General features: G+C 42.1%; 1 protein-coding gene across 1 annotated transcript; it reads left to right on the top strand.

The window, feature by feature from the left end:
* The first annotated feature begins 39,131 nt into the window (after positions 1-39,131).
* Positions 39,132-53,712, top strand: LOC145397031 (putative glutamate receptor). The gene is made up of 7 exons (XM_080270249.1): positions 39,132-39,158; positions 41,358-41,595; positions 46,201-46,418; positions 46,738-46,918; positions 48,689-48,788; positions 49,949-50,078; positions 53,653-53,712. Exons 1-7 carry the CDS (start codon positions 39,132-39,134, stop codon positions 53,710-53,712), a joined length of 954 nt encoding a protein of 317 aa, XP_080126375.1.
* The last annotated feature ends 18,377 nt before the right edge of the window (positions 53,713-72,089 follow it).

The raw sequence follows: 72,089 nt of genomic DNA, 5'->3' as shown, positions 1-72,089 counted from the left end.
AGTAGGCGCTTCCCCAGTCAACAGGTTCTTCTTCCCGATTATCAGGATTTAACAATTCTTCAACATGTATCTTAAACTGAGATTCATCTTGTTGATCACAGTTGGAGTGACCTATGCCTCATTTCCAATTAATTGCCTTCCAAGTGGTTTTGGGGTAACTTGACTCAAGTAACTGTTCTTATCTGGGCTGCATCATTATATTAGGCTCTTCTCTCTGAAGAATCTGAACACCTCTCTCCGTAACCCATCCATGGCTATATCATTAATGATATTACAACCTACCGTGGCTGTATTTGATACACTATCCCTTGCCATTATATAAAGATTTGGCAGAACGTGCTGAGCCAGTCTGGACATAAACTCGTCCTCATTAACATCACGACACACGAGTCTTTTTAATAAAATAATTTTATTCCATATCCGGATGTACGACCCACCCAAATATCTGGCATTTTGTAACAAAAGGGCAGGGGATAATATATTGCAATTACATGTACTAAAAGTCAGTGATATGTATGGTCTGATCTCGTGACATCTTGTCTACCCTGTAAGAAGTGCGAATGATGAGGTGAAAGAGAGAGAGATTGTCCAGGTGCTTGAGGGTGCGAAAGTGGATGTATGTGGAGTAAAAGAAACAAAACGGAGAGGAGAAAGTGTGAGAGATTGGGAGTATGGATGGGGTAAATGTGCAGGAGTAGGTGAGAATGAGAGGGCGAAAGAAGGAGTATGTATAGTTGTGAGTAAAAGATGGAAGAAGAGCATAAGACAGTATGGATCACTTGGGTCAAGGATTGTGTGGGTAAGGTTGAAAGTTGGAATGCAAATGTTGGCAATTGTGTGTGTGTGTGTATGCGCCAATGCAAGATCGTGTAAGTAGAGTGAGAGAAGAGTTCTGGACCAATGTGGAAGTGTGCATGGAAAAGTTTGGAAGGAATGAGAGTGTTTTTGATCGGTGATATGAATGGTAAAGTAGGGAATGTGAAGGTGGATGGAATAGTTGGTGAGTGGGGTGTGCCTGCTGAGATAGATGAGAATGGCAGTGCGTTCGTAGACATTTGTGCTGGGAGGGGGTTGGTGATAGCCAGTACCCTCTTCAGACACAAAATGATCCACAGGTATACATGGTGAGTGATGAGAATGGTGGGTGGTGAACTGAATGAAAGAAAGGCAATGATTGATTATGTGTGTGTGGATGAAAGGATGCGAAGATGTGTAATGGATGCAAGAGCTTATAGAGGTTGGGGGAGTGGACTTTCTGACCACTACTTGGTGGTGGCCAGAATTAGGATCCAAGTAAGACGGCGAAATAGAAGAAAGGAAAGACAAGAGGAAGGAGTAGTTGCAAGGAGAGTGGAAAGGTTACAAGAGGATGAGAAAAAGGCAGAGTATAAGAGAGAAGTGGAGGAACGATTGGGCAAATATGAATTGGAGCAGATGGGAGACGTGGAAGGTGTGTGCAGGATATTTACAGAAGAAATATGTGCAGCATGTGATGTGGTGTGTGGGAGGAAGAGAAGACGGAGGGGGGTGCAAGGAACAGCGTGGTGGACTGAAGAGGTCAGACAGGCTGTGGCACAAAAGAAGAAAGCATACAATGAATGGATGAGAAATAGGGGCGTGGAAGAAGTTGAGAGGCAAAAGAGAGAGTTATATGTAGACAGAAAGAGAGAGGTGAAAAGATTAGTAAGAGAGAGTAAGAAGAGAGTGGATGAGGAATTTGGAAGGAATTTGAGTGTAAAGTGGAAGGACTGTAAGAAAATGTTCTGGAAAGAGGTGAAGAGAGTAAAACAGGGTGGAAGTGAGGTTAGCAGGGGAGTGAAAGATAAAAATGGTAGATTACTAGTGGTGAAGGGTGAAAAAGTGAGCAGATGGAGAGAACACGTTAAGGAATTGTTGAACATAGAGGATGGAAGTAATGCGAGTATAAGTGGCTGGGGAATGGCTGGCAGAAGGAGGGAGGTGAGAAGACAGGAAGAAATCAGTAGGATAGAAGTTGTGGAAGCAATGAAGAAAGTTAAATTGGGGAAAGCCCCCAGGAATTGATTGAGTGTGTGGTGAAATGCTGAAGCATCGGGGAGAGATAGTAGTAGAATGGATGTGGAAGATGTGGAGATTGGCCTGGGAGGAAGGTAGGGTCCCGGAGGATTGGAAGTCAGGTATAATTATTTCCTTGTACAAAGGAAAAGGGTAAAAAGAAGTGTGTGGTAATCATAGGGGCATTTGTCTTCTTAGTATAATAAGAAAAGTGTAAGGTAGGATACTTATTGGCAGAGTTAGAGAAAGAACAGAAGAATTAGTTGGAGAAGAACAGGGAGGCTTTAGGAAGGGAAGAGGTTGTGTAGATCAGATATTCATTCTTAGATCTTTAGTGGAAAAATTTCTAGAGAAGGCAAAGAAGTTGTATGCGGCTTTCATGGATTTGGAGAAAGCATATGACAGGGTGGATAGACAAGGATTGTGGAAAGTATTAAGAATATATGGAGTAGATGGGAAGTTGTTGAATGCTGTGAAGAGTATGCATGATGGTGCTAAGGCTGCAGTGCGTGGATGGTGAACTAAGTGAATTTTTCTCTTTGAAGGTTGAGTTGAAAAAGGGATGTGTCAGGTCTCCATGGTTGTTCAATCTGTACATGGATGGGGTAATAAAAGAGGTACAAGGTAGGGTAGTGGATGTTGGAGTGGCCCTTGTGAGAGAGGATAATGTTTGGAAACTCCCCATACTGTTGTCTGCAGATGATACTGTGTTGTTGAGTGAAGACGAAGGGGAGCTGCAAGGCTTGGTGGATGAGTTTTGGAGTGTGTGTAAGAAACGGAATCTAAAGGTGAATATAGGGAGGAGTAAAGTGATGGTCTTTGAGAGAGGTGAAGTCAGTGAATGTACAGCGAGGTTGGATGGTGAGGAATTGGAAAATGTGAGTACATTTAAGTACTTTGGTAATGTGATGAGTAAGGATGGAGGTTTGGAGGGAGAAGTGCTTGAAAGGGTACAGCAGGGAAGAAAGGTTGCTGGTTCCTTGAAAGCAGTGATAAGAAACAGGGAAGTGAGCATGGAAGTGAAAAAGTTACAACATGAAAGTATTGTGATACCAACTCTAACGTATGGAAGTGAAGCTTGGACGTTGTTGGAAGGACACAAGTCAAGAGTGAGAGCAGTGGAAATGAGTTATTTTTAGAGGAACTTGTGGAGTCACATGGAGAGACAGGTTGACAAATGAGGATATAAAGGAGCGTTGTGGTGTGGATGTGGATGTGATAGGAAGCGTTATGAGGAACACACTGAGGTGGTTTGGCCATGTGGAGAGGATGGAGGGTGAAAGACTGACGAAGAGAGTGTATGTGAGTGAGGTGGAGGGGGGCAGAGAGAGGGGGAGGCCTAGGATGAGATGGAGGGATGGGGTGGAGAGGTATATGAGAGAGGGGGGTGTGAGTTGGGGGCAGGGCAGTGAAATGTCGGGGGACAGGACAATGTGAAGGCGATTTGTTTCCGGCCACCCCAAACGGGATTGAGGCGTCTGGCAATAGATAGATAGATAGATAGATAGACATCCTGCTTCACCAAACAAAAATCAATCTCAGATATCCATTGCTCAAGGCGAAATGGCAAGTTGCCTCCCTGATGTTTGCCCACATGTTTCAGGTGGCTGGCCACAACCATGGTGTTATCGTTTCACATCTACGTGATCGATATTTCCATACTATTCACTGTAAAATATTCTCTTCCACAATACATACAAGAATCACCATTTTCCTTATTTATTTGAGGCCTTCATATCCGAGCATTGAGGTCACCCATCACCACAGCACATTCATACTCACCATTCCGTCCAGCCAATGCACCCAACAGATCGGGATCGTGGTATGCTTAGTCCTCTGCGGGAATGTACACACCAAATAACTTAATTCTCGGCCAACACGACATTTGACCATGTATTTCCATATCAGCTTGTCACATATTGTATTAAGGCACACTTTACTGTCATCATCACATTTCCTCTGTGCTCATTTCCTATGCATTTTTTTGTATACAAATTAAAACCAGGTACATATCTTAGCCCTGTGCTCTTAATCCCTGACAACCATACAATAACAAATTCCAGAATATGACTCAACAAATCCGGATTTAGAATTTTATCTTTCAATCCTGCAGTATTCCGTGAGCATATCTTTCTACATTTTTTTTAAAATAACAGAACCGAGGAAGGAAAACAAGTGAATAAAAAAAAAATCCATACACCAGATTACTGGTGTCCCCTGTTTATAAAATATCTGTAACAGTTAGACTTGAACAGTTGTAGGTTGAAATTAGGAGGGAAACAACTCTGGGGAAGCGAGTTCCAGAGAAATGCAGTTCGGGGAATGAAAGATTTCTGATAGGCAGAAGTTCTGCAACATGGCTGAGTGACATTCCAGTCATGAGCACTACCAGATGCCCGTGTAGCACTTGCGAAGGCATGGAGAGGTGGCACAATGGACGCAACTTCGTCTGAGCATTTGCCATAAAAATATCTGTTAATTATTGCAAGGGAGGCAACATTCCTTCTTACTTGCAGGGGAGGTAGTTTATTTGTAATAGCAGGGTTGTTAATAAATCTAACAGCTTTGTTCTGAATTTTGTCTAGTTGTCTTAATGCAACCTCTCCACATCCATTCCACAAGGGTAAGCAATATTCAAACTGAAAGCGCACACGACTCTTATGAATTATAGCTAACTGCTTATCAGTGAAAAAGTTACGGAATCTGTACAATAATCTAAGTTTTTTTTAGGCGGCTTTAGCAAATGATCTAACATGGGAGGTCCAGCCGAGGGCACTGTTAAGTGAGATGCCAAGAATTTCAATACTTATAGAGATGGGAACGCCAGTAGCACTAAAGGTAATGTACGAATCTGGCAATATCTGTCTATTAGTAAATTGTATATATTTAGTTTTATTAGCATTAAATGAGACAGGGTTGTTTTGTCCCCATTCACTGATCGTAGATAGGTCTTGATTTATGGAGATGGCTGTAATGAGTTGAGAGGTAGAGATATTAGACTTTGTAAATGGGTGTCTGAGTGTGAATGAACAATGTAATGTTGGGTCATCTGCATATAAGTGGATGGGATTGTGGGTGACAGATAAGAGATCATTATTATGAACTAGGAATAGGGTTGGCGCCAGAACTGATCCCTGTGGCAAGCCGGCATTAATTGAGTGAGAATTGGAATATACATCATCTACTTTTACTCTTATTTTCCTCTCACTAAGATATGAAGAAATCAAAGGAACGAATGACGTTAGTCCATAGCAAGGGAGTTTAGACAGCAGGGAATGATGCCATACTCTGTCGAAAGCTTTAGAAATATCAAGGGCTACTGGATGAGTTTCTCCATGTCGATCAGTTGGTTGATGTTAGGAAGTTGAGTATGTCAATGGTGGATCTTTCGTAGCGAAAACCATATTGTCTATCACTAATTAAATTGTTGGATAAATTAAAGTTTCAAATATCTTACCAAGAGAAGATGTGACAGCTATTGGTCTGTAATCTGAGGGGTCAGAGGAGCATCCTTTCCTCGGAATTGGGTGGATATTGGCTTCTTTCCATGAATTTGGGAATGAAGAAGTACGTATGCATAGTCTGAATAATTTATCTAGAACGAGGCAAATTCAGGGGAACACTTTTTCAATACAATTGGCGGAATTCCATCTGGACCTGGAGTTTTGTTGGTAGGTAAATTGTCTAGGATGGATTTTACGTATCTTTTCTAAATTTTAAGTGGGGCAATTTCGGGAGAGTCAAGTTCTAGTACTTGGACATTCTGGCTGGTATCGTCTATGGTAGAGTTTCTAGCAAATGTACTGGCAAAAATATCTGCTTTCCCACGTGGGTCATTTGTAATGTTGCCATTTGAAGATTTTAGTGGGGGAAGGGAAGATGACTTGTTAAAGTTATTATCGAAACAATTAAGAGTTGACCTGAATATTCTATTGTCATTAGGGTCGTTAAGTAGTTTTGATGCTTGCTTTTGAAGAAAGTTTGATTTAGCTAGATTTATGACAGTTTTTGCATGATTTCTAGCAATTTTAAATTGAGAGAGTGATTCAGATTTTTTTTTTTTTAAGTAAGAGTTGTAAGCTAATGACTTTTGGGCTGCTGCTCTGGCACAGTTGCCATCAAACCATTTCGGAGAGTTCGACCTTTTAGCGAACTGTTGACTTGGTATGAATAAATCCATACCAGCTAGTATTAAGTCGCAGATGTGGGATTGGGTAGAACTGGGATCACTAGGGAAAAAAGACTGCCATGGAATGTCAGCAAGATAATTTCTAAATCCATCCCAGTTTGCCCTATCAAAGTGCCATCGGGTCACCCTGACAGGTTCAGAACGGGGAGGTGTTTGGGGTTTAACTAATGAGGCTTTGATGAGATTGTGGTCAGAGGATCCGAGTGGTGACAGTACCTCTATCCTGTATTGATCTGGATTACTTATCAAGAATTAATCCAAGAGATGGGCATCATGGTCAGGAATAACAGGTATTCTGGTTGGTTGCTTTACAAGCTGGGTGAGATTAAACGATTCTGCAAACAGCTCTCACTCTAGACCAGCGTCGTCAGTCCTGGCAGAATGTTATAACCATTCAACATCATGTATGTTAAAATCACCCAAAATGGTAATTTCGGTGGTAAGGGGAAGGTTAAGGTTACTCAAAGTGTGGATATGGAATCAAACACACTGGGTTCCGATGAAGCATTGAGGGAGCGATGAACTGCACAAATATATTGGTAATATTTTGACAATTTTGTTTATACAATGAGTAATCAAAACTGGATGGAATGAAGTTTAAAAATAGTGTCAACTCCATATTGGGATTTGATATAACAAGAGGTGCCGCCCCTGTTGCGGAAGTTTGAAAGGAGATGGTAACCGGGAAAACAAAATGGGGATATATCAGTAGAGGGTGAGATTTGTGGTCCTGTGAGGAAAAGGGCCAAAAGGGATATGGAATGAAGGAAAATATGAACTGAGTTCACATTTGTGGTAAAGCCGCGGATGTTGGTGGAGAATTAGGCCGCACTTTCACCTCTTTGCTGACGAGCATTACCAGAAATAGCAACAGTCGCTGCCGGCACAATTGCTTGATGGCGATCGGGAGGACTCTGTGCCGTCAGCCCTACCCTTCCTGTGGTGGCAATCCGAGGTACCACCTCATTTGATAGTAACATTGCAGCGGCCATTACTAAAGATAGTGAATAGAAGGTGTGATATGTGCATGTAGTGTGGTGTAGACAGTTGAAGGTAAAGCTATTAAGAGAGCATGCTGGCCTACTCTCTGTGTAAGTGAATACACTGAAAATGTTCAGCAAAGGGATGGCCAGGATCAAGTCCTCAGGGCTGGTCAAACGGGAGCTCCAGCTCTCCCTATCACCAGCTTGCCATCCACCTCAGGAGTAATGCCTTGTTCGACTGGTGCTACAGTCTACTCCACATATATTTATATATATTTATAAGTATTTAACATCTTATATATATTGATATATATTAAATATATTATATATATTTATATATATTAAATGTATTATATATATTAATTTTGTGGTAGGTGGGGGCGCTCACCATCCACTCACTCAATGTAGTGCTGCTCTCGTGTGTCTGCCCGTCCTCTCCTCCATCCTTCTTTCCTTCCATCTTCTTCTATCTTTCTTTCCTTCATTCTTTCCTCGTCCTTCTGCCTACGGGTGACTTTACGCTCCCTCTTCTGTCTTTCATTCCTTCATTCTTTCCTCTTACTTCTGCCTATGGGTGACTCTACACTAAGTGACAAGCCAAATGGTTTCCTGTACACCAGAAAACCATTTACTACGCTGGGTGGTAACAATATAACCAAATTTTGGCGCCTGGTGGTTTAGTGGGTAATTATTGTTCTCCAATCGGATTGAGCCGGTGAAGGTTTATATCCAAGGGATGGTTGGGGTTTATTGCTCACGTAATGCAACTCAGGGATGAGTGAGGTTGGTCACGCTCATCTTAAATGTCAGGACCAACTGCCTAGCCCCGAGCTCGTACGCTCCTCATGGGGCAATGTAGGATTGGATGATGGATGGATGGATGAATATTTTAATATATTATAATGAGCCCTAGCCTTTTGAAGATTTTACCCGTGTAATACTCAAGCGCCACATCAGTGTATAAAGCACAACTAGCATGTACTGGCCATAGAGAGAAGGAATGAATGTATGTGGATTGTGAAGATTAATTTTCATGATGTGTTGGATGTAGCAGTTGTTACTGTAAGTGTGTGTGTGTGGTGTGTGTGTGTGTGTGTGTGTGTGTGTGTGTGTGTGTGTGTGTGTGTGTGTGTGTGTGTGTGTGTGTGTACCAGATTTATTTGTTTTCAGTTGGATTACAAATTTGTTATGGAGTGGAACTTGTTCACATTCACGCTACAGTGGTGGGTCTAGGAGGTGGAGATTGTTCTCACATCTGAATTGAGTCAGCCGGACTGTGTGGGACGACTGACTCTGCCTGACAAGATGCTTCAAAGGCTGGAGTGTGGCTGACTCTAAGATGAATCAGCCTTTTAAGATGAGGTAGGGCACAAAGGTGAATCCTGTTCTTAGATGTCTAACATGAGCCAGGGCAAGAAAATCAGTCCTGTGTCTATGTATCCAAACACTGCTCTGATATGTGCACTTCATGAGGGAATCCGTGCCTAGGTCCAGTATCATGTGTTCTCGTAATCCTCGGAGCCACGTCTTTAAAGCTGGACTCACTGTGATATTGTCGTGGGTGACCCTCTAGATGAACTTCAACTGAAGTGACGAAAAGAAACATTTGTACTTGATTTCTTGCAGTCCATAGAACTAAGAGTGTGGCGAAACTTTTGAGGTATTCATAAAATATGTAGAGTACGTACTTCAAACGAAATCATATTGCCGTCATACTGTTACTTGCTGGTTATCACGCACTTTACGCTTCATGGTTTATTATTTGCTGGTCTATTAGTACATCACTCCCCAGCCTAATGTTTTACAACAGTCTCACCTATGTTTCCCAGTTGCCTTTGCTCTTGACTCAATGCCATCTGGATGTGTTTCCGTCTACCTATCTATATTACATGTACAGTATAAATATTCAGTACCACCCTCCCCATGTACCCGTGTGAACTCGATAAATATATATATATATATATATATATATATATATATATATATATATATATATATATATATATATAAATATATATATATATATATATATATATATATATATATATATATATATAGATAGATAGATAGATAGATATAGATATATGTAACTTACAATACTTTAGTGATAGAAACTCCGTGTACAAACAGCTAGTTAAGGAGTTTATTATGAGCTCTGACAAAAATAGTCTGCCCTTCTTGAGTGTCTGCTCAAAACTGACGCAGTTATGCTTTCTGCCCAGGCTTGGGCCCTGGGAAAGCGTGCTAGGTCAGCAAGTTTAGTGGAGGCATGTATGCATTGGAAGAGGGCATGTATGCATTGAGGAGGGGAATATATACATCGGGGGTAGACATATTGTAGGAGGGGTACGCTACTCCCCCGGGTAGCTGAGATGGTGTTTCCTGACACCAGGAGGTATATGGTGTTTGATTATATTATTAAGGCAGGGTCGGGGAGGTTTGTACAAGGGATAAGTATGATACAGGGGCAGTAGGGGAGACATGGCCATGTTTAGGGGAGGGAATTAGAAGGATATATACATATAAGATATACAAGGATTAATAGGTATGTGTCCAGTAAGGGTCGAAGTTATATATAGACATAATGGAGATTATACAATAATATCTTGATACATGATAAACAAGGAGTAGATATGAGAGTTCTTTTTTCTTCATTCATTTTTTTTTTCATTTGTTAGTTTCCGTAGAATACACTGTCACTCAATAATGCATTAAAGAAATACCATTATTTTCTAGTAGGAAGAGTTCTGTTCACAGTTTGGTTAATTGTCAGATGGCATTGGTAGTCACTGAATGTGAGGGCACTAAGTACGGGGAGTTTCAACGTCGTGTATAAGGAAAAGAGGAACAGAGCGAGAAGGGCTGTGCGTGATGCTAAAGTGGCAGCAGATGAGAGGTGGGGTAGACGGCTGACAGAGAATTTTCAACAGAATAAGAAAATGTTTTGGAAGGAGGTGAAAAGGGTGCGAAAGGGAGAGTCTGGGAAGGAAGAACGAGTAAAAGCAGAGGATGGAAGGATGTTAATTGAGATGGATGCAGTAAGGAAGAGATGGGCAGAGTATTTTGAAAGACTGTTAAATGTAGAGGAGGAAAGAGTGGCTGAGATTGTGGCGGATGGAAGGGTGCAAGGAATAAATGTGTTGGGAGAGTTGAATGATTCCTTGATCACGAAGGAGGAAGTGGAGAAAGCAGTAAAGGAGATGAAACCAGGGAAAGCTGCAGGTATGGATGGGTGTGTTGTGGAATGCCTGAAGGGTGGTGGAGTGACTATTGTTGACTGGTTAGTAAGATTGTTTAATGTGTGCTTTGAGAAAGGTATGGTGCCAATTGACTGGGCAAGTGCTTGTGTGGTCCCGTTGTATAAAGGCAAGGGTGATAAGTATGAATGTACTAGCTTTAGGGGTATAAGTCTGTTGAGTGTTGTAGGTAAGGTGTATGGTAGAGTGTTAATTATGAGAGTTAGAGAGGGTACAGAGGGAGTGATTAGTAATGAGCAGTGTGGTTTTAGGAGAGGGAGGCGATGCGTTGATCAGGTGTTTGCTGTGAGACAAATGTGTGAAAAGTATTTAGCGAAAGGCAAGGATGTGTTTTGGGCATTTATGGATTTAGAGAAAGCGTATGATAGAATTGATAGGGAGGCTTTGTGGACTGTTTTAAAATTGTATGGACTTGATGGTAGGTTACTAAAAGGGGTGAAAAGTTTTTATGTAAATAGTAGAGCATGTGTAAGAGTGGGAAATGCTGTGAGTGATTGGTTTCCCGTGAGAGTGGGGCTGCGACAGGGATGTGTGATGTCGCCTTCGTTGTTTAATATTTACATGGATGGTGCTGTAAGGGAGGTGAATGCAAGAGTTTTAGGTGGTCTGAGTCTGGTAAATGTTGATGGTGGAGATTGGAATCTGAAGCAGCTGCTGTTTGCAGATGATACTGCACTGGTGACTGATTCAGAGGAGAGATTGAGACAGTTGGTAGAGGAGTTTGGAAGGGTGTGTGAAAGGAGGAATTTGAAAGTAAATGAGAATAAGAGTAAAGTGATGAAGTGTACGAGGTTGATAGATGGTAGGGAGATGAATATAGTTTTGAATGGCGAGTTGCTTGAGGAGGTAGATTGTTTTAAATATCTAGGGTCACATGTTGCTGTGGATAGAGGAATAGATGCAGAAGTGAAGTTTAGAATAAATGAAGTAGGAAAGGTGCTGGGAGGAATGAAAAAAGTGTTTAAATGTCGTTCGCTTAGAATGGATGTAAAGAGAAGGCTGTATGAGGGTGTTGTGGTACCGACTGCATTATATGGGGCTGAAACATGGAATATGGGTGTAGCAGAGAGGAAAAGTTTGAATGTAATGGAGATGAGGTGTCTGAGGAGTATGTGTGGAGTGACGCATATGGATCGGGTGCGAAATGATGAAGTGCGAAGGAGAACTGGAGTTGTTCGGGAGATGGCTGGTAGAGTTGAGCACAGGGTGTTGCAATGGTTTGGGCATATGGAGAGAATGGATAATAAGCGATTGGTGAAAAAGATAACTAGATCTGATGTGAGAGGTGTAAGGCTGAGAGGACGACCACGAACAGGATGGATGGACAGTGTGAAGAGAGCGCTGGATGCGAGAGGGATGTCTGTTGAGCAAGGAAGAGTGGCTGTGCATGACAGAAATAAATGGAGAGAAATTGTGAATGAATAAGTGATGACGCAGCCCTGAGGGGATATTCTCTCGCATTTGGTCTGATCAGCTAGTCAGGTCAGGTGCGGGTAAGGGGATGGGTCTGTTATGATGTGGCAGGGGTAAACCAGTTCTGCTGTCAGGCCCTGCTGCGGATGTCACTGATTGCTTTGCGCAGTTGACCCTTGTGTGGTGTGGTGCAGTGAGGATCTGTCCGTTCTCCCCTTTGGGGCTAAGATGTGAATGAATGTGTTTGAATGGATGAGTAAATGGAGAGTATGTCGTCCTGTCTCGGCTACCTCCCTTTCCTTGGGGGAAGCAGCCTAGGTATATAGATAGAGATAGATAGATAGTGTAGGGCGTACTATGCCTGTAGTGACTCTGATTTCTTGGAGTTGGCATTCCATTTTCCTGACACAACAATGCACTGCACATATGATGAGTAGAAAACCTATGAAAGCGATAACCACAGGGGGAAACACAACTGTTGGATGAACCCATGAATGGCTGAAGGCCAGAGAAAATTGATCCATAATGAAGTCACTGTCATTGAGGAATGTTAGCATGCGCAAGTTAGGGGAGGTGACGGTAATGTTGGCAGATGGTAGGGTTGAAGGTACGTCGATTGGTTGAAAGATGTCATAGGAGCGTTTACGGACAGCTTGGTGATAGCGAGTGGCGTAAGTGATGACGGACTCTGATTTGACGGTACAATAGTCTGGTGCTTTGTAGAGACCACTAGCGGGGACTGATCGAACCGAAGAACCAGGACACATGATTGTGAAAGAGATGGGAACAGCAAAGAAGAAGTACTGGACATGGTTGAGGTGAGCATGGCGGACCGGGAGTTCAGGAGCTGGTACAAAGGAACAGGCCGAGTAGATGGAATGGTTGCGAACTAAAGCAGACTCACAGGGTGTAGTGCTGCTAGGGAAGATAGCAAAAAGGTGGGCAGCACAGAGACGAGAGGTCGGAGTAAGGGAGGAACATTTCTGGAGGTCTGTGGAAGAAAGGAAGACAACTGAAAGATGATCATGGGAGAGGAGGAAATATTCTGAAGGAACAGATACTTGTAACAAGGAGTTGTTGAGGCGGAAAAGGAAGGGAATGATGTGGAAAAGGTTAAAGGTTATGGCAGAACGGAGAGGAATATGGACGACGATGTATTTGGTGAGAAGAGTGGCTTCGAGAACAGGATAATAATATTCGAGGGAGGAGTAGGGGAGGACTGGGGATAAATCGAAGGTGGAGTGAGACCATTCCAGGACAGAACAAAGAGCTGAGACAGGTACTAAGTCGACAGTGACACGTCCATTTATAGCATTGACCAGGATACGAACCAAGGTAGAGACTTGAGACAGGAGAGAGTCAATGGCCAGTTGGAGATTATCCATGTTGAGTTTGAGGTAGAAGAACTGGGAGATAACATTGAGATCTGAAAGGTGTTGTCATAAGATATCGGTGAAGTTGTTTAGAGTGGATGGTACTTCATTTAGGTGGGCCGTAATCTTCTATAACATTATGTGTTGGATTTTGATGACTCGGCATTGGGATTTTAGGGCTGAAGCTCAATGAGCGAGATCAGATTTGAAGCCAGAAATGTCTCGGGCTGTAGCAACACCAAACAAGCCACTTAGAATCTCACCTCCGAAGTCGAAGAGACCTCGTTTCACACGAGAATGACCAACGGGTGTCTGAATGGAAAATGTGTCATTGAGCTCAGTGAATTTGTTACTGATGTATTGCAATTGCCAGAAGAGTGGTAGGAAAAGGTTATAGAGATACTGATTTGGGTTGTGTGTCCCCATGATGGCCGTGAGATGGGTCTTGATTCCGTGGAGCTGGTGCGCGTAGGCCGGTAGGGCAATGGCTATGTCGGCCAGGGGCACAAGATCATAGCGCAGGGAGACTACATCTTCGATAAGCATTACATCGCCTCCTGGGCCGACCAAGACCCCGGGACGTACTCCACCATCGTCCTGACCCGACCCACACCCCAGAAGGGTCAGCACTGTCAGCAGGTAGACCACTAACATCGTACCTAGAAAATCAGGGTAGAGTTAATGGGAGAGGTCCTTAAGAGGTTGATGGGCAGAGAGCAGTTTGGACCGATATTGATTGGTTGATGAATGAGTAGGTGTAGGTGGAGATGAAGGAGACTGATGGATAGGTGGAGATGGAGTAGACTGAGGGATGTGTGGAGGGGAAGGGGGATCAGGAGGTTATGTAAGTGACTCTTTCAACACGAGGCCACGGGGTGCTCGCTTTAAGTCATCGACATGGACCCATCTGGTGTCCTTAGTGGACAGGTCGTGGATGTGAAATTTGTTGCCTTGTTGAGTGAGGACGCGGTGGGGCCCTGTAAATTTGTCATCCAACTTAAAGGAACGCTTATGGGAATGAGCAAAGACAAGATTGCCTACATTGATAGTGATAGGAGAGGCAGATTTATGTTGGCGCTGCAGCATGTCCTCCTGAGAGGAAGCCAAAGTGGATTGTACATACTGGTGGATTGCTTGGAAGTTGGCCAATTTTAGTTTAACATAAGCATCCATGTTGTAGATGGGTTCTGGCTTTGAGGATAAGAGAGAGTATGGGAGGTCCTTGTCAAAACCAAAGACGACGAAGAAGGGAGATTCGGCAATGGATGGATTGATGGAGCTACTGATTTAGGATGCCACTTGAGGAATCCAGTCATCCCAGGACGAACTATGGGAGCCTAGATGTCTAAGGCACTCTAAGATTTTTCGGTTGTGGCGTTCTACAAGGCCATTGGAAGCTGGATGGTTAGGCACGACATTGCACTTATTGATATGAAAGCGGCGACAGATCTCATCTAGAAGGCTATTGTTGAACTCTGTACGTTGTCAGTAAGAATGGTATGAGGGGTACTGAACGGGCAAATTACGTGATCTACAAAGGCACATGCAACACTCTTCGCGATCTTGTTGGAGAGGGGTACGAGGACACAGTAGCGGGAGAAGTGGACGACCGCTACGAACAAGTACTCAGCGCCGGATTCTGTGAGAGGTAGTTTTAACCCTATTCGGTGCAACCCGTATCATTTTTAATACGCCCTAACTAATTTTTACCAATAAACTCTAGTTTGTAAGCAATGCATGGTCTCACGTTTGTGTTCTTATTAAATTACTGGAAACACAACAAATGGTGATTCTGAGCAAAAAAAACTGGGTTGAAACGAGCGTTTTCTCTAAAATTAACGATTTTTCCCCGTGGAGAGCGCTAAACAAAAAGAAAACGCTCGAAGATGAGTGGAATATCTGGGACCTTAACCTACGCAAGCCTAACGGTCATCAACACAGCTTCCAGACGTACGATACGTTCCTATTTTCATTAAAAACTACTTTATTTTCTATGTATTATTCATTGTTCATACTTTATGACTCCTCATGCCTAGTGAAATAGTTATTTCATTCACTAATTTTATTATCTATGTATTATTCATTGTTTTTTTCTCTATGACTCCTCATACCCAATGAAATGGTTGTTCGTACACATACACACAGGTACACACATGTGCATTGTATTATGCACACAGATACACACATGTGTATTGTAAGGTGCACACACACACACACACACACACACACACACACACACACAAACCTCGCGGCTCTCGTGTAGGCGTGCTGGACGATGGTTAGTTAGCAATTAATTAGGGGAAGGGGTGGATGTGCTGACGGACGTAGTCATGGCTTTTCCTTTCGACTGTGTTGACGACCCAGTCGAAGATTACTTGGAAGAGGTAGTTGGCGATGATGAAGATGACCTTGCCTTGGATAGAGTAGCTGAGGGCGAAGATGAAGATGAGGATCAGAATGATGACAAAATGAAGAAGAGTGGGGTACCACTCAGAAACAGAAAGCCACTGGTGAAAAATAAATTAATCAGTACTTTGGACCAATGCTTGAACAAACAAAATTATGACGAATTTGTCCTGCCACACGAGCTCAGGGAATATACCTGCATTTCAGAGAAACCCCAGAGAAAATTAGATATCGGTAAGTCAATAACATGGACCAGTCATACAGAAGTTAGGCCTGTTGAGAAGGTATTGCCTAGTGAAGGATGTATGTTAGGAGAGGCAAGGTCAGCTAATAAAGAAATAATGGCATGGGAGTTGTTTATAACATCTAATATGATTGATGGCATTGTAACCCATGCTAACACAAGGCATAATTACTGAAATTTCTAATACTGACAGTGCTGAAATACCAACACACGTCAAGATGACTGATGCCATTGAATTGAAAAGCTTTTTTGGCCTGCTCTATCCAAGAGGCTTGCTGGGACAAAATAAATATTGCTATAATCGTCTCTTCATGGAAGGGTTTGGTCACCCAATATTTGGAGCCCTCATGTCTGTAAAACGATTTGGTTTCTTACATGCCAACATAACTTTTAACAACATTGATACCAGACACCAGAGATGGGTACACGATCAACATTTATACCAGACACCAGAGATGGGTACACAATCAACATTGATACCAGACACCAGAGATGGGTACACGATCAACATTGATACCAGACACCAGAGATGGGTACACGATTAACATTGATACCAGACACCAGAGATGGGTACAGGATCGGTTTGCAGCAATCAGGGAGCTTTTTGAATAGTTCAGTAATTGTTGTTGCTCAGTGTTAGAGCCAGGTGACTTCTTGACCACTGATGAAACGTTGTGTGGGTGCAGAACACAAATAGGGTTTAGACTACAATAAGAGCAAACCCGTACTCTACGGCCTCCAATATAAATCTATTAATGCTGTTAGATATCCATTTACCTTTAGGACAGCTTTATATTCAGGTAAACCTGGAGAGCCAGGACCACACTACATACGCAGTACAGTCCCAACAGTGAAAGCTCTGGTAAGTCAGTTACAAGCCTCAGTCGACCTTAGAGGTAGGATTATTAGCCTGGACAGATTGTACACCAGTATAGAGTTACTGGAGTGGCTTCAAACACAAGGTATCTCGGCCTTAGGTTCTATAGATTCTACTAGGAAAGGCATACCACCAGAGATAAAGACAGTCACAGAAAGGGAAGATAGGTCATACCAAATTTACTGGAAGAAACACGGGGAGGAAATGACACTGAATCCTATGTAACACCCACCAAAAGCAAAGGTAAGAAAAATGTGTTACTTCTGAGCACAGTTTCCCCTATATTAGGCATTACCAAGGATGATGATTTGAAAAAAAAAAATAAATAAAAAATAAATTGTATGATTTCACTAAAGGAGGCACTGGCATTATGGATCAGAGAATAAGTTTTCATACAGTACACACTAAATCTAGAAGATGGACAGTGAATGCCCTTGGCTACATTGTCGACACTGCCAGAGTAAATTCACAAACAATTTATTCGTTATATAATAATCAGGACCCAAGAAAAATTGCTTCATTCTCCTATGGCTGGCAGTTAGTGAAGGCATTGTGTAATCCGCAAATTGAAAGAAGAAAAGTTCAGGCTTGTGGTCTGACCAGGAACACAATAGCTAAGATGAATCTGATGCTCAGACAGGGAGATGTAGAGGAGGCCGTCCCAGAAGTAACACATGAGAATAGGTCAGGCAAGCGGCACAAGTGTCATTCATGCCTGGAGTCTCTTTATGGTCCAGGATACACTCAGAATCGCACTAAAGTAAAATCGTCCACGAAACAATGTCAAGTATGTCACAAGCACACCTGTGATCAGCATTGAAATAAAGTATGTATGAAATGTTATAGTAACATGCCCAATCAGTGAAAGTCTTGTTTTGGAAATTAAGAATGAATATGCATGTCTGCGAATATGTATATATTATGACTGAGTTTACGTTATATACGGATTATATTTTTGTTTAAAAATTTCCTTATATGATAGATGTAAATAGAGATACGGAAGGTGAGGATCTTGCAGCATAAGAATCCTCCAGCTTACTTATATTAGTTGTAAGTGTAGAGTAAAAAGGATGTTCGAGTGCGTAGGATCAAATACCGCCGGAAAATAAATAGATTAGGAGCATAGGCATGGATAGCCCCGAGTTAACGGTTACTACTCTTTCGACCTGTGACAGGCTGTGGGTCACTGAGGGCCCTGTTAGTTAATTGGCACCCGTCGGGATCTTTTTAACTTACCAGGGGTCGATGCTCCAGGGGGTGGATCAGCTGAAATGAAGCATGGTCTCGCAGTGGAGAGAAGGAGCTGGGACCTGATTGACTGCTGTCTCCCTTGAAAGCGCCAGGCAAGGCTCTGGACCTAACCCCTCATATCCACACTGTGCCTGTGCATTAGCCAGGGAACAGCTTGTTCTCCGGTTAATAGAGATACAGGGTTTAACCAGGAAGCTACAGGCTGCTCTAAGCGATTCAGTAATCCAAAGACTGGCACGTTTCCTGGTTAACAGTCTACTCGTAAGAATTTAATGGTGATCCCGCATGTACGGAGCATTTTCTCGTGGTGACTACTAACAAAGGATCAAGGGACTGACTTCTGGAGAGACTGACTGGCTGACCGACAAAGGTCTCAGTGATAGGCTAGTGATTGACCAGTGGGAAATTACTAATAAATTGACATCAGAAGGACAGTCTACTGACTAATTTGTCGGTATTTTGGGATTGACTGTCCCACTGAATAACTATTGATGTATACTGTATATTGATGATGTTTTGGGTATAACTATTCATAATTGAATATTTGTTATTGCATTGCTCTGAATACTCCTTGGAGCGTAGCATGAGCAGATAGAGCTACCGTGCCCTTTGAATAATTAGTTATAACTAAATATTTCTCTGTGCCCTTCAATTTTAATTTGCAGTACTCAGATTTAGAAATACCTATATAATATATTGTTGACAACAGATTCAGCCTTCTCAAGTACCTCCTTCAGCTGTACGTAAGGAGTGAGAAGCAGGTAGAGCTTTATTATACAACAGAGGGGCAGGCAGAATCGGAGGTAGGTAAGGCACAAGGCTGTTGATGTAGAATTTTGCAATTATTATGCAATATGTATGCCTTTTCAAGCATTTATCTCCCGTACATCTACCGCCTTCTGCCTTATCTACATCCTGTTCTCCCCGGCCCTTTCTCACTCGCCATCCATTTGTATGATAAAGGCCTACCTGTTTCTCACTCCTTAGTTATACGTGAAGTGGGTCCAGTAGAAGGTCGAGTCTGTTTTGTTCTCACGAATAGATTATATTTCACACACCAACACAATCCTCACAAAGCACCACAGACCTCGCACACGAGCACAATCCTCACACACCACCACAGTCCTCACGCACCACCACAGTCCTCACACACCACCACAGTCCTCACTCACCAACACAGTCCTCACACACCAACGCAATCGTCACACACCACCACCACAGTCCTCACACACCAACACAGTCCTCACACACCACCAGTCCTCACACCACCACTGTCCTCACTCAACACAATCCTCACACACCACCACAGTCCTCACACACCAACACAGTCCTCACGCACCAACACAGTCCTCACACCACACGTGTAAAATTAATTAATAAGAATAATCTTTTACTTCTATAAATTCATTATTATATAGTGGTAATGACATTTGAAAAATAAATAACTACTTTCTAAAGGGAGGAGGTTGGGGAAAGTGGTTGGTGGGATACATGGCGAGTTGGGTCCTCGTCCCGTATCCTGGTTACACACTTTTTTTGAGTGTGGCTGAAACTTGCTTACCTAAATATTATATTCAGTCATTAGAAAGAAATATATGGTAGTATTCTCATCATCATCATTATGTACTTTCCATTTTTAGTCCACAGCAGGACTGGACTCTTCACTTAGGGAGGTTTTAGTCAGGAAGCCCTAACCCACGGCCCTGCACAGTTGTTGACTTTATACGCGGGTTTTATTCGCTCCTGTGTAGAGCACAGCTGTCATGTGTGGGGAGGCTCCCCACACAGTTCTTCTCAACAGGATGGAGTCAGAGACTTTTCGTCTCATTAACTTTCCTCTTACTGGCTCCCTTCAACCTTTGTCTCTTCGCGGCACTGTTGCATCATTGTCTCTTTTCTATCGCCACTTCAATGGTCACTGCTCCTCTGAACTGTCTGCTTGCATCCCTCCACCACCACGGCAGGTACGCAGCACCCGTCTTAGCAACAAACTCAGCCCTTTTCTCTCCAACTCTCTAATGAAAGAGTTAACCGTTGCTCCAGTCATTCATGTATGCAACAGGTCAACTCTGGAATTGTCTCCATCTCTGTTTTTCTTACTGCCTACGGTCTCCAGTCTTTCATACACAGTGTGTCCAGGCATCTCGAAATGAACTGATCTTGAATTTGGCTCTGCTGTCGTTTTTTTCTTGGAGGGAGCAATTTGTAGGTCCTACCCTTTGGTTCCTTCTTTCTTGCATAAAAAAAATACTTGCATGTATAACCAGAAATTATTTACATGCTTACATTATTAGATTTCCTTGATTAATAGCTACCTCTCCATCAACTAGTCTACCTAGTAGTAAATCCACTGAAAGTGGGTTTAGGAGTTATGATGGTGAGGAAGAAAGGGAGAGTATTAGCGGTGGAGAGTGAGTGAGAGAGATGGTGGTGAGAAAAAAAGCGGTGGTAGTGAGACAGGGAGAGTTGGGTAGAAGGGAATATAGTGGTGAGTGTGAGGGTGATGGAGGGAGGGAAGGTGGTGGTGAGGAAAATGGGAGGTGGTGAGTGTGAGGGAGGAAGAGTGGTGATGTTGAGGAAGATGTGTAAGCTATCAACTTCCATGTTATGGACGGTATGTGTGTGAGAGAGACAACAGTAAACGGTTTATTGATACTGCAGTCCTCAGACTGAAAATATAGCCTACAGCTTTGATATATGGCAAACATGATAAGCGTTGGTGAATGGTAAAGTGTATGGTCATTTGATATTTACATTAATTTTAAATTTGATAATAGTTAAACGTGTGTGTGTGTGTGTGTGTTTCAGTGCGCGTGGGTGCGGTACGATATGTTTGGCGGCGCTTGCTTTGCAACGGCCCCGACGGGTCCGAATGCGTTCCTTTCACTTCGTCAAACCAGTAATATTACTCAAGATTCTTTTCACGATACTAGGGTCGTAAATGTGGGAAATCGCCAAGGGTTGCACCGAATAGGGTTAAGAGATCGATTGAGAAAGTTTCCCATGGTCGTGACGGGATTCGGTATTGTAAGAGCGGTGCAGGTAAGCCGGTTGATTCTTTGTGGCGGTGGCAGGAGAGGCAAGTCACAGTGGGCATTGATATTGCGGCGCATGGGTGGCCAATAGTATTTGAGACGTGCTTGGCGCAAGCATCGGTCTTTACCTGGATGAGAAGCTTGAGGGGTATTATGAACAATGTGAAGAACCGTTGGTATCAGGGCAGTGGGGACAACAAGTTGGCGTACTTTGCGACTGGGCATGTCTTTGCCTGTTAGTAGTGTTGTCCTGTACAAGTGATCATCATCTAGCATGAAATCATCTAGTGATACTGGCAGAGTAGGTAAGGTCAAGGCATCGCCAGATTCTAGGAAATAAATGACTTTGGACCATATGGGGTCTTGACGCTGAAAGTTTCAAACAACTTCTGACGTTAGTGTAGTGATTTCAGTTACTTCGGGCTGCAGTGATGTTATAGCTGCTGCTACTTGACGTGAGAGTGCGTCTGCGACTACATTCAACTTTCCTGGTGCATATTGAAAAGTGGGATTGAAGTCCTGGATGATGACGGACCATCTAGCTAGCCTACATGTTCGGTTGCAGTTCTTGAACAAATCACATAGTGGAAGGTGGTCTGTTTGGATATGAACTGGATACCCATAGACTATATCTCTGAAATGTTTCAAAGACCAGACTACTGCTAGCGCTTCGAGATCTGTGACACTGTAGTTACGTTCAGCGGTTGTAAGGGTGTGACTAGCATATGCTATTACGCGCTTCCTTGATGCTTCATCGAGTTGCATCAAAACGGCACCAAGTCCAGTGCCTGAGGCGTCTGTGCAGAGAAGAAAGGGTTTGGTATAATCAGGGAATGCTAGAACAAGGGCATTTACAAGAGCTGTCTTTAGCTTTTGGAAAGCCTGTGACTGGTTGTTAGTCCAAACAAAGGGCACATTCTGCTTGAGTAAGTGGGTCAGAGGAGCGGCAATCTTTGCATAATCTTTAATGAATCTACGATAATAGCCACTGAGGCCCAGGAAACTTCGTACTGCTTCGGTAGTGGTAGGTTCTGGGAAGTTAATAATCGCTTTAGTTTTATCTTCATTAGTATGAATGCCTTCTGCATCTACGACATGGCCTAGGAATTTGATTTTGTTTTGCAGGAAGTCACATTTACTGAGATTGATTTTCAGGCCTGCGAGCTGGAGGCGTTCAAAGACTTGCTGGAGCTTGGTAAAATGGTCAGGGATGGATTTACTCACAACAATGATATCATCTAGGTAAGCAAATAGAGAGTGTCCCATCATACCACTGAAGACTGAATGGATAAGTCGCATGAACACGGAAGGAGCATTTCTCAGACCAAAAGGGAGTCTCTTAAACAGAAAATGTCCGGAAGGGGAGCTGAAGGCTGTAACTGGGTGAGAGGACTCTTCCATTTCGACCTGCCAGTAACCGCTGAGGAGGTCTAAAGATGAATAGACTACGTTATTTTCACCAAGGGACTCTAGCAAATCAGTGAGGACGGGTAACGGGAAACGGTCTGGAATGGTGACAGAATTGACCTTACGATAGTCGACTACTGGTCTAAAGTTGCCGTCCTTCTTTGGTACTAAGAAAAGTGGGCTATTCCATGGACTGACGGAGGGTTCAATAATGTCCTGGTCTAACATGTTCTGTACCATTTGATCTGTTTGCTTTCTTTGGCTGTGAAGAAATCGATACACTAGTATGTAAATCGGCTGAGTTGCTGGTAATAGTTCAATCGTGTTTGACAAGGTCTGTTCTGCCCATCGGTTCACCGGGTAAGCCAACCACGTTTCTGTACGAGGTCAGAAAGTTGAGGAGTTGTGGCATATTTTCTGGGAAATCCGTGCAAGTGAGATGTGAGAGCATATCGGGTGATTATGTCGGTGCAGATCCCATAGAGTTAATAGTACATACACCTATTGGTGTACTATCATCAGTCTGAATAGTAGGAAGTGAGGAATCCTGGCACATCTTTACGGCCACTCGGTATACTAGGAAGTCTCCAATCTTTACACCAATTTTAAGTTTTAGTGGAGCATTTGTGACATTGAGCAAGTACAAGTAGCATAAACTGTCCTTTAAGACTGTGCACGACGCTGACTCATAAGTCAAGCCATTCACACAACACGTCTCAGGTAGTGTTAGTACATCCACTCCTTCTTTCGCACCGGCAACACAAACAGAGACTTTGGTGAACTCATGCGGTAACAAAATTGTGCACGTATTTGTTACTGCATGTTTCATCTCTGCGTGTTGGAGAAGATCATTCACACTGTGTGAGGTAGGTAACTGAGACATGTCTGAGTCAGTGATAGTGTTGTCGTGAGAGGAAGTAAGAGCCATTTCCGAAAGCTGAGAGGAGGTATCAGTAGACATTGAGGAATTTATATCCTTGCTCACAGTCAGTAAAGGAATGATCTCTGTATTCTCAGATGATGGTGGTGGTTTGGGCTGGTCTGGACTTTTTGGTAGTGGTAAGGACAGAGGTAACTGAGGGACTGATTTGATCGTAAGAACAGGACGGGGACATTCCATACTGTATACTGGGAATCCAGAAATGTCTATACTACCACAGGCAGGTAATAATGCAATGGAGTGTTGTGCCATGGTGGAGAAACCAATAAGGGCATCTGCGGGATACTGCAGGTCATTAGTGACATGAAATTCAATTGGGATAGGGGGCAAATCTCTGTGTAGTTTGGCTTCTAGGGTGACTCTTCCCTTAACCTTAAACTCTGAGCCTTCAACACCACATAGGCGAATGTCTGGTGGTTCTAGGAAACTGACGTGGTTGTCATGTCGTTGAATAATATGTAAGGAATTGTTGAAGATCAGATTTACTATAGATCCTGTGTCCAAGAAGAATGACGTTGGTATGTCATGACTGCATCCGAGAATGACTAAACCCGAGGATGTTATGGGACCAACATGGCAGATGGGGATTTGGGTTTCTGGTTCTACGTGATATTGGGCCAATACAGGCGCGGCGCTTCCCCCGACTGGTGACGGTTGAGGTAACGACATTCCTCAGTGGTGTGAGTCGTGCTGGATTTGTGGTATTTGCATGTAGGACGACGGGAGAGGGAAGGCATACGCTGTCTGGTTTGGGAGTGAGGACGTCTGTATTTACAGTCGCAACTGGATTCTCGATGTCCAGGATGACCACAGTGCCAGCAAAGAATCGAATATTGTCTGTTCCGTCGGACGCTAGATTGATCACGACCTGCAGTAGGAGAATGATGCTTGGCAGGTCTGCCTCGTGTGGTGGGATGGGAGCGAGATTAGTCTGGGGTAATGGAGGTGTGACAGACTGAGGAGGCTAAGGGTTGGGTGGTGCCCTGACGCGTGTAGTTCGAACCTGATCTATCATGAATGGCTTTAGTGACCTGAACAATTTTATCTCCTGGACTGAAACCTATTTCCAAGGCTAGCTCTTGCTGTTTAGGAGTAAGCCAGTGAAGGAATCTCAGGTAACCAATTAAGTCAGCAAAGTTGGTGAGTGAAACCACTGGAACGCCATTTTTGTCTTCTAACCATTTCGGCCTATCAGTAATTGGAGCATCTCGCTACTAGTTGCTTTCATGGCTGCGGCAGCTTCGCGGAGCTTGGCATGTTGCGCTGGGACCCTCAAGTCCTCATCCATTTGGTTTAGGAGATTAATGAAGCCCATGAGAGACGCAGTATTTGAATGCTGGCAACAAAGGCTGATGAGTTCCTTACGAAAATCAGCAAAGGTATTAATGCTATCAAAATGTCCTGCACGGATCACGGATCCGATGTCTGATTTGCCGTGGTGCAAGCGACCCATGAGGTAAGCTACTTTGAGCAATTCATCGGTAATCTGCCGATTGTGGATGTCGGTTTCTACTTCTCTGAGGAAATTATAGACAGACCAAGTTGGGTCCTGGCCAGTAAATTTGGGACGATTTGCATCGTCGAGATAGACTGTGGAGGGGTGGCCATGGTTGGAAGTGTGGAAGTGGCGGAAGGAGAGGAGTGGGAGAGAAGGTAGTGATAGTTAAGGGTGAGCAAGATGGGGTATGAAGTGAGGTAGGAGAGTGAACGATAGGGGAAGGAGTAGAGGAAGAAGGGAGTGTAGAGGTAGAGGAGGAGGTATCTGGATTTACGAGTGTAGGATGGGTAGTAAGTGGTTCTGCGGGAAGTGAAACGGGAGTCTGAGGTACAGGTCAGTGGTACTCTTTGTCACTTCTTAAGTGAGTGATCGTGTTAGAGTCGGCAGACTGTGTATGATCAGGTGATGTTTCTGGGTCGAGAGGGCTGGTGTTAAGCGGTTGATATTGAAAGTATGACATTTAATGCGGCAATGGAAGATGAGATGAAGGATGAAGATGGATATGTAGGTGGAAATGTATAATATAAAGATGAAAGAATGTAATACACGAGTAGGTGTGAAAACGAATGAAGGTGAGGGGATGGAGGGCTTAAATAAAAGGCGAAGGATGAGATGGATAAGAAATACGTAACATAGGTGAAGATGAAAACGGGGTAATGGAAGTGAGATGAAAAAATTTACAAAATATCCAATCTGTAGAGAAAATCGAGGATAATCTCTATAGAAAGGTAAGGTATACTATAGTTACACAGTAGAGACGGGATTGACGAGATGTATGACGTGCAGGTGTGGCTGGGTGTAGGGGGGCAGGGGTGACGAAGCAACGTACGGGGCAGGGCGGGGCGGGGCGGCGCTGGAGGGACAGCTGGTCGGAGATGAGAGTGGCTGGGATTGAGACTGGAGCAATATGTTGGATGAGTCTTAGAAGATGCGGAACTTCTTGCTGGGCTTAAGTCGAGACTGGAAGAGACGCTCCGATGAGTCATCGGCAGGGAGTTGCGGTCCTAGGAGGCTCACTTAATTCAGACCACATGTGAGGGCAGGGTGTGGCAACGTCGGGGCCGGTGGTGGGGGTGAGGGCATATGTTGGTACAATGCAGGTGTAGAGCTTTTGAGTTGCAAATTCAGAGAATGGCGGTGGGCAGACAGGGATAAGTGGCACCGTGGGGGCAGGATTTATGATGAGTTCGGAACAGGTGCTAGGAACAGGTGAAACAGGTGTGTAGGTCGGCGATGGTGACACTTGCGGGCAGGAACAAGGTGTGTGGGTGGGGTTGTTTGAGAGGTGAGCACTGGTGAGAGAAATTGTACACCTGGAGGCACAGCCGGTTATTACACCACGAGAGGCACTGAGGGGGGGGGGTGAGGATGTGAGATGCGAGACGTCTTGTATCTGTTGGTGTCACTAAATAGTGTAAGAGGCGGTCAGAACCTGATGGTCCGAAACACCGCTGGTACCAAATGTAACTTGCAATACTTTGGTGATAGAAACTCCGTGTACAAACAGCTAGTTAAGGAGTTTATTACGAGCTCTGACAAAAATAGTCAGCCCTTCTTGAGTGTCTGCTCAGAACTGACGCAGTAACGCCTTCTGCCCAGGCTTGGGCCCTGGGAAAGCGTGCTAGGTCAGCAAGTTTAGTGGGGGCATGTATGCATTGGGGGGGGGGGATATATACATTGGGGGTAGACATATTGTAGGGGGGGTACATATATGTGTGTATATATATATATATATATATATATATATATACACAGGTAAGCCCTTAATTCACGCGATTTCGGTTATCCACAAATTTTTCATACAATAATTAAAACATAATATTATACTATTCAAATAATTTTAATATACAAGAGAAATAAATAAAATATAAAAATGCCTACCTGCTGCCCGTGTGCTTACATATGTGTGTGTGTGTGTGTGTGTGTGTGTGTGTGGTGTGTGTGTGGTGTGTGTGTGGTGTGTGTGTGTGGTCGGTCTACCAGTCTACCACGCACCACACAGTCAGTTTGAATCCGACGGTCGAACCATGCGTGACTCGCGAATCGTTATTTGTGGCTTATTTTTCTGCCTTCCAGTGATTGCTTGCCTTGTCTGCCAACATGGGGCCTAAGCGTAGTGCTTGTGATGCATGTGGTAACACTCTAAAACGGACTAGTAAAGTGATGTTGCTGACAGAGAAAGTTAAAGTGTTGGACAAACTTAAGGGAGGAATGTCGGCGACAATTCTCCGTCAGGACGATTCCCCATCATTTATTTACATACCAGTTTATTTAGCAAGTACAGTACACTAGTTTTTTACTTATATGAGGTATATAATCTCCCTGAAAATTAGTTATTAAAGTATTAATTAATCAATAAGTATATTTATAGAATGACAGGAAATCGTCCATGTTTTGATGGTGAATTGACTGTGGTGAATTGTCTTGGAACCGTGTGTTTGGGGTGAGTCAACTGTTTTTACAATAGAGAAGGCAGAACGTAGCATACGGGAGGCAGTGAGGGCTAGTGCACCAGACTGTGCTGAAGTGTCTCCACCTACGCCTGTGAACTGGCTTGGAACCGTATGTTTGGGATGAATGAGTCAACTGTTTGGACCATAAAGAAGGCAGAATGTAGCATATGGGAGGCAGTGAGGGCTTGTGCACCAGACTGCTGAAGTGTCTCCATCTATGCCTGTGCTTGTCAGGTTTCAGTGTTAAATTTCTTACATTTTTGTTGTTTTTCATACTTTATGCTAGTTTATAAGGTGTATGTAGTGCATAAAAAGTATTATTCAGATGTAATATACTTAGTAGACATGCGCAATTATGTGCACACAAGGGCAGAACATATACACGAATTTACCACATACGCGAAGGGTCTGGGAACATAACCCTCGCGTGAATTATATATATATATATATATATATATATATATATATATATATATATATATATATATATATATATATATATATATATATATATATGTATATATATGGGTATATATATATATATATATATATATATATATATATATATGTATATATATGTGTATATATATATATATATAAATATATATATATATATATATATATATATATATATATATATATATATATGTATATATATATATATATATCAGAGCCTCCGTGGTACAATGATAGGATGTACGTTTCATACACGGGTGAACCAGGGTTCGTGCCCCGCCAGGGTAATAAACTCTGGGAGTCTTCACCCAGCCACGTGCTGCATTGGCGGACACAAGGGGTGCTGTGGTTGAACCAGTGTCGCTTACTGTAAAGTATGCTTGCACCCAGTCGGCTTACTTGGGACGATTACACTTGGTTCACAGACTACACACACATCCAAAACCACTCCAACACTACAATTACACTTACAAGCACTTCTCACCCTACATACAATCTCTACCAGACAGCCTAAGTCACTTGGTAGAGATACATTGGCTGTATCGTCCCGACTTCGGTCGGGATAGGCCGGTCCTGCAGTTTTTTTTTTTTTTTTTTTTTTTTTTTATGCGAGGAAGAAGGAACCAAAGGCCATGAGCCCTCAGTAACAGTTCCCTCCAAGAGAAAAACAAAATACAATAGAGTTGCTACTCAAACGGCTGCTGCTGCTGCTGATGATGATGATGATGATATACCTGTGTGTGTGTGTATATATATATATATATATATATATATATATATATATATATATATATATATATATTTATACAGGGTGTCCCTTGAGGTAAGTCAAAAACTTTGAGAAATGACAGATGAGGGAATTCTAAGTAAAAAATGTTATATGAACATGTGTTCAAATCTCAACCGTTACGGAGCTACAATTACTGATGACTTTATGGGCGAAAATGGTCTTCATATAATTCACCCATAAGGTCATCATTAATTGTAGCCCGGTAACGGTTGAGATTTGGAAGCCTCGTGGCTTCCATAGTGACAACTCCTAGCGTGTTTTACCTCACTCCCCCCTTCTCCCCCTTATAGTAGAGTAAGTCGTTCTTTCTGTTGTTCAGAGCAGGAGTGTCAACTCTTTGTCCCCTATGGCTTCATTTCCGCGTCCTTCTTACAAGTTGTATCAAGCTCTGCCGGCCCCTATATAATGAGCTCAGTCTCTGCATTTAATTGCCACTTAGATCTACTCCTCATTTTGTTCACATCTCTGTCGTCCTCTGTACAGTTGTAATTATTTTTGTGAGTGCTCAGGAAGTCTCCAACCATCTAGCTGCTGTGTAATTTGAGTATAAGTGTTATTACATTTTTTCTTGTACTGTATAGCATAAGGTGTTAATTCGTAGGCCTGGTAAGGTTTTTGTGATTATATGTTTTTGCTGTCAGCCAGTAGTAATAATATTTTGTATCTGTAATAATATATCTTGCATTAACTGAGCATTATCCGGTTTTGTCATTTTATCAGGGCTGACTTAGATGAATTTACTCTTGCTAATTTCGTGTTAATAGAGGCTATTGCAGTTTACCATATATTTAACCTGTTTTTTGCCATTACATTATCCTTATCAGTCCTGAATGTTTAGTTGTTAGTTTGAGCATTAAACTTTAACTTGTAATTTTACCTAACTCTTTTGTTTTGAACCTGGAACTTTGCGGGACAGTAGTGATTTTTAGTATTCTCACTTGAAGTGTTCATTAACTTTCTCTGTTCCGTAACATAAATTTGGCGACCTCTTATCAGAATATTATCATAAGGATATTGCTTGATATTTTGTGACTGTGATTTATTCATGATGTCTACTATTACTACTCTTGATGAAGCCAAAGATTTTTTGTCAAATGTGCAAACAGTGTGTGATGTAGAAAACAGAACAAAGAATGAACTTAAGCTTCTTGCTCAACAATTGGGAATTGCTGTTCGCTCTCATCAGTCTAAAGATCAAATTGTTGACATGATTAATAAAAACTTGTTTAATGTAACTCCTCCAGATGAGCAAACGCAGATTAAAATAGCTAAGTTACAGCTAGCCCTGCAGGAAGCTCGTGCTAAAGAGGCTGAATCTCAGGCTCGCATTCAGGAGGCACAGGCACAAATTGAAATTGCTAGGATTCAGACAGACCATGAGTATCGCATGAAACAAAGTGGAACTGGATCATCTAGCTCTGATGATTTTGATGTGGCTAAAAATGTTAAACTTGTCCCTCCTTTTAATGAATCTGATTTAACGAAGTATTTTCAGTTGTTTGAGAGGGTAGCTACTGGTTTTATTTGGCCCAAAAAGTATTGGCCAGTACTCCTTCAAACTGTTCTCACCGGTAAAGCTCAAGTAACTTATGCATCTTTGCCTCAGGATCAATGTGATAATTATGATGTAGTTAAGAGCTTGATTCTTAAGGCCTATGAGCTTGTTCCTGAATCCTATAGAATAAAATTTAGGACAACTTATAAGCAAGATAAGCAATCCCATGTTGAGTATGCAAAAATCAAAGAAGATCTGTTAGAGCAGTGGTTAAATTCTAAGAATGTAAATTCTGATTTTGTTAAATTTAAGCAGATGATTTTGCTGGAGGACTTCAAAAGGTGTATTAATAAAGATGTAAGCCTATATCTTGATGAGAAAAGAATAGATAATTTGTCTGATGCTGCAGTTTTAGCTGATGAATATGTTCTCACTCACAAGAGATATTCTAAAGAAAAAGGGAAAGCTGAGAGTAAGTACGTTGCCTCTACTCAGAGTACAGGTAACAGGAAAGAGAATAAAGATGATGTTTCTCAGGAAGTAAATACCAGCTTCACCTCTAGATTTCAGAAAAGTAAATGTACTTATTATAGTAAGCTTGGTCATACTACGGAGAAATGTTTCAGGAGACAGCGTGATGTGAACAAAAAGGAGTCTTTAAATATTCAGTCAATTGGTCTAGTGTCCACCCTTGAGAGTTCCCAGAATTCTTTAACCGAGTTAACTGAACCTGCTTTGAGGGGTAAATTAAATTCTCATGATGAAGCTCCTCTTTTGAGCAGTAACGTGGGTGACACTCTCAAGAGTTCATGTGCTAATTTCCTGTCTAATGGTTTTGTCAGTCCTCTGGACAGTAATGACAGGAAATCAGTTAAAATATATCGTGATACAGGTGCTTGCCAATCCCTTATGCTGACCAGTGTTCTAGGCTCTAATGGTAATTCCTCTGATGAAACTGTAGTCTTACAAGGTGTAGGGAATAATTACTTCTCTGTCCCTCTGTGCAGAGTGAATTTAGAGTCTGGTTTTGTTAATGGTTCCGTTATGGTTGGGTTGGTTGAGACACTCCCAATGTCAGGTGTAACTTTCTTACTTGGAAATAATATTGGTGGAGGTCAAGTGTGTCCAGCTCCTCAGTTGTCTGGTGAACTAGTGACTGCTATCCAGGATTGTGATGTCCCTGACGTGTTCTCTGCATGTGCTGTCACTAGGGCTAAGTCTAAAGTTACTGGTGACTTAGAGGATAATGATGATGATGATGTTTTCCTAGCTGACACTTTTTTTGCTCATTTGGACCACTCACCAGATGAGGCAGTACCCCGTAGTGTTGATAATTTGTCTCGTCAAGAGTTGGTTGAGTTGCAGGTTGCTGACCCTGAGTTGAAAGGTCTAGCTAACTCTGCTTCCAGTGAGGAAGTGTCAGCTGGTGCTTCTACTTGTTATTATATAAAGTCAGGAGTACTTATGAGGAAGTGGAGACCCCCAACAGCATCAGCCGACTGTGAATGGGAGGTTGTACATCAAGTTGTCATCCCTCGTGTTTGTAGGCAGGATATCATTAGAGTGGCTCATGATTCCAGTTTGGCAGGACACCTTGGAGTGAGGAAGACTGTGGCACGCATTTTGAAACACTTCTACTGGCCAGGTATCTTCAGAGATGTTTCCTGGTATTGTAAGTCTTGTCACACCTGTCAAGTTGTGGGGAAGTGTAATCAGACCGAAAAGGTTGCACCTCTAGTTCCCATTCCTCCTGTTGAGGCGCGATTCACCCATGTGTTGGTGGATATTGTGGGCCCTCTTCCTAAGACTTCTTCAGGATTTTCTTATGTGTTGACCCTGATTGAGATGGCTACTCGTTATCCTGAAGCCATTCCACTTAGAAATATCTCAGCAAAGAACGTGGTTAAGGAAATGCTAGGGTTCTTCACAAAGTTTGGTCTGCCCAAGGAGGTACAGTCAGATCGGGGAAGTAATTTCATGTCAAATGTTTTCAAGCAGTCTCTGAAAGAGTTGGGCATCACCCAGATCACGTCTTCAGCTTACCATACCCAGACCCAAGGAGCTTTGGAGAGATATCATCAAACACTCAAATCGATGCTCAAGAAATACTGTTTTGAACATCAGAAAGACTGGGATAAAGGTCTTCCATTCGTTGTATTTGCCGCAAGAGAATCTCCAAATGAATCACTGGGCTTCTCACACTTTGAACTACTGTTTGGCCATGAAGTAAGAGGACCCCTTAAGCTACTCAAGGAATGCTGGGTGTCGGAGGAAGATGATGTCAACCTGCTGGAGTATGTGATGAAGTTCAAAGAACGGCTGTACACTGCTTTACAGCTGGCGAGAGAGAATTTAGGAGCTGCTCAGGAGAAGATGAAGATTTAGTATTCTCACTTGAAGTTTTCATTATCTCTCTCTGTTCCGTAACAAAATATATATATATATATATATATATATATATATATATATATATATATATATATATATATATATATATATATATATATATATATATATATATCATATTGTCCCACTGTATGATTACTTGTAATATTTTCTCTTACTTGACGTTCAGCAACATTGTCCAACAGGATGTTGCTGCCTAAATGTATAGTGTATCTAGTAAATGAGTAATAATCATAACATGCACTGCATAATAAGGATATGGATATGAATGATATGTAGGGCTAGAGTATTCTGAGATCTCCTCATAAGTTGGCCTCTTTACACAAGGGGAATCTCGCTTGCCTCCTGTAATTGTCTTGCGCCCTCCCAAGGCGAATGCATGTGATCAGGTTAATCCAGGATATGTTATGTGAAATAGGGGGAATGTGTCATAATAAAATAGTGGTTAAAACGTCATAATGAAGCCACATTTAATCCTTTACTGCCTCAAGTGACTGTAGGATTCTGTAGTTTTGGTACTTAGAATACTGCCCCACTCCACCAGTACATGTACAGAAACCTGTAGGTCCAAATTTGGGGATTCCTCCCAATTAACTTTCGTCAGTGTCCCCAGAGTATTCTCTTCACCAGTGAAGATAATACCAAGGAATCGACATGCATTTAATAGAGGGCGTTAACATTTGCAACTGCACTACATTTGTAAATTAACCTTAGGACTTCAAAGGAACTTACTCGATTACGATTGCTTGATGAACCGTGCAAAGAGGAAATATTGAAGACAATCTTCGGGGGTGTTTAAAAATATAATACTAATATGTAGCCGTAGAGAGATTTTATAACCATGTCCTCATACTTTTCCAGGTGTGATATTCTTGTGGAGTTTCCGTATAGCCCTGATGGAATCTACTCAGTAAGAATTGCTTCTTGGACTGCGAAAGCTGGACTAACTCGCCTAACCCACCACTCCATGTTTCCTGAAAAAGCGTACAAGTAATCGTGTTCCATGCAACAGGACATTACCTTCTTAAAACTTTTTTCCGTATACCTTCTTTAAACTTTTTTCCGCCTTTAATATGCACACTAACATATTAAATTCAGTTGCATTTTCTAAATTAATTTTTTATTATACCTGCAGACTAGGATAAGGAAAACTTGATTATTTTATGAGATCTTACTAGCTTATGATATACATGTTTTATATATGTTTATAATTTTCATGATTTAAATTGCAGAAATTAATCAATAAATCTCTCCATCTCTCTCTCTCTCTCTCTTTTTTTTTTTTAATAACGAACAGTGAAAGAAAATCAAATGAAAAAAATCCTCCATACACCAGACTATTGGTGTCCTCCATTCATTATAAATCTGTAACAGTTGGACTTGAACTGCTGTAGGTTGAAGTTTGGGGGGAAACAACTATGAGAAAAAGAGTTCCAAAGAAATGCCGTTCGGGGAATAAAAGATATCTGATAGGCGGAAGTTCTGCAATATGGCAGTGTGACATTCATGTCATGAGCACTACCAAGTAACTGATAAAGCACAGCTCTTTTATTTCTTACCAATCTACCATGAAGGTTTTCATTATTTTATTTATTTATATGGCAGGTAGACAAAACGAATTGTTATTGCTTTTATATTTCCAAAACTCCAAAACAGGTTCAGCCACAGTCCTCTTCTGTCGGTCGCACACCTGCATAAAGGAACAGGACAGACGAAGGAGGTGGCTGACCCAACCGCCCCGGGAGGCAAGAGGCTGGTTATCATGAGCCCAGAAGCCAAGCTGGTTGAGACCATCGCAAACGATATGAATTTTACGTAAGAGAACAAGTTTGTGTACTGTACCTGACCCTTGAACGATTTTGTTTTATTATGACAACGTTGGGCCACCTATACTGGTCTATTCTTATTCCGTCTGCCACCCAATGTTTGTTTTTGTGGAACTTTGCAATAAACTAGGAAAAAAATTGTATGCAGTAAGGTTTGCAAAAAGTGGATTTTGCTTCATTAAGGAAAACAAACTACTGTACTAAGGAGTAAATGGAATATGGTAATTGTTAGAGTAAAGTATTTTTCAGAATTAAAAAGTTTATGGACAATCTGGAGCCTCAGGGAGTATTCGTAAATAGTTTCATCAAAATCGGCCTGCGTATCCAGGAGGAATATCTGGATAAACCCCTTGTACAGACAACAGTCCAGTAATATATAGTTACGTATTCTGGTAATTCACTTTTGCTGCATCGAGATGAGTTTATACAGTTCAAGAGAGACCACCTGGAAATGAATATATAAACTCGTTTAGACTGAGGTCAATAGTGCATTATCCATGCAGCCGCAAAACTATGATATTCTTGATAGGATAAAGTTTTCGAAGTGGAGGTAAAACGTATAGGCCCACATTCTCTCCAGTTAAGGAAGCTCCCGAACACCTCTGCCTAATCAAACTGTTGCATCCCGGAATCGAAAGGTTTGGCAAGCATGTTGGCCAGTTCCGTATGTTTGTTTGTCGGTCGGTCTGAATGTCTGCTCTCTACACGCCACAATTTTGGGCCAATCGTTTTGAAAAAAAAAAAAAAAAAATCAGAATGCAGATATCCATAAACCCAGGAAGGGTATTCCTTTGTATCAAAATCATTCATAGGTCCTGGACTAGGTGTGGGGGCTGAAACCCCTCAATGATCGTGGGTCCGAATAACATCGGGACCAGTGGCCGGCCCAGGCATCATTTTTTCAAATCTCGAAAATCGATTGTTTTTTTGACCAAATTGAAGAGAAATGTCTCGTGCACCTGACAATGCAATTTTTACCTTCCTAAATCCATCTTGTGCTTTGAAATGAAGCGCTTAAAATTTCGCCAAATGTCTACCTACTCGCCATTGAAAAGTAAGCAGCCACAAATATATCCATCCGGCAAGTGTTCTGCTGCCCACTCGCTGGTGAAAACTAAACACACACAAATGGATCCATTCAGCAAGCGCTCTGCCCGTGGCAGTGTCATTTGAATTATTCTTTTGTGTTGCCTAAAACAGTCTATTATAGCCATACTCTGCCTAAGCAAGGTACAAAATACAGGCCAGCCGCGTCCAAATATAAATTGCAGAAGAGGTGCTTGGGAGCTTCCTTCCTGAACAAGAATATGGGAACAGCCTTCACCGTTTTTGCCTATAATAGAGGGTTCTTATAAACTCGAGTATCTCCTAGGTAACAAGAATGAATATAAAAAACTCACTGTATTAAAGGAATTACAGACACTGAAACTTGAAGAACAGTATATTTTCTTGTTACTGACAGTCAAGTAAAATCAGCTTTGGAATTTTCTTTGATCTTTCAAGGTAAAAGAATGTTGGCTAGCACTGAGATAATGGTATATACCATCACTATTTTTTGGTGAGTCAAATTTTATACAAGAACATAACTGCAAGCCTACTTTCTGTGGCCAGCTTTGCATTTCAACACATTCAGTGTTATGAACTTTGTGTAGTATATATATTTTTTGCTTCTAGTTGATATTTTTGTTACGTTGAATTAGTTTCCACTTATTGCAAGGGTTAATGAACTAAAATTTGAAAATTCCATCATAAGCTGAACAAAACTGTCATTAGTTATCAGGTATAAATTTATAAAGCCTAGGCCTGTACGCACGGTATTTATGTACGCCGCATTTTGTTTTACAATTACACTGCACTGAAGAAATCTGGATGTTGGCGGAAGATGGAAAGTGTATTTTGCTTATATAACAGGTCTTGATATTGGTGGGCGATGCGTTGACCCACCAATGTCAAGACTTCCATTGTTTAAACAAAATACACTGTCCCAGGCGATACAGGTGATAATGCTGGTGCTGACGGTACAAATGCAGTTTCTTATCCTTTTACGTATCTCTGGTACGAAATTAATGAAGCAGAATATCAACCTTTCATCATGTGGGTGTCCTAACCACAGTAGATGTACCAACTAATATTTTGTTTTTCTTTTTAAGGTACCAGTACACGACACCAGATGATTGGGCTTTTGGCACCAGGCAGATGAATGGTTCCTGGACAGGCATCATTGGCATGCTGCAGAGAGAGGCACGTCAGTTCCCATATATCTTGCACTTCACTGTCCCCAGATATACCGATTATGCAATATAGTCATCCATATCATCCAGTCCTAATCTACCCTATCATTAGCATTGGACTATATGGCAAGGGTTCTTGAACTTGACATTTAGGGTGATGATGACCAGTCTCTCGGATCTAAGTGATAGTATACGAGTAATAAACATCAACCATCCCTTGGATAACAATTTTCATGGGCACCAACTAGTTGGTGTGCCCTCCCAGTAGACTACCAGGCATAATTTGGTTACATGATTATCATCCAACTTAGTAAATTATTTCCTAGATTACTGGAAACCATGTGGCTTCTAACTTACGGCTGCATTACTAACTTGAAGTAGCCTTACATCTAGAGAGTCAATGTTAGGAGCCCTCATATACCACGTTTTCAGTAAAGCAATGTAGTAAAAGTAACGTTCATACAAAACCTCATAATCTCCCACAACCACAGCCCCAGGCTGGCTGGCAGGTACTGGTGGCCTGAGTTGTACGGTTAAAATAAATTAGTCAAGTCCCAGTCTGGTTCATTTTCCTTGATGGCCAAGGTACAGGTTGAAGGATTTTGTGAGCCATTACCCGACTTTGTCTTGTATGCCTCCACTGTGCCAATGTCCTTAATGACCTCCTAGGACAATTGGTAGTTAAGGCAGCACTTTCCTTGCCGTCTCAGTCCATACTTCATGGCTGAGAGTGTTTTCATACACTTCATACTCATTCTCTTCCTGAGTTTGATTTCACAATGTTCATTTGGCTAAATACACGATCATCATCAGCATTTGCATGTGGTAATGCAAATACTGATAGAGCTGGGGCAGAAAGATCACTGTATGGATTTTCCCCAGTGGCCTCTTTGAAGTCTGTTGTTTCTGCCCAAAGTTGCATTGTGTCTGAAGCTTGTTTCCACACTGTGTAGTGTAATTTCTCCACTGAATGTCTATGGGGGTGAAAGTACTTTCGTCACCAAAAAACATCTTAGCCAAGTCCAGAATCCCTGGTTTTTATTGGTTGTTGACATTCACTTGCATTTATCGATGACATTGACCTCTAGACAGGAACGTTATCAGGCAAGCGATTATGCAGTTGCTTTACAAGTTCGGTAACAAAGTGGATATACCTTTTACAAATATCTGCCTTATCCGGAAATATGCAGTCCCTCATTCCACTCTCAGACTTATAACCTAAATAAGGGTGTGGATCCTGGAAACTTTCTCTTGAGTCACTTTTTTTTTTTTTTTTTTCCTGAGATGATGGTCTTAGAGTACAAGGAGTCAGTCACCTGAAGCAAATCGTTTAGTAATTTTGTTGAATCATTCACCCTTGCATCAAATTTTTTTTTACACACCATGGATGTACTCGTACTTTAAAAACACCACAAATATATAATTTTCCTGAAATGCCCACCATGACGAAACACCACGAGAGGGATGTCGCGACAACCACCGCAGGAGGAGACCAAGGAGAGGCGCCTAGTGCGTGTGTAAGGCCCAGGCAGGACGAGCCTATGTCCCTTACTACCTTGCGCCCCTCTTCCCCTCAATGGACCCGATATGAACTACACAGTGCTGCTGGGGCTGATATCTCAGTCCCAGACAGCATCTGAGAGACAGCCACTAGCACATTAGGGAAGAGACGGCCACTAGCCACTTCACAGCTGCATCCCCCTCTCTGCAGAAACCAGTGAAGGCCACTAGCCACACTAGGGGAGAGACGACCACCGCCCGCTCTCCTTCTGCATCTGTCTCTGGGAGCTGGACCTCGGTGACAGCAACAAGCCGCACCAGCAGGCAGGTGATGGTCACTAGCTGCACTTTATCTGCTGTCCCCTCCCCTCACAGGACCTCGGTGACAGCCACAAGCCGCACCTGTGAGTAAGTGATGGCCACTAGCTGCACCCAGCCCACAGTCCACTCGGGGAACGAGGCTCCAGTGATGGCCACTAGCCACATTGGAGGGCAGGTAATGGCCACTAGCCACACCTCGCCCAATAGGACCCTGGTGAAGGCCGCTAGCTGCACAAGTGGACAGGTGACGGCCACTAGCCGCACCTCGCCCTCAGTCCTACTAGGAAGTTGGGCCCCGGTGACAGCCACTAGCTGCACAGACAGGAGAGAGACAGCCACTAGCTGCTCTACCCCTGCTGCCCTCGGGATCTCGGCAATGGCCACTAGCCGTGCCAGGATTGGAACAAACACCACCTGTCCCCCTCCTGTGACTTCCCCTGTGGAGGACGTCCCTTGCTTGGCCCATCCCTCCTGCAGTCGAGTGGGACACCCCTCCTGTTCTTCCCACAGAGGCAGCCCCCAGGAGAAGCTATGCCTCGAGGAGGTCTGGCAAGGCCCCATCGTGACCCTGGGGATACAAGCAGTGCAGCTGGCGCCCAGGCAAGACAAACTGCTGCCAGACTTCCAAAGGAAAGGACGCCGCACACCACTCCTGACAGCGACCCGACCAGAGGGAGACCACATTCCCCGGACTCCCCGGGGTGCCACCAGAACCTGGGACATGACCTTCCCAGCCCCATGGGACGATGACCTCCTCCCCAGAGTGGGCGAAGGCAAGTGCGCCTACTCCCCCTATTAGGTCCTAGCCCCAGGGACCAAACTCCCACCGAGGCCCCACTAGAGAAGGGCCCCTCTCCACATTGCCCAGCAGCCCACTCTGGACGACACGGCCCCCAAGATTAGTCCCGTGACCTCTATGGGAAGGCACAACTGACGGAACCCCTGCCACACCTGGCCAACACCTATAGGCAGCACAAGACTTCAGCAGCCCTGTCAGGGTCCTCGTGTCCAGATAGTGACTTAGAACCTGTATAGCATATTGTGCCCAGATTGTATTCACATTGTATTCAGTGGTGTACGAATATAAGATAATACACGTGTAAGGTTGATTGACCAGAGTTTTTATGCCCTGTTCCTCTCGTAGTGTTTTCTAGTTCCTGTCTTGAAAGAGAACCCCGGCTCAGCAGCTAATGTTCTTAGGACAAGAAGTCGACCTAAAAACACCTAGCATGACATTTTCATATTACAAAGCATTGTTTAAAGCAGTTCAGCAGGATAAAACGCTATTTTTTCCATGCGAATTTAAATTGACTTTGGGACTCAATGCACTGGTTCAGAATTCTAACTACGGTATCTTCAGTCACGAACCATCATGTTTGAGGGGCACTCGACTGCAGAATAACGTTCCTCACGAAAGGCTAGCTGCAGCCTATGAGTGAGCATAGGACAATGGCGGTGTACCTCAACTAAATATTCTAACAGCAACAGGACAGGACGGTCACGGTGAGTGGTACAAGACGAGTGTGTCCAGGACACGAACGATCGGTACGGATGAGAGGTGCCCATTTTATTTATATTAACTTTCTTTCCTTAGCTGATGTTTCTAAATTATTTCAGTTCTGTTACCACCCCTATTCCTAGTTCATATTAATGATCTCTTATATGTCATCCACAACTCCATCCATTCATATGCAGATGATTCAACACTTCACAGTTCATTCACACTCAAACATCCATTTAGAAAGTTTAATATCTCTAAATCTCAAGTCAGTACAGCCATCTCCATAAATCAAAACTTATCTAAGATTAATGAATGGGCACAAAATAACCTTGTCTCATTTAATGCTAGTTAAACCAAATATATACAATTTACTAATAGACAGATATTGCCAGATTCCTAGATTACCTTCAATGCTACAATTATTCCCATCTCCAAAAGTATTGAAATTATCGGTGTTTCACTTAACAATGCCCTTAGCTGGACCTCTCATGTCAGATCACTTGCTAAAACCGTCTTGAGAAACTTGGATTACTGTACAGGATCCATAACTTCACTGGCGAGCAATTAGCTATAATTTTTTAAGTCATGTGCACTCTCAGCTTAAATATTGCTCACCCTAGTGGAATGGATGTGGAGAAGTTGCACTAAAACAGATAGACAATATTCAGAACAAAGCTGTTGGAATTATTAATAACCATGCTGTTACAAATAAACTACTTCCTCTGCAAGTAAGAATGAATGTTCCCTCCCTTGCATTATTTTACAGATACTTTTATGGCAAATGCTCAGACAAAGTTGCATCCATTGTGCCACCTCTCCATGCCTTTCTGTGTGCTACACGGGCATCTGGCAACGCTCATGACTAGAATGTCACACAACCATATTGCAGAACATCTGCCTGTCAGAATTTTTTAATTCCCTAATCTGCACCTCTCAGGAACTCACTTCCCCAGAGTTTTTTCCCCCAAAACTTCAACCTACATCTGTTCAAGTCCAACAGTTATAGATATCTTACGAAAGGAGAACACCAGTAATCTGGCGTATGGATTATTTTTTTTATTCATTTGTTTTTCCTTCCTCTGTCCTGTTATTTAAAAGAAAGAATATTGGTATGGTCAAAAATGCCAACAATGTCACCAAACAATAAAAAAAAAAAGCTAAAGTGTCGCCAAGAAGATGAACGGAAGAAAATGTACATGTGCGACGTTTTGAAATCACCAAACCTAGCAAAAAAATTACCAAGTTGGCTACACTGTAGTGATGCATCACGAGATAAAATTGAGTGTCTGGCATTCTTTGAAAACCAAACCAGACTCAGCTATCTTTCAACTCGGGCATGAAATCTTTATCAGCACATGTATGAGAGCCACAGCTTTGACTCAGGGATCACCACCTGTACACGTACCTCGAATTGGTGTGTTGGAGTTAAGTAATAATACAAGCTTTCTTTTACCATCACTGTATTTTTCAGGAAGTTGACTTTGGGCAGACATCGCTCCATGTCACAGCCCCCCGCACAGAGGTGATCGACTTTACTGCACCAGTGATAATAGTGTGCACCCGCATCATCATCCGCATTGGATCGCCTGAGGTGGATCCCTGGGGTTTCCTGCTGCCCTTCAGACCACTGGTGTGGGGTGGTATCCTGGTGGGGCTGGTCGGGGTGCTTGGGTCTATAGTGCTGATGACTTCTCTTAGTTTACCCGAAGGTGTGAAACGATCCAGATGGTTTACAAATGTTTCCAGCTGCCTGCGTGTCCTATTGCGTCAAGGTGAGAATTCATAATGTCGTGGTATTGAATACTTAAGTGAGATAGCTTCAAAACCCTCTGATGTGACATGATCTTGTTTCAAAACAGCTCTCAGCAACCATGGACCCTGCTCAAGTGTACACCATTCTCCATGTGCAATATAACCAGGCAAATGTGATCCACATGCACACAGTCATCTGTAACGCTCATTATTTGACATATGAGAGGGGTCTGCCACTACACACTTTCTGTGGGCCAGCCATTTGCATCCACACAGACGCAGCCATATTGTCCACATGACCCACTCATCGTCAGGTGTCCCCAGCAACATGCAAGCATCCTGTGTGTTCACCACTAACCAGAACAAAGAAGCCAGCCACAGTAAACATGCTTCATCTACAGTGGATGCACATGGACTGACTGTATGAAAACATCTGACATGGTCTGTATACTGTCCATGTGCTGTCCTTCCAGAAGGAGCTCCTGCAACTCATGTGGCTGTCACAAGGCTATTCTGAAGGTACCAAAGAGGGAAAATGAATCGGAACCCTCACCACTGGTAGTGTAGACTTCAGCTCCCCTGCGTGTCCTCTCCTTTCTACCACCTGACCACATACTAATGGCCTTACCCTACCTTCCGTGCTCCACATTCACCTTCCTGTCCACTCAACTTGTAATTACTCTTAATCATCCTCAGGCTGGGCGACTCAAAGTCTTTACTAATCCTTCGCCATCAAGGGGTTCATAAAATATGAATAATACCGTCTGATAACAGGAAGACGTTAACGAAGTGATTGAGTTAACAAAGTTTATGCAATTTTACTAATACAGATTCTCTATACCCATACACCAGACACAAAGTTGTCTGAATAGAATGCAATACCTTCTCACAGGCAGGTATTACACGTCTTTACTAGACGTGGGCGGTTGAGGGAGGTGGTGGTAAAACATAGAGGTTCTCGTTAGCGCCCTCCCATGCTCGCCCACGTCCAATGGAGCCATGTGTAGAGGTAACAGTGATGCAAAACACCCATCCGGATCCCTCGTCTCCAAACAAAAACTGTGTTGTCCTGTAAGGAATAATGTAGATCGCTACCCCCCCTGGGGGTAGGGTTTTTTTTTTCAAGAATACTTCCCCAGTATCCCTGCTTGTCGTACAAGGCGACTAAAAGGGTTGGCAAAGGGTTAGTGCCCCTCCCTGGAAAACAACTAACTAAAAAGACAAACAAGAAGCCTCGGACAAGGACTCACCAAAAGATGACGACCAAGGACCGGACAAAGGACATGGTAATCGGAACGTGGAATGTAAGAGGTGCGAATGATGAGGTGAAAGAGAAAGAGATTGTCCAGGTGCTTGAGGGTGCGAAAGTTGATGTATGTGGGGTAACTGAAGCTAAATCGAGAGGTGAGAGAATGGGAGTATGGATGGGGTATATGTGCAGGAGTAGGTGAAAATGAGAGGGCAAATGAAGGACTGTGTATAGCTGTGAGTAAAAGATGGAAGAAGAACATAAGAGAGTATGGATCAGTTGGGTCAAGGATTGTGTGGGAAAGCTTGAAAGTTAGAATACAAATGTAGGCGATTGTGTGCGTTAAGCGCCAACACAAGATCGTGCAAACAGAGTGAGAGAAAGTTCTGGACAAATGTGGAAGTGTGCATGGAAAAGTTTGGAAGGATTGAGAGAGTGTTCTTGATCGGTGATATGAATGGTAAAGTAGGGAATGTGAAGGTGGATGGAATACTTGGTGAGTGGGGTGTGCCTGCTGAGATAGATGAGAATGGCAGTGCGTTAGTGGACATTTGTGCTGGGAGGGGGTTGGTGATAGCCAATACCCTCTTCAGGCACAGAATGATTCACAGGTATACATGGCGAGTGATGAGAAGGGTGGGTGGTGAACTGAATGTAAGGAAGGCAATGATTGATTATGTGTGTGTGGATGAAAGGATGCAAAGATGTGTAATGGATGCAAAAGCTTATAGAGGCTGGGGGAGTGGACTTTCTGACCACTACTTGGTGGTGGCCAGAATCAAGATACAAGTAAGATAGAGTAATAGAAAAAGGGAAGGACGGGAAGAAGGAGTATTTGCAAGGAGAGTGGAAAGGTTACAAGAGGATGAGAAAAAAGGCAGAATATAAGAGAGAAGTGGAGGAACGATTGGGCAAATATGAATTGGAGCAGATGGGGGACGTGGAAGGTGTGTGCAGGATATTCACAGAAGAAATATGTGCAACATGTGATGTGGTGTGTGGGATGAAGAGAAGGCGGAGGGGGTGCAAGGAACAGTGTGGTGGAATTAAGAGGTGAGACAGGCTGTGGCACAAAAGAAGAAAGCATACAATGAATGGATGAGAAATAGGGGCATGGAAGATGTTGAGAGCCAGAAGAGAGAGTTATATGTAGAAAGAAAGAGGTAAAAAAATTAGTAAGAGAGAGTAAGAAGAGAGTGGATGATGAATTAGGAAGGAATTTGAGTGTACAGTGGAGGGACTGTAAGAAAATGTTCTTGAAAGAGATGAAGAGAGTAAGACAGGGTGGAAGTGAAGTTAGCAGGGGAGTGAAAGATAAAAATGGTAGATTACTAGTGGAGACGGGAGAAAAAGTGAGCAGATGGAGAGAACACTTTAAGGAATTGTTGAACATAGAGGATGGAAGTAATGCGAGTATAAGTGGCTGGGGAATGGCTGGGAGAAGAAGGGAAGTGAGAAGACAGGAAGAAATCAGTAGGATAGAAGTTGTGGAAGCAATGAAGAAAGTTAAGTTGGGGAAAGCCCCAGGAATTGATGGAGTGTGTGGTGAAACGTTGAAGCATGGGAGGGAGATAGTAATAGAATGGATGTGGAAGATGTGCAGATTGGCCTGAGAGGAAGGTAGAATTCCGGAGGATTGGAAGTCAGGTATAATTATTCCCTTGTACAAAGGAAAAAGGGAAAAAAGAAGTGTGTGGTAATCATAGGGGCATTTGTCTTCTTATTATAATAGGAAAAGTGCATGGTAGGATACTTATTTACAGAGTTAGGGAAATAACAGAGGAATTAGTTGGAGAAGAACAGGGAGGCTTTAGGAAGGGAAGAGGTTGTGTAGATCAGATATTCATTATTAGATCTTTGGTGGAAAAGTTTCTAGAGAAGGGAAAGAAGTTGTACGCAGCTTTCATGGATTTCGAGAAAGCATATGACAGGGTGGATAGACAAGGATTATGGAAAGTATTAAGAATATATTGAGTAGATGGGAAGTTGCTGAATGCTGTGATGAGTATGTACGATGGTGCTAAGGCTGCAGTGCGTGTGAATGGTGAACTGAGTGGATTTTTCTCTTTGAAGGTTAGGTTGAAACAGGGATGTGTCATGTCTCCATGGTTGTTCAATCTGTATATGGATGGGGTAATAAAAGAGGTACAAGGTAGGGTAGTGGATGTTGGAGTGTCCCTGGTGAGAGAGGGTAGTGTTTGGAAACTCCCTGTACTGTTGTTTGCAGATGATACCGTGTTGTTGAGTGAAGACGAAGGGGAGCTGTAAGGCTTGGTAAATGAGTTTGGGAGAGTGTGTAAGAAACGGAATCTAAAGGTGAATGTAGGGAAGAGTAAAGTGATGGTCTTTGTTAGAGGTGAAGTCAGTGAATGTACAGCGAGCTTGGACGGTGAGGAATTGGAAAATGTGAGTACGTTTAAGTACTTGGGTAGTGTGATGAGTAAGGATGGAGGTTTGAAGGGTGAAGTGCTTGAAAGGGTACATCAGGGAAGAAAGGTTGGTGGTTCCTTGAAAGCAGTGATAAAAAACAGGGAAGTGAGCATGGAAGTGAAAAAGTTACAACATGACAGATTGTGATCCCAACTCTACGAGACGTATGGAAGTGAAGCTTGGACGTTGTTGGGGGGGCACAAGTCAAGAGTGAGAGCAGAGGAAATGAGTTATTTAAGAGGAGCCTGTGGAGTCACATGGAGAGACAGGCTGGCAAATGAGGATATAAAGGAGCGTTGTGGTGTGGATGTGGATGTGATAGGAAGCGTTAGGAATACACTGAGATGGTTTGGCCATGTGGAGAGAGAGGATGGAGGGTGAAAGACTGACGAAGAGAGTGTATGTGAGTGAGGTGGAGGGGGGGAGAGGGAGGAGGAGGGGGAGGCCGAGGATGAGATGGAATGATGGGGTGGAGAGGTATATGAGAGAGGAGGGTGTGAGTCGGGAGCAGAGCAGTGAGATGGCGGAGGACAGGGCGACTTGGAGGCGATTTGTTTGTGATCACCCCGAGCGGGATTGAGGCGTCTGGCAATAGATAGATAGATAGATTCTATCAACTGAATCGGTCAGCTGGTATTAGGCATAAAATATTTCACAATATGAACAGGACTAGAACATGTAAAATGTTTATTTTCAGATTTGATCTTCATGCGAAATTGATGGTGGTGAGAAACAGGAGATGGAGAAGGTACAGCTGTTGTCTCTGTCTGTACTGATTAACTGAGTCTTAGGCAGATGTAGCTGAGTCTGCAGGATGTGGTGGTGTGAGTGTGCAGTGTTGGCCATGTTAGTGCTGATCCCAACCTACCCTAACTTAATCCAGATATGGTCAAGTCTACGGGTTGGTGGTGGTGGGAACGTGTGGTTTTGGGAGTGTGGATGCTGGCCATGTTGGTGTTGTTCCTAAGCTACACCGGCAACCTTATGTCCCTCCTGGCCATCAGATACATCCCCATGCCCATACAGTCACTGGAAGATATTGTTGCAAGTCCAGTCACTGTTTTTCTTCTAGAGGGCGGGGTCATCCTTGAGGCATTAGTTGTAAGTTATGTTATGCCACTGGGATATGTGCAGATAATAATAATAATAATAATAATAATAATAATAATAATAATAATTAATAATTTAGGTATATCCGTGAATTTGAAAACCTGGATGTAGGAGGTGGATTATTACCTTCGTGCCAATGATAAGAGTAGTAAAGGAATAAAAACCTTGGTGATCTGACACAGCCATAACAATTTTGCATTCAAGGGCTTCTCTAGGCTGAATAAAATCGTCAGATGGATTCAATAATAAACAAGAAAAGAATGTCATCGTACATCACCTGTCATTCAGATCACACAATATCCTCGCCTAGACAGCAGAGGACGGACCAATGAGAGACGTGGCAGACTTGCAATACAAAGGACGCCTGGAGCTTGTCTTGGCCCGGAACTTCACGATGAAGCTGGACTCCCACGTCAGACGCGGTGACCACATCTTGATCACCAACGACTTGATGTTGCGCAGGTTCATGGCTCAGGACTTTTCTCTCAAAGGTAACTTACTCCCGGCTCCTCTGATTCACTTAATTAAAACTGACGCTACTGAGTGGAATTAAAAGCAGACGTTCTCCTACTTTAGGGAGAGTTTAATGGCAGCAGGATTACCTTTGTCAGACTCTTATCATTCATTTTCAGGCGTATACAATCGTCTAGTGTCAGCTGCAATGTCATGTTAAAGACGTGACCATACGAGTGTAAAGGTTAATGGTAATTGTATTATATATTTTTGAGGGTAGGAAATGTTAGGGTGTCTTTACCTTTTACAAATGTTCTTCATCCCCTGTTGAAATAAAATAAACATTCTTGATGATGATGATGATGATAATTACACAAGTGATTTATTGATGATGATGATGATGATGATAGTGGAAAGAGCATGCCAAAATGCGTCAGGACTTTTACATGTATTTATTATTGGTAGGTGGTGGCGACCATCATCCACTAACTTGTAGTGCTATCTAATTCACATTTATCATTCTGCCTCTGTGTCAGCCCTCCTCTCTTCCTATTTCTCCTTTTCCTTCCCATCACTTTTTATAACTCTCCATAATATTGTGCCCCTCAACAATTTTGCAAAACCAGTCTCTCATCCAGTACTGCATTTCCGTTTACTTAAATTATTTGTAGCTACCACGTCCCTCTTTTTTGTATATATACTGTACTCACTTTCAACCCTCATATGGTCGAAATAAATATACCCCTTTTATTCTAGCCTGGCCAAAATTATCGGCTCTTCATCTTGATTACCGAGTTGTAACAAGTGATTAACACTAGAATATGATGCAAGTCATGAAGAAATTCTGTAGAACGGAAGTTAGAGATCCATACTTGTCCCATTTTGCCAATAAGCTGTGTGAAATAAGCTGCAAAATGAAAAAAAGATCTGGGTCAAGTTAATGTAAAATGCGTATGGTTGTCTGCTGTAGAAACCTGCTGCCGATTTCATTCAGAATGTCAAAGGAGCCTGGGGTGCGATACTGGACATTTACGATCGTTTCTCTACCGTAACATTAATTTATTTTCCCAGGAAGGACTAGATACACGGCAAGACTCTGAATGTTCCTTTCCGTGTCCTTCCTGCAGGAACAGTTAACACTCACGGCATTTTCTCCTCTCTTAAATAAGATATGCTATTTTGTAGGATTAATTTCAGAATTCAGTTGTTATTCCCGTTGGTTAAGGAAGCTCTTTAAGACTTCATTCTTCGCGATGTACTTTTGGATATGGCCTGTTAATAGTTATGTTATTTTTGCAGTTTGGCGATATTGGAAGGATTTATGTAACACAGAAGAAGAGAGTAATGTGTAACAAAAATAAATCTTTTGCGGAAACGTGTTAGGTAGCTTCCCCAACAGACGAGAATACGGGCCTTGGGCCTTCCATTCTGCACAATTCCTTCCTTGTCCTTCTTGCGGAAACAAATCTAAATTAGGACAGGGAGACGATCGTAAGTTCGTTTGAGTATACACTCCCTGAATATCAATGTTGTAACCATTACCTTTCACATGGTTCGGACAAGTCTAGGAAAACCTTCCAGCTAATTCCTGACGGCATTCTTTGGCGCAGAGTGAGTTTCAGGAGCCTGAGAGTGTTAAGAAAATACTGATAGTCAATTCGTAAGTGAAATATCTGAAGAATATTACATGAAAGCCTTGGTGAGAAGATAAAATTTATCAGCCACAAGAAGATGCATGAATAAATTTATTGCAATATTAGTTAGTATAATTCCTACACTAAAATTTAATCCATCTTTCAATACACGAGGCAAGTGCTACTTCTACTTGGCCAAAGCAAAGTTGCAGCCTTTGATGATGGCCATAGCAGGACCCAAGGGTAGTCCTTTGATCCCTTCCCTCAGTCGCAGGTGAGAATTGTGCTTCCATAATTACTAACTTTATTAAGCCTTTGTGTCGCTTAAGATTGATTCATTATATCTTTGTCTTCATTCATAAAGCTACCAAACAAGGGGTATTATCAGAATGGAATATGCAAGAAAATTTTTTTTGGATAAAACTCAGCTGCTATGGAATGTTGCTGTCAGTAAAATTAGTCGATAATCTTCATGTGAGTAAATCTGGATCCTACTCTTTTAGGTTTCTGGTGTTGGTTTATGAATACAAGTTACTCGTATTAACAAATATATCTCAGCTCTCTATGGTGTTTGTTATACTTGCTCATCGTTTAATATTAGTTTCATCAGCCCACTTGGCCGTATCATCTACATTTGATAAAACAATATGGCTAGTAATGATTAACAAAATTTATGTCTCAGCCGCTAGGGAGTGGATAGGGAAGACCGTAAATTTACATCTCGACCAGAAGTACGTTTACATTACTTTGCGTTTATATCGTTCATTCACTTGTTTTTATATTACTCAAACTGTCCAGATTAAATTCAGGCAGATTAACAACTGCGCCTCAATATCAGTAAACATTATTTTTGACTGGAAAACTTTCAACCATCTCGTGATCATCAAACTCACGTACGTGGTTAGTCCTTCCACCAGTGGTTACAGAATCACAGAGTTACCAGACTAACAGGCACCTGACTATTGCCGTAGCCACAGGATCATAGGACATGAAGCCAGTGGACGGCAGGACGAAGATGCCCTTCCCTACATCACACCATGTTTCTTTTGGGGGGCTAGCGATTGAGCTGAGGGATGACTGTCGGTGCCATCACCTAAAGGCATCCTCCTCCTGCACTGGACACACGTGGAAAGAAAAATAGAACTGGATAATGAAAGTCGAGCTCTATTCCTTCCTTCATTCATTGCCTCACTGGTTACACCCCTTCACCACGATGGAGTCTTTATTCTTACTTCCTAGGTACCACCAGATAATGTTCTTCGTTTTAGTAGAGGCTTTTAATTAAAGGGTTTGGTACATTCATCATTAACACTTTGGCAACAAGGTCTCCCTAAAATTGGATAAAATAGCCTTATGGGAGCAAGGACATTTTAAGTCAAACCAGACTTCCAATAAAAGCCTAAAAAACTTACTTGTTCCAGTAACGTTTTTCAGGATCACACGGATTATTGAAGCGGGCCTTCTTGATTACTGGACCAAGCTGCTCACACCAAACATCACCTCCTGTCTCAACCCACCCACCAAAGTTGCAGTTAGGTCTTCAATTGGCATCAACAACATATGGGTAAATACTTAGATCCAGTGTCATCTGTGGCAGTTATGAAGTGCAGAGTAGGAATCCAGATCTATACAATGTTTGCCATAAAGGCTGACTCAGGAATAACACCTAAGGAAATCTGGATGGTGGAACAATAAATAGAGATGGGTTCCTATTCTGTTGCTGGATTTCCCTAGACACTCGTATATCGGTAATATGTATATGTATGTTTTATAATACGTGCATCATGACAATAGGTATATAAGTGGAAGTGTGTCTACTGTATTATTAATTATTATTATTATTATTATTATAGAAGTTCAGAGGCGGAAGAGAGAGTTATATGTAGAAAGAAAGAGAGAGGTGAAAAGATTAGTTAGAGAGAGTAAGAAGAGAGTGGATGAGGAATTTGGAAGGAATTTGAGTGTAAAGTGGAGGGACTGTAAGAAAATGTTCTGGAGAGAGGTGAAAAGAGTAAGACAGGGTGGAAGTGAAGTTAGCAGGGTAGTGAAAGATAAAAATGGTAGATTACTAGTGGAGAAGGGAGAAGAAGTGAGTAGATGGAGAGAACACTTTAAGGAATTGTTGAACATAGAGGATGGAAGTAATGCGAGTATAAGTGGCTGGGGAATGGCTGGGAGAAGGAGGGAAGTGAGAAGACAGGAAGAAATCAGTAGGATAGAAGTTGTGGAAGCAATGAAGAAATTTAAATCGGGGAAAGTCCCAGGAATTGATGGAGTGTGTGGTGAAATGCTGAAGCATGGGGGAGAGATAGTAGTAGAATGGATGTGGAAGATGTGCAGATTGGCCTGGGAGGAAGGTACAGTCCCGGAGGACTGGAAGTCAGGTATAATTATTCCCTTGTACAAAGGAAAAGGGGAAAAAGAAGTGTGTGGTAATCATAGGGGCATTTGTCTTCTTAGTATAATAGGAAAAGTGTATGGTAGGATACTTATTGACAGAGTTAGAGAAAGAACAGAGAAATTAGATGGAGAAGTACAGGGAGGCTTTAGGAAGGGAAGAGGTTGTGTAGATCAGATATTCATTCTTAGATCTTTAGTGGAAAAGTTTCTAGAGAAGGGAAAAAAGTTGTATGCAGCTTTCATGGATTTGGAGAAAGCATATGACAGGATGGATAGACAAGGATTGTGGAAAGTGTTAAGAATATATGGAGTAGATGGGAAGTTGTTGAATGCTGTGAAGAGTATGTACGATGGTGCGAAGGCTACAGTGCGTGTGGATGGTGAACCAAGTGAATTTTTCTCTTTGAAAGTTGGGTTCAAACAGGGATGTGTCATGTCTCCATGGTTGTTCAATCTTTACATGGATGGGGTAATAAAAGAGGTACAAGGTAGGGTAGTGGATGTTGGAGTGGCCCTGGTGAGAGAGGATAGTGTTTGGAAACTCCTTGTACTGTTGTTTGCAGATGATACTGTGTTGTTCAGTGAAGACGAAGGGGAGCTGCAAGGCTTGGTGGATGAGTTTGGTAGAGTGTGTAAGAAACGGAATCTAAAGGTGAATGTAGGGAAGAGTAAAGTGATGGTCTTTGAGAGAGGAGAAGTCAGTGAATGTACAGCGAGGTTGGATGGTGAGGAATTGGAAAATGTGAGTACGTTTAAGTACTTGGGTAGTGTGATGAGTAAGGATGGAGGTTTGGAGGGTGAAGTGCGTGAAAGTGTACAGCAAGGAAGAAAGATTGCTGGTTCTTTGAAAGCAGTGAGAAGAAACAGGGAAGTGAGCATGGAAGTGAAAAAGTTACTACATGACAGTATTGTGATACCAACTCTAATGTATTGAAGTGAAGCTTGGACGTTGTTGGAAGGACACAAGTCAAGAGTGAGTGCAGTGGAAATGAGTTATTTAAGAGGAGCCTGTGGAGTCACATGGAGAGACAGGCTGACGAATGAGGATATAAAGAAGCGTTGTGGTGTGGATGTGGATGTGATAGGAAGCGTTATGAGGAACACACTGAGGTGGTTTGGCCATGTGGAGAGGATGGAGGGTGAAAGACTGACGAAGAGAGTGTATGTGACTGAGGTGGAGGGGGGAAGAGGGAGGGAGAGGCCGAGGATGAGATGAAGGGATGGGGTGGAGAGGTATATGAGAGAGGGGTGTGTGAGTTGGGAGCAGAGCAGTGAGATGGCGGAGGACAGGGCGACTTGGAGGCGATTTGTTTGTGGCCACCCCAAACGGGATTGAGGCGTCTGGCAATAGATAGATAGATTATTATTATTATTATTACTACTACTACTACTATTATTTATTATTATTATTATTATTATTATTATAATATTATTATCCATCCATCCATCCATCATCAAATCCTACGTTGCCCCATGAGGAGCGTAGGAGCCCGGGGGTTGGCAAGTTGGTGATGACATTTAAGATGAGAGTGACCAGTCTCACCTAGCCCTGAGTGGAATTACTTGAGCAATAAACCCCAACCATCCCTTGGATATAAACCTACATACGCTCATTCCGAATGGAGCGCCTTAAGTACCCACGAAACCTCCAAGAACCGTAATTTGGTTACATTGAAACCACCCAGCGAAGTAAATGGTTTCGTGGTGTACAGGAAACCATTTGGCTTGTCACTCAGTGTAGTCACCCATAGGCAGAAGGAAGAGGAAAGAATGAAGGAAAGAAAGACAGAAGAGAGAGTGTAAGGTAATCCATGGGCAGAAGGAAGAAGAAAGAATGAAGGAAAGAAAGACAGAAGAGGAAGGAAGAAAGAGAGGAAAGGGTAGACACTCAAAGCAGCACTACATCGAGTGAGTGGATGGTGAGCGCCCCCACCTATCACGTTATGATTATTGTTATTATTATTATTATTATTATTAATAGTAGTAGTAGTTGTAGTACTAACAGCAGTAGTATTATAGTATTATGTGGTAGGTGGGGGCACTCACCATCCACTCATTTGATGTAATGCTGCTCTCGGCTGTCTGCCCTTTCCTCTCCTCCATCCTTCTTTCCTTCCATCCTCTTCTGTCTTTCATTCTTTCCTCGTCCTTCTGCCTATGGGTGACTTTACACTCCCTCTTCTGTCTTTCTTTCCTTTATTCTTTCCTCTTCCTTCTGCCTGTGGGTGACTCTACAGTACACTGAGTGACAAGCCAAATGGTTTCCTGTACACCAGGAAATCATTTACTATGCTGGGTGGTAACCATATGACCAAATTTTTGCGCGTGGTGAGTTAGTGGGTAATTACAGCGCTCCAACCGGACTGAGCCGGTGCAGGTTTATATCCAAGGGATGGTTGGGGTTTATTGTTCACGTAATGCCACTCAGGGATGAATGAGGCTGGTCACTCTCATCTTAAATAGCGCGACCATAAGTGTGCTCAAACAAGTGCTGGCAACATGTAAGAAACACAGTAAGAAACACGCTGCAAACATGTTGGGAATAGCAGCGTCCAGATCATGTTAGCACATCATGATGATGTCTCAGTTGCCTGCTATGAACACACTTATCCCATCATCTGTGCTGTCAGTGTTCGAAGCTGCACTGAAACATGTTTACATACAGTACATCTGTCCAAATACTGCTGTATACATGTACCTGAACATGTTGCCATCTGTATTGCCAACATATGTTCGAGGTTACGTGTGGACACGCCCTCAGGACCAACTTGCTTTGCCGCAAGCTCCTGCTCTCCTGATGGGGCAAAGTAGGATAGGATGTTGGATGGATTATTATTATTATTATTATTATTATTTTTATTATTTTCTGCTTTTCCTGTTTCTGTGTCTTGTCTGCCTCCCCGTCTTCTTCACCAGCTTTGGCTTTTCATAATTCATGAGATGACACAGTTGATATCTAACTACCATCATTATCTAGCTTAACCCTCATTGGCTATCAAAGTGCAGGCTGCCATACCACATCTGTTCTTTAACAAAAACCAGCCAAGGTACAAACTCAGCCTGAAAACCAAAGCACTTGCAAGGAGAATGGATCTGTAATCACAGGGGAAGAGTTGACCTGCTTTTGGAGGAGGCAACAATACTGAACGTGAGGAACAAAAACTTCAGTCCAAACAACAACGAAACATTTGCAGCTCAGCAGTTTAACCCACCGCGTCCCGGAGACGTGAATTCACTTCCTCACATGATGTGCACTCATATCCCGGAGACGTAAATTAACGCGGCAACATTGCAAGGTCCCTAATTTACACAATTTTCAATTTTTGCGAGTGATTTCGGGAGTGATTTTTGGCACGTATACACGGGACACCTTCCTTTATTCCTCTACAAGATGCCAAGCAGAGACAATAACTTACACCACATAACCTCTCCCCCCCCCTGCACGCCATTGTCTCGGCAATTCACCTGCTGTTACCAGTGACCTGGCCAATAAAGACATTCAGGGCCAGAGTGATTCCCCAATCGATGACAATGTGGAGGACAAAGTTTACATAGCATTAGAGGAAGAAACAATCAGAAATGATGATCAGGTAATGTGGGAAAAAAAGGTCATGAATGGTGATTAGTTAGTGAGTAAAACAATGCTTATAATGCCTATATTACTGTTTGAAAACCAATATACTCTTGTACTACATATAAATTCATACCAAGTAAATAAATAAATACTGTTTATGAGTGGATAAAATAGTTACCCTCCCATAGAACTCGTTTTCTTTGGTGCCAGCCTGTTAGAAAACCCAGTCAGGTAAGGAGGTACTCGTACCTGTATCGAGTATTTTAAACCTCAAGTGAGCGATTTCTCTATGAATTTTCGATGTTTCTCACCAAAAGCGGATGTTTGAGCAAAAAAAAAAAAAAAAGGTCCAAAAATGTCGGGACTGGGGCGTACCACTGCCCAGAAAACGTCGGGATGGGGCGGGTTAATACAATGAGAAAGTGGAATGTGTCGTAGGACACCAGCTTATTTTCAACCGAGACACTAAGGTGATACCCCAACTGAATGACTAAACACTGCAGAACTAAAGGAGCCGCACCGAAAACTGGAAACCTACATGTGTTGGAGCTAAGTTAGACTGGATCACGCATCACCTAACCCAGCCATCAGTGAAAGGGTAAATGGAGAAACGGATAGGTAAAAATCACTACACACACAAGGAGGAACTGCACCATAATTCTTCAATGCAAAAGGATAGAGAGTCAGAATCAACAGCAACTCCTTTGATGACTTTGCAGAGTATCTTTGTAACGCCATAGCTGAGCTTGCACAGTTGTCTGCAACATCAGCTTACGACAATATTGATGCACTCAAGGCTTCCAGACTTGTCCACATCAACAAAAAATAATAGAATGAGACCATTTGAGACTAGCAAAGTGCTTGGAAGAATAACTGGAAAATAATTTATTGGCACTATAAAGATGACGGAAAGAAAGCCACTAATAACATTTAAGTTTGTGCTGGTCAAAATGCAGATGGGTAAGCGAGGGTGCATGCAATAAGTAAAATTTTCCAAAGTGATTAAGATTGTGAAGCTATACTTATTGTAGATGGCTCCAATGACTTCAGCTCTATCAGCAGAGGCGATGCTTCATAATATCAAGACTAAATGCTTTTCCTTTGCCCAGTAGCTGAAGAATACATGCAATCAGCCAGCAGATCTGTACATAAACTGCCATGGTGCTGAGGAAGGATAGTTAATCATTCTGTGGGGGGAATGTTCAATTGCAGTGGGCATGTCCAGTTGCTACGGCCATGTATGCTCCGAACATGTGGGTACCATGGAACAGGGTCAGATATAAGGAAAAAAACATGAAATGGGAATCATATGTGGATTATCTCATTAGGATTGGAAAGATCGAAGATATCATGAACTTATTAAGAAGAATAGCAACACAAGGTTGAAAGACAGGGTACCCCCCCAAAAGAAAAAATATCTAGCCTATCAGTAAGGCCACATTATCAGTTTGCATGCTTTCAAAGAGTGAGTAAACCATCTAACAAAACATGACCAAAGACACATACGTCCAGGATTGAGAACTTAAGGAAATGAATGTTAACAAGGAAAACAAAAGGATATAGAAAAATTTAAAATTAGCTGCCTACGCGAAAACCGAGTCTGACACTATACACAGTATTCACTCATGGTGTCAAACATCTGTGGACAAGCTTGTTGAGAACAGTGTCCGGAATGTGGTCTCTGCTATAGGCTCTGGTAGAGGCCATTAAAGAATCATAATTGCAGACCTCAAAAGAGGGATATCATGGACCTGCTGAAGTTCTGAGTGGTTCCAATACTTCGATCCGTAGTTACACCGCACATGTCTGTTTGAACCTCACTGTGGTGCTGTCCTCCTCAATACCGTACACACACTCAGAGTTCCGCTACTACCACAATTAGGAGGACTGGGCATCATCAACCTAGTAAAACTTACAAAATAGGAACAATAATAAACATATGAGGAACACAAATACAAGCAAACTTACCAAGTCCTTGTAGATGAAAATTGAAGTCAGGCCAAAAGGAGCGCTATAAATGAACAGCATTTGAGTACTATTGCACAAAACATCATGCCTGAAAGAGAAGACTCAGGAGAGGGAGATGGGCAGAGAGTTGCAACAGCTGGCAGAAGAACAATGTAAAAAACTGGAGACCGCACAAGAGCTGGGACTCTTAAGCTGGTTGATTTCTCTATACTCATGCACAACGTTTTCAACCAAAACAATAAGAATTTATAATTGGCTCTGCTTGAGATATGAACAGTCACTAAAGACTCTACCGGGAAAGTACATTTGTTGAGCACCTTTTAAAAATTACCATATCTTGAACTGCAAAAACGTAGGGCCTCCCGTTCATTAGGCACAATGATGTCAGAGACCTCAAAATAAAAAAAAAATTGCAGGAAGTGTGCCACGAAGTCACTGGTGAAACATCCTTCATTCCACTTTGAGGCAATGAAAGTTAACCAATATGCAACGCCAGTAGCATCCACTGATGCACGAGCTAACATCTGTGTCAGTGGTTATTGGCCATGAGGTGAAAAAGACTTTGTCAATGTTACGATCATTAAACAGGTAGCAGTTTGTCAGAATCTGGGTCTATGTGAAGAACAGATATTGGAACTAGAAAACAAATTATCTAGAGGAAATACACCAGGTGTTACTTAAATATTACCATATTCACCAAATAGTTAATCAATCAACCAAATAGTTAATAGAGAAATAAATTTACTTTCCAGTTCACTTGTATTGTCGTGCTTAGCTATGGAGGGTTACCCCTTAGCAGAGAAACTGAGTACTTACTCCAAGAATTAGGACGTATTTAAAATTTATTTGTTTCTTCTGCTCAGTGCAAGATTTTTATTAATCTCAGGAGAGACATCTGCTAAAACTAAATTTTTTATGCAAGAAACAAGGAACTAAAGGCTAGGAGCCCGCAAGAATGTTCCCTCCAAAAAGAATTTACAAAAAATAAAAAGAGACCCAAATTTTAGATCAGTTCATTTCTAGATGCGTGGACAAACTGCGTTGCAAAAACTGGAGGTCAGAGGCAGTAGAAAATATAAACGAAGGAAAACAGTTCCAGAGTTGACCTGTAGCATACATGTAGGACTGCAAGTTAACTCTTGCATTAGAGAGTTGGAAAGAAAAGGGATAAAACTTTTTTGCTACACGGGTCATATGCACCCACTGTAATGGTGTAGGGATGCAAACAAATAAATCATATGAACAGTGACCATTGAAGTAGCAATAGGAAAGAGATAAAGATGCAACGGTGCGGCGAAGAGACAGAGATTGAAGGCAGCCAGTAAGAGGAGGAGAGTTAATGAGAAAAAAAACCCTCACTCCACTTTGTTGAGAAGAGCTTTATATGGGGAGCTTCCCAAATATGTGTGAGAGTTGTATTTTACACAGGGGTGAATAAAACCTGTGTATAAAGTCAACAACTCTGCCGGGTTAAAGAAGGCACGAAGTCGGCTTAGCATACTTAATCTCATTCAAGCAGATATTACAAGAGGTAAAAAATCTTCCCAAGATAGATCACGAGAGAATGAAACCCAGAGTATGTGTAAAGATGATTTAGGATTGAGTTGAATATTGTTATAACTTAGAGGATACTCCTGCAGAAGATTGTGTGTGGTTTATAGAGGCAAGATAAGTTTTTGATGCATTAAACACAAAATGGTTACCTTTACTCCATTCAGAGTTATGAGCCAAGTCTGATTTTCGGTGTGCCATAGACTCATCCATTGTTTGTTTAAGTAACTGCTAAGATGGACACTGCAGGAAGCGAATGGAAAGGTGATGGGTATAGTCATCAGTGTACGAGTGGACAGGGCTAGTTGCACTGTACAGCTTAGATGTTCATTGGTGAATAAAAGGAAGAGAGCTTGTGACTGGGCAGAGTCCTCAGGAAGACCACTATTGATAGTGCTAGGAGAAGAACGGTGGCCGTCTATAACAGTAGCTGTAAAATGACCAGAATGGAAGCTAGAGATGTATGCACAAATAGAAGGATTGACACCGTATTAGGGCAGTTTGGAAATTAAAGTTTTATTCCAGATTTGATGGAACGCCTTTCAGATGTCAAGTGAAATGGACAAACTTTGGCCCAAGTTCCGAAACGAGGATGACTAGGAGTCTGAAAGTCAGGTGAGAAGATGGCCAGTGGAGCATACCTGGTGGAACACATACTGATTATCAGAAAGAAGTTATGATGGGAAAGGTGCTTTATTTATTTATTTATTTATTTATTTTGTTAAGAATAGACTCGAAAACTTTTGAGGCACAAAATGTTAAAGCAGTCAGGCGATAGTTAGAGGGCTGCTAATGGTTACCCTTCTTCGTGACAGGTTGAATAAGAGTAAACTTCGAGCAAGAACGAATGGTACAAGTTCACAGACAAAGGCAAAAGAGTTTGCGTAGGCAGAATGTAAGTACAGAAACACAATTCTTGAGAACAACAGGATGGGCCCCATCAGGCCTATATGCCTTTCTGGTACTGAGTCCGATGATGGCAGAAAATACATCAACTGAAGAAATCATGTGTGCCATGAGGAAGTCGGGGGTGAAGTGATGAAGGAACAGCACCGGAATCGTCTCAGGTGGAATGGAGTAGAACGTTTGAGTAAAGAGTTCTGCTTTATGAGTAGAAGAAATGGCTACAGACTATCTGAGTGGAAAAGAGTTGGGAATGATATGAGGTAAAGTTGTTATAAAGATTTATGGCAATGTCCCATAAGGATCAGGAAAAAATTGAGTAGGATAGTTTGGAGCAGTTAATACAAATGACATTATTTTCAGGAGAGCAAAACACAGACACGGCATGATTCTGGGTAGAAACATAAAACAGATGAGATTCAGGGCTGGGTTGGTACTGGTACCTTTTGCAGGCCTTCTACTTGTGGACAGTAATAGAACAAGTATGATCAAGACATTTTTTTTTTTTTATTAGGCATTGGATATGAGAAAGGAATATATGTTTCCTTACCCGAGAGAATAACCTCCGTAATGTGCAAGGCACACTCAGATGGCTCACGGCCATGGGGGCAATAATCATTCCAGGGAAAATCAAAGAAGTAGTTCTGAGGGTATTTCTAATCAGGAGCTGCAAAGTGCCACAGCTGCCTCTTCTTGGGAGGGTCCACAGGCATTAATAGGATGATATGACAGGTTAAGGTGATAAGGTTGTGATCAGAGGAGGCCGGTGCAGAGAATAGTTTAACAGCATAAGCAGAAGGATTAGTTGTATGGAAGAGGTCGCAAATGTTGGATCTCTCATCAAGGCTACCAGGGATACGAGTAGGGTGCCATACAAGCTGCTCTAGGTCATTAAGGATAGAAAAGTTGTTGGCTTGTTCACCAGGTGGATCAGTGAAAGGAAAGGAGAGCCAAAGATGGTGGTAAACATTGAAATCTCCTAGAATGGATATTTCAGAGAATGGTGAAATTCATAGAATGTTCTAGCTTAGATGCAAGATCGTCGAAGAAATTTTCATAGTAATATTGTGGGATAAGGAAACAGCATTGATATACTTAGCCAGAGACTGACAGGAAAGCTGAAGCCAGAGATAAGAGAATTCGGAAGATTTAAGTTCACGAGCACGAGAGCATGATATGTTGTTGCGCACATATACACCACAGCCACCTTTGGCTTTGAAATGAGTATAGAGAAAGTAGGAGGATACAGAGATGGCTTGCTATCAGTCACCTCAGATAGTTAAGTCTCAGTGATCAAGAGAAGACGAAGTTTTGAGGAGCGTTGTTCAACAGAAAGAACATTAGAGGAAAGGCTGCGAATGTTGCAGAATTAAAGGAGTGAGTTAGACAGCGGTTCCAGGCATCTTGCTTGGTCGTCACAAGGAGAGGTGCGGATGATGGGTGCATTGGTGATCCCTTTCCCGTGGGTACTCCGAGGCTTGGTGAATTGATGCAAATTTTTTTGAGTGATTAGTGTTGTGTATAATGTGCAAATAGTTTAGTGGCGACAGTTAGAGGAATCTGTAATTAAGACCATGGTAGCCTAGTCTCTGTTACTGACACACTGAAAAGGTTCAGCAAAGGGGGATGGTCAGAAGCTAGTCCCGAGGGCTGATGAAACGGGAGCTCCAGCACTCCTTGTCATCAGCTTTCAATCCTAATTGGGAGTACCGACCTACTCGACTGGTGTTACAGTCTACTCCCTGAGATAAAATATAAAATACATGTTGATTCCATTTTTGAACAGATGGTAACTACTTGAACATTATATTTTGGGGTCCTGTAACTCAAAGGGCATCTATAGGGTGTGTATGTGTGTATATATATATATATATATATATATATATATATATATATATATATATATATATATATATATATATATATATATATATATATATATATATATATATATATATATATATATATATATATATATATATATATATATATATATATTTTTTATGTGTCCGACTCTGGGCATAGGCTTCACAGCCTGCTATCAAGGCCCAGCAGTCCTCCTACATACCATACACCACTACATGTCACCACTTCGGCGCTAACACCCACCGTCCATATTGAATACATGCTAGGGCTGTCTCATACAGGACTGGTGTATTGGTATTAGCGGGGGTATTTTTACGACATGTCGGCGGGTCTCCTGGTAGATCAGTAAAGCCTTATTTAATGAAATTCAAATCCTTAAACTGTTCTCTGCCCCAGCCGGGATTCGAACCTGGGTCTGTTAGAACTGCAGGCCACCTCTCCACCGATTGAGCCACCGCCTCCCCCAATATATATATATATATATATATATATAGAATGAATGAAGTAGGATAGGTGCTGGAAGGAATGAAATAAGTGTTTAGTTGTTGTTCGCTTAGAATGGATGTAAAGAGAAGAATATATAAGGGTGTTGTGGTACCGACTGCGTTACATGGGGCTCTAACATGGAATATGGGTGTATCAGCGAGAAAAATTTTTGAATGTAATGGACATGAGGTGTCTGAGGAGTATGTGTGGAGAGATGCTATGGATCGAGTGAGAAATGATGAAGTGCGGAGGAGAACTGGAGTTGTGTGGGAGATGGCTGATCGAGTTGAGCAGAGGGTGTTGCGATGGTTTGGGCATAAGGAGAGAAAACGGATAATGAGCGATTTGTGAAAAAGATAACTAGGTCTGATGTGAGAGGTGTAAGGCTGAGAGGAAGACCACGAATAGGATGGATGGACAGTGTGAAGATAGCGTTGGATGTGAGAGGGATGTCTGTTGAGCAAGGAAGAATGGCTGTGCATGACAGAAATGAATGGAATGAAATTGTGAATGGATAAATGATTATGCAGCCCTGAGGTTATATTCTCCCACATTTGTCTGATCAGCTGATCAGGTCAGGTGCGGGTAAGGTGATGGGTCTATTATGACGTGGCAGGGGTAAACCAGCTCCGCTGTCGGGCCCTCCTGCGGATGTCACTGACTGCACTGCGCAGTTGACCCTCGTGCGGTATAGTGCGGTGAGGATCTGTCCCTTCTCCCCTTTGGAGCTAAGATGCAAATGAATGTGTTTGAGTGGATGAGTAAATTGAGAGTGTGTCGTCCTGTCTCGGCTACTTCCTTTTCCTTGGGGAAGCAGCCTAGATATACAGATAGATAGATAGATATTCATATATCTACCTATATATTATTTCCCAGGGTACTCTGGTGGTGTTGGCAGGAGGCAGTTTGACCAGTCTTCTTATATTCAGCCTGGAATTCCTTCACTCACGTCTGCTTTAGTGATGCTCTACCATTCCCTGGATATATATATATATATATATATATATATATATATATATATATATATATATATATATATATATATATATATAGAGAGAGAGAGAGAGAGAGAGAGAGAGAGAGAGAGAGAGAGAGAGAGAGAGAGAGAGAGAGAGTTGCCTGCAAAGTATGAAATGCATGGATTAAAGCTTGTAATTATCTTCCATGGCACCGAATGCTCAGTGTTATTCCACTCACGCTAATAATATGTTTCAAATAAACGTTTGTCACGAGAATTGTGTCTTTCATATTCCCTCTGAATGTGACACACACACACACACACACACACCAGAGAGGCTCCAGAGAGACAGCAAATCCGTCACTTCGTTCTGCGCTGCCCACCCTTGGCCACAACTGGCCACACCTACATAGTATTTTTATATGAGTCAGGCTCTATACTGGGTAAAACTAAATGATGTTCTAATATAGCAGAGCAAGTATAAGCAAAAGTTTTGACCAAATAACAGAACGCATCCAATTAGTGCAGGAATCCACTGATACAACGCATCTCCAGCTGGTTGTCGTCTGTCATGAAGCTGACAGCAGGGAGATGCAAACTTGTAAACAGAACTTACCTTCCTAAGTGAAAATTACCACAAGATGAGCATCAACTTTAGTAAAGTGAATATGGAAGGTGGTAAGAAAAGGGATAAAGGTAGAAAACACAATAATTATTTCTACCCAGAACTGGTTGAAATGGAAACATATAATAAATTGCTAGAGAAAGTGAATAAACTGGAGAAATCTTTTCAAAGTGAAGTAGAGGAAATTAAGAAGCAATTACTGACGCAGAAGGAAGAAAATGAAAAATTACTAAAGGAATTTAAAAAGACATAACAATAGATGAGCTGTCAGTTGAGGTAGCTTCACTTTGAAGGAAGATTAGTGAAATGGTAAGTACAGTTGTCAGCCATAAGAGTATTATGGAGAAGTTCAGAAATAATGCAGAGACAATCAGGCAAACTAGCAGTCTGATAGACCAAAGCAGTGATACAGAGGACAAGATAACCCAGATGAACGAAGTGATGAGAAGTGCCAAAGATGAAGTAGAAACTACTTATGCTGAAATGGTGAAGGTAAGGAACGACTCAGAAACATGAGTCGAAGAATGAGCATTACAAATGAAGTCAAAGAAATAATTAAAAACAACCCAAAACTGGTGAAATATTCAGCAGATATCAACAAATCTATAGGCTTGTAGTCACTAGTATACATGAATAAGAAATATGAAACAAAATTTTGAGAGATTAAAAAAAAGATGGTAAATATAATGAACATATTGAAGGAAGCATCAGGGGAAATCTGAGATAAAAACATAAAGGAACACAAAAGACTAGCGAGACATGAGAGAAATAAGTCAAGGCCCCTGAAAGTAACCTTCCAGAGTGTGAACACTGTGGAGGAAATACTAAAAAATGCAAACAAACTCATGGAAAAAGAGAAATTTAAAAAGTATGGATAAAAAAATGTCTAACTAAAAAGGAATTGGGAATACTAAAGGAAGAGAGGGAGGAAGCAAAAACAAAGAACAAGGAAAGATCAGAAGAAGTGAAAAGTAATATATATTTTTTTTTTACAAAGTAATTGAAATGCAGGTATGAAAGTAGTACATAACCGACAGGGAACAAAAAGAAGGAAGGTAGTAGACTTAAGCTATGGCAAGTATGTAAACAAGATTATTAGGTTGATGTACTTAAATGTAGTGGAATGGTGTCAGATTATTAGAGATGAAAGATTATACCAAAGAAAAAGAAACCACATATTATTTGCGTAACTGAAACAAAATTAACCCCACAGATATCCAACGGTACCTTTAACTTAGAGGAATACAATATATAGAAAAGTGACAGAAATTTAAGAAAAGGGAGAGGAATTATAATCTTAACAAAGAAAAATCTACAATTCAAAGAACTAGAACTAGATATGCCCTTACAAGTAGAAATGACTGCATTAGAGATTAACACATCTGGAAGGAATATAACTGTGGCAAATTTGTACATGCAAAAAAAAAAAAAAAAGGGAAAGATGGGAATATGAAGACCTGGAAAAAAGTACAATTCAGAGTTTAAGAACATTACTACAAGAATGGAAGAGGAATCTAAAAGAATTATATAAACTGAAGATTTCAATACAAATATAAATCAGAATACTGTAGAGGTAAGAAGCCATTAAAGCTGTTATGATCAAAAGCTCCTGGATCTTATGCAGAAAATTTTCCTAACACACCATGTAAAGAAAAACACCAGAAAAAGAGGACCTGATGATCTATCAGTACTAGATATTACGTTTACTAGGCAAGAAAATGATATTGACAATATAATGTATCCCCCTCCATTCGGCAAAAGCAACCATGCAGTATCAAACTGTAACTTCAAGATTGCACATGACTTAGTTACCAATGATAAGAGTTACACAAAGAATAAACTCCAAGAAGGGCAACTACCATGACCTGAACAAGTACTTCTTACAAATAGATTGGAAGATGAAGCTTAGAGGACAAGATCTGAATATAATATATAGAAAAATCTGTGATTTTTATGAAACAAGAGTCAAAAATTACATCCTTCAGTATTCATATATATATATATATATATATATATATATATATATATGTGTGTGTGTGTGTGTGTGTGTGTGTGTATGTGTGTGTACCAGTGATGTTCATGCTACTGTTAAGCTGTGTCATTCAGTTTCTGAGAGTCCAAAAAAGTTAGGAGAGAGAAATGAAAGACCCATTCCGACTAGAGTCAACTCATTACCTTATCTACTTTATGAAATTTCTTGATTCTGCTTAGTAAGATTAACTTTGAGATAAAACAATTACAGTTCTCTTCAATGGCAAACTACTTGATATTTCTGTGGAAAAATTATATAAGTTCATGTGTAATACTTCAAATGATTAATAATGATTAATAATGCTAATATAATGTATTAGCTGTGTATGTGTTAATTACATAAAAATATTACCAGATATCTATCAACCTCTATATCTATTTATATCTATATATATCTGTCTCTAGAGAAGAAGGAACCAAAGGATAGAAACGTGCAATAAGGTGTTACCCCCAAGAAAAAGCATGACAAAGCAGAACCAAAGTCAAAATCCGTTCGTATCGAAATGCTTGCACACACTACCATTAAAGGACTGGAGGTAATAGGGAGAGGGAAATCCAGACTGATGCAGACTATTCTAAGAGTTAACCTGTTACACACAGATACAGCCACCTCCCTGATCTACTGTATCAACAATTTTCCATGAGTCTTTGCAAGGAATGTCTTGCAGTCATCATTTGTCATATATACTTGTACACATTTTTCCGACTCAGAATAAGTAGTTTATAGGAAAAATTCAGTAGTTTGATAGGCGTTAATCTACTTTCACTGAGTACAGCTGCTTCATTTATTTGTCAGACACTTGGAATCTCAGAGTAAAGTAAGAAATAGTTTTGAAAAGATAAAAGATTTCTTTCTAAAATGTGACATGGTTTGGGTGACTGACAGAGTTTGGACCTACGTCTGCAAGACAGATGTTTGCACTAATGTCAGATCTGTTACCCTCCTCTACACCTGCAAATGTTACCGGAATAACTAAACAACTCAGTACAACAATAAACTGAGTCGCCAAAGGTATACATGCGCATCCTTGGTGTAGAAAAAACATAAATACGAACGTCCCCGCCTGTCCATTCACTGGCCGCCTGACCCTGCGCGGCCGACAGCCTCACCCGCCACTGCCTGACCATCGCCTCTCCGCTGGTAAGTCTTCAGAGTGCGAGCCATGCCGAGTGGCTGACGGTGTTAATGTGGTGCTGGTGTGGCTGACGGTGTTACTGAGGTGCTGGTGTGGCTGACGGTGTTAGTGAGGTGCTGGTGTGGCTGACGGTGTTAGTGAGGTGCTGGTGTGGCTGACGGTGTTAGTGAGGTGCTGGTGTGGGTTACGGGGTTAATGCGGTGCTGGTGTGGCTGACGGTGTTAGTGTGGTGCTGGTGTGGCTGACGGTGTTAGTGTGGTGCTGGTGTGGCTGACGGTGTTAGTGTGGTGCTGGTGTGGCTGACGGTGTTAGTGTGGTGCTGGTGTGGCTGACGGTGTTAGTGTGGTGCTGGTGTGGCTGACGGTGTTAGTGTGGTGCTGGTGTGGCTGACGGTGTTAGTGTGGTGCTGGTGTGGCTGACGGTGTTAGTGTGGTGCTGGTGTGGATTACGGTGTTAGTGAGGTGCTGGTGTGGATTACGGTGTTAGTGTGGGCTGGTGTGGATTACGGTGTTAGTGTGGTGCTGGTGTAGCTGATGGTGTTAGTGTGGTGCTGGTGTGGCTGATGGTGTTAGTGTGGTGCTGGTGTAGCTGATGGTGTTAGTGTGGTGTCGGTGTGGCTGTCGGTGTTAGTGTGGTGCTGGTGTGGCTGACGGTGTTAGTGTGGTGCTGGTGTGGCTGACGGTGTTAGTGTGGTGCTGGTGTAGCTGATGGTGTTAGTGTGGTGCTGGTGTAGCTGATGGTGTTAGTGTGGTGCTGGTGTGGCTGTCGGTGTTAGTGTGGTGCTGGTGTAGCTGATGGTGTTAGTGTGGTGCTGGTGTGGCTGACGGTGTTAGTGTGGTGCTGGTGTAGCTGATGGTGTTAGTGTGGTGCTGGTGTAGCTGATGGTGTTAATGTGGTGCTGGTGTAGCTGATGGTGTTAGTGTGGTGCTGGTGTGGCTGACGGTGTTAGTGTGGTGTCGGTGTGGCTGATGGTGTTAGTGTGGTGCTGGTGTAGCTGATGGTGTTAATGTGGTGCTGGTGTGGCTGATGGTGTTAGTGTGGTGCTGGTGTGGCTGATGGTGTTAGTGTGGTGCTGGTGTAGCTGATGGTGTTAATGTGGTGCTGGTGTGGCTGATGGTGTTAGTGTGGTGCTGGTGTGGCTGACGGTGTTAGTGTGGTGCTGGTGTGGCTGACGGTGTTAGTGTGGTGCTGGTGTAGCTGATGGTGTTAGTGTGGTGCTGGTGTGGCCGTGTTTTATTGCACAGTTTGCTTAAATAACAGCGTCGATATGGTACTGTTTGGTTATGTCATGATGTTTGAAGTAACGCAAGAAAATGACAAAACTTTATCACATATATTAGTAATGCACACACGCCGACTTCAAATGTGTACGCGTATATGCGGCTTCTTGTTATTGCAGCTCAGTCTTCAAAACCTCTCAGGCTGAAGAGTAAACGACAACAAAATCATTGTCATCATCGATTCAGTTCGTGGCTCTTGAGAGTGTTCACTATTAGACTGACACAGACTAAAGATGAACTGATTTATATAGGTGGAATTGACCATACCTCTTAACCTGTGTATGAAATTTGTGTGTGTGTGTGTGTGTGTGTGTGTGTGTGTGTGTAATTCTCCGGGTCGGTCAGGATCACTTGATGGTCGTGATGGTCAGCTTTTACCCTCCCGGAAGGGAGCTGAGAGCTCATATAGTCAGATCTATGGGCAAGGCTGTGACCTTCACACACGCACACACCCGTCCCCTTGCTTAGGGGGGACAGTAACCACCCACTTCGTCAGTGAAACTTTTCGCAACCTGAGCGAGGCGCGAACTCCCGTCCACCAGTTGGCAAGCGAGAACGTTACCACTGCACCAGCGAGCGGTGTGTGTGTGTGTGTGTGTGTGTGTGTGTGTGTGTGTGTGTGTGTGTGTGTGTGTGTGTGTGTTCGGACTTACGGGTGCCTCAGCAAGGATAAATGAATGCCTACAGTAAGGGGGGTAATGCAATACTGCAGCAAAGGAGAGGGTGTTAGAGGAAGGGATATGATGAACGAAATCAATTTACCTTCATGAAAATTAAACTATTAGTATGTGATCCTTTACACGAGTCATGTGATCTGTGTGTTACAAAGAGGTGGCTAATGTCCTTGTTAAATGTCAAGCACAGAGGAAGACTGAAAAAAAGTTAAGAATGAGCTGAGAGATTTTCTTTTTTTTACCTTAGAGATAACAAACGAACAGTTCTGAGTGGTGAATGGCTCGGCTGACTTTCATGTAAGGTATAAGTGTACCGTTATGGAAAATTATGGCGAGGTTTTTAATGAGGATTTGAATTTTAAGCAACTAAAAACAAGAACGCATGTCCCACTGTAAATGAATAATAGAAGTAAGGTGAAAATCGAATTAATATAGGTTTTTGCATTCTTCTATGATAAAGGAGTTTTAACAAGTAGTGAAATGTATTGCACACGAACAGGAACAAATAAATGATACTAATAACTGATTGTTACTGATAGGGCTTGTAGACGCCAGTGAAGAACTAGTTTATAAAAGCACAAGTATGACTGCAATACATTACTTTGAAAGCAATACCCGAAGTGTTAAAAAAAAAAATACCATGATAAATTAACACACTAACCGAATGCTTCAGTCGAAAAAAGGTACTATGAGATGGAATTTGCAATTAACAAAAGAAGAAACTAATATACTGCAGAAGGAAAAAGTTAAAGATGTCTCATGTACTCTCGCGATCTAAAGAAAGTATCCAGGCCTTGTCGATGTCAATGCCAGGAAACAAAGAAGAATGGTCTGGTGTTCGGTCACACTTTCACACCATTTTCCGCTCCCCTTCCTCCTTTCATTATCAACTACCATCACCTCCCTTGATCGACATTTAGCTTACTTCCTTTGCATCGCGATTTGCAGCAAACACACACACACACACACACGCACACACACACACACACACACACACACACACACACACAGAATGTATGATAAAATGATAAGACTGGTCATATCGAGCTTGACTCAATCCTGCTAAAACATAACACTCACTTTGTATTCTGGAGCGTCAGTGTACTTAATGTAATTCAGTAAGTAAAAATATATGTGTCACAGATGAGGCGTGATCTAACCTACGCTAAATAAAAGTGTGTCACCCAATAGCAGGAATAAAATAGCAGTTTACTCCATGAATGAACAACTGTGTTTGGAGAGTGTCTGTCTGTTATTTAGAGTCTCCTTATGTTTTACGTCTTCTTAATCAAAGGAATAGTATTTTCATTAAGTTAACAACACTCCTCTGACAGTTACAATAATGCATTACCAATTATTATGAACTGATAAATACTGGCTGCCGCAGTTTCATTCTGTTTATTCTACTTCTTTGTCTTTCACGTCTTCCTCTACAGAATGAGGTTATTCTCACGTATGTTGCATGAAATCGTCAGCCTTTAGCAGGACTGAAGTAGCAATCAGTGTGATATGATAACCGAGGAACTCCCGTTTAGTCTTTCCCTCTGTCCGTGTATCTCAGTGTCTATCACATCCTCCTCTCCGATAAGGGTCTGTTAGCACTTAATTTGAACCATGTCGTCTGGTGATGAATGAGTCAAAAACAATCAATATTCTAGAGTCTTCCTCTGTTTGTCTGTCTGTTTCTCTTACTTAGATAATTTTACTCCGAAAATGGACGTAACGTCTGTCTTTAGCAAGAATAAAATAGAACACATCCTGAATCTCAAATGGCGTGTATCTGTCTTTGTGTTTCATATTCCTTGTGGGAATAATTTATACTGTACTCATATTCATCTTTACTTACTGAATGTGTTTGCTGATATTGAAAATACAGTGAAAACAATGCCTAGTATCGACTAGACATATGACTGTCTTTCCATCAGTTTTTCTCTCTTTTGTCTACCAACATGATTCTCAGCCAAACAGAACTCCAAGCGAGCTTTAATGTTATGAAAAATAATACAATATTTTGCAGTCGAAGCCAATATAATGTTCATTCCCTTTTCAATTAAGCTCATTTGTAATATTACTCTACAGTCGGAATTTTTTCATACATACTGCATTCACGAGAACTAATTTCTGCTCCTGGGTGTCCACCTTCTACTCTATATAGCGAGGGGATGAGGGAAGGAGGGGAGGGGCGAAACGAGCTCCACTTGCCTTTCCGAGCTCCCAGCCCTCTGCCATATCCCAGTCCAAAGCAGTACCCGTTGTTCTTAACTCAGGTGCCCTGGCGATACTGAGCGTTGTTGTTACTGTATTCTTAATATCAGCAAACACATTCAGTGAGGCAAGATGAAAAGGAATGCATCATAAGCTATTCCCGCAAGGAAAAGAAAACACAGACACACACCATTTGAGATTCAGGACGTGTTCAATTTTATTCTTGCTAAAGACAGACGATTACATCAATCTTCGGGGGAAAACTGTCTCTTAAGTAAGATAAACAGAGATAGACAGGCTTTGGATTATTGATTCCTGCTGATTATTTCATTTTTGCCTCCGACAGTTGACATGATTTAGATTAAGTGCTAACAGACCCCTCGCGTAGAGGAAGATGTTATAGTAACTAGGATTCATGGACAAAGGGAAAGACAAAACGACAATCCCTCAGTTATCATTTCACATTGATTACTATTTCAGTCCTGCTAAAGGCAGACGATTTTATACAACATAAGTGAGAATAAACTTTTTCTGTAGATGAAGACGTGAAAGACAAAGAGGCAGAATAGACAATGAAACTACGGCAGACATTATCCGAAATATTATTTTCACATTAATTGGACTTATCAGTTGATATTATTGGTAATGCATTATTGTAACTGCCAGATGAGTGTATTTAGCTTAATAAAAATACGGTTCTCCTGATTAAGAAGTCATATAACATATGGAGATACTAAATAACAGACAGACACTCTCCAAACACAGTTGTTCATTCATGGAGTAAACTGCTATTTTATTCCTGCTATTGAGTGACAGTTTTATTTAGCGTAGGTTAGAACACGCCTCATATGTGACACATACATTTATATTTATTGAATTACATTAACTACACTGACGCTCCTGGAGACAGAGCGGGTGTTAATTTTTAGAAATGAGTCAAGCTCGTAATTCTCAACTTTCTTTCCTTATTTTATCATACATTTTCTGTGTGTATGTGCGTGTGTTTCCTTATTTTATCACACATCTGTGTGTGTGTGTGTGTGTGTGTGTGTGTGTGTGTGTGTGTGTGTGTGCGTGTGTGTGTGTGTGTGTGTGTGTGTGTGTGTGTGTGTGTGCGCGCGCGCGCGGGCGAGTTTCAAACCCCAAAGCAAAGGAGTGAGCTACATCTCGGTCAAGGAATTGATGGGCGTTGATAATGGAAGGAGGAAGGAGGAGGGTTTGAAGCTGTGTACGAGCACCAGAACAGTCTTTATTTCCTCACCACGGCATCGACAAGGCCTGGATACTTTCTCTGGATCGCGAGTGAACACTGATGAGAATCATACTCAAGTGTAATGGCCTTAAACAGCTTTATTCAACATTTTAGGTATACCATGCACTACGAGGTGACAAACTACTTCCTGCCGAGTTTAACATCAATCGTGCCTCAGCGTTTGGGTAGTTTCTGGTGCGAGCGTACAGTTCCGGACATATCAAACAGAACCACCCCGTCAACCAGCGTGGTGGTGTAATACTCTCTGCATCTGGTAACACTGATACGTATGGAACTTTACCTGGTTTCGGTCGGTCTCAAGGACGAACCGAACGCGGTAGTCATCGCCGCTGTGCGCACTGATAATAGCATGTCATGATTATAAGTTTTTAAAATTGTCAAACAACACATCCTCTTCATTGCGGCAGTTATTATGAATGACTCGGATTTCATGAGTAGTTTAGTTTTGAGATATGAACCACGGAACAGTTAACAATTCATCATACTTGTCATACTCATCAGCTTCTCAACCATTATGAATGAACTGAAAATTATCGTGACGCCCATCCTCCCTAGCGTAAACTGACTTTGGTAGACCTCTGGAATCGAAGAAAGTGTACTACATAGAGGAGGTGGCGCCACAGGAGGCGGCAGGGTAGGGGCGGG

Source organism: Coenobita brevimanus, chromosome 40 (genome assembly GCF_032717465.1).
Source record: "Coenobita brevimanus isolate Jiangsu-jjx chromosome 40, ASM3271746v2, whole genome shotgun sequence".
In the NCBI taxonomy this organism is placed as follows: Eukaryota; Metazoa; Arthropoda; class Malacostraca; order Decapoda; family Coenobitidae; genus Coenobita; species Coenobita brevimanus.
This window is presented reverse-complemented; position numbering and strand designations above follow the sequence as displayed.

Coding starts and splice junctions, on each gene's coding strand:
- LOC145397031 (XM_080270249.1), top strand. CDS start 39,132: ATGACCTCCTCCCCAGAGTGGGCGAAG. Junction 46,919..48,688: donor TCAGGACTTTTCTCTCAAAG/GTAACTTACTCC, acceptor TCAATACACGAG/GCAAGTGCTACTTCTACTTG. Junction 50,079..53,652: donor TTGGCATCAACAACATATGG/GTAAATACTTAG, acceptor CATATGTTCGAG/GTTACGTGTGGACACGCCCT.